This window comes from Cervus canadensis, chromosome 12 (genome assembly GCF_019320065.1).
Source record: "Cervus canadensis isolate Bull #8, Minnesota chromosome 12, ASM1932006v1, whole genome shotgun sequence".
Lineage (NCBI taxonomy): Eukaryota > Metazoa > Chordata > Mammalia > Artiodactyla > Cervidae > Cervus > Cervus canadensis.
In genome coordinates this window covers 22,844,452-22,916,540 of record NC_057397.1, presented here as the reverse complement: position 1 = coordinate 22,916,540, position 72,089 = coordinate 22,844,452, and the positions used below count along the sequence as shown (strand labels likewise).

At 42.0% G+C, this 72,089-nt stretch overlaps 2 protein-coding genes across 2 annotated transcripts; one reads left to right on the top strand and one right to left on the bottom strand.

Annotated features, from left to right (window-relative positions):
- Window positions 1–19,131: 19,131 nt before the first annotated feature.
- Window positions 19,132–19,856, bottom strand: LOC122451145 (60S ribosomal protein L13-like). Its single transcript, XM_043483732.1, has one exon. The coding sequence runs from the start codon at window positions 19,790–19,792 to the stop codon at window positions 19,157–19,159; it is 636 nt and encodes a 211-aa protein (XP_043339667.1). The 5' UTR covers window positions 19,793–19,856; the 3' UTR covers window positions 19,132–19,156.
- A 20,361-nt stretch (window positions 19,857–40,217) lies between these two features.
- On the top strand, window positions 40,218–60,740 carry BPNT2 (3'(2'), 5'-bisphosphate nucleotidase 2). The gene is made up of 5 exons (XM_043483302.1): window positions 40,218–40,837; window positions 49,471–49,633; window positions 50,700–50,795; window positions 53,115–53,276; window positions 54,892–60,740. Exons 1-5 carry the CDS (start codon window positions 40,451–40,453, stop codon window positions 55,161–55,163), a joined length of 1,080 nt encoding a protein of 359 aa, XP_043339237.1. The 5' UTR covers window positions 40,218–40,450; the 3' UTR covers window positions 55,164–60,740.
- The last annotated feature ends 11,349 nt before the right edge of the window (window positions 60,741–72,089 follow it).

Here is a 72,089-nt window from a genome sequence, read left to right as displayed (position 1 = left end):
CTACATCAGTCGTGTCTTTGGAGCTTTTGTGTAAGACAGAGCAGGCCCTCTGCTGGTAGCAATAGCTGACTGTACATAGAATTTTTTTTTTTAAAGTCGCTCAGAGTCTGACTCTTTGCAACCCCGTGGACTGTAGCCCACCAGGCTCCTCTGCCCATGGGATTCTCCAGGCAAGAATACTGGAGCAGGTTGCCATTCTCTTCTCCAGGGAATCTTCCTGACCCAGGGATAGAACCTGGGTCTCCCCCACTGCAGGCAGATTCTTTACCGTCTGAGCCAGGCCTTTACCAAATTCAGATACTGTCTGTGGCAGCCGTTCTTAACCTTCATTGTGCAAGAGAGTCTTCTAGGGTATCTTCTAGAAAGGCTAGCTCCATGTTCTCTGCAAGATGTTTGGATTCACACATAAAATCGATAGCTGATGGGAAGCTGTTGTATAAACAGGGAGCTCAACCCGGCGCTCTGTGACAACCAAGAGGGGTGGAGTGGGGCAGGAGGTGGGAGAGAGAGGTTCAAGAGAAAGGGACATATGGTGTTTATGGCCGATTCACATTGTTGTATGGCAAAAACCAGTATGGTATTGCAATTATCCTCCAATTAGAAATAAATTTAAAAAGAAGGTGTTTGGTTCCAGTTAACGGAAAATTTGAACACTGAGATATTTTTAACTTCCCTTGGATGATTTTAATGTTCAACCAGAGGTGAGAATCATCCTCTGGGTCTTAAGACCCTTCATGGATACTATCTAGAACTCTATGCTCACTTAGCAAGATGGCTTTCACAAGAACATGTAGATCTAAGAGCAAAAACTTATTTTAAAAGTACCGAGAAAAAGCAATGTCATTCAGTGAACAGAGCCCTGAGGTACAGTTAGGTACATTGATTTATAGACAGCATTTAGTGCCAAGAGATTTAAATAAGTCACTGCAATCGACCAATGGCATAAGACTCACTTGCTAAGGTTTATTGTGAGGAGTTTCCAAACTGACTTCAAAGTAAATGAGAATGAGAATAAAAAAGAAAAGTATAAATGGGACTGCATTAATTAAGGGAGAGTAAGTCATTGCTACTGGCTCAGTGTTAAAGAACCTGCCTGCCGGTGCAGGAGACATAGGAGACACACGTTCAGTCCATGGGTGGGGAAGATCCCCTGCAGGAGGAAATGACAGCCTAATCCAGTATTCTTGCCTTGGAAATTCCATGACAGAGGGGCCTAGTGGGCTACAGTCCTTAGGGTTGCAAAGAGTTGGACATGACTTTGTGACTAAGCACACACAAATCATTGCTACTAGCCAAGAAAAGTTCAGTGCTCTGTTAAAATAGTTTGTTTAGAATTGGAGAAAACAGTCTGGACAAATTTGTTAGTGTTTGTGGACAACAGAAACAGGCTGTGTGCATAACTGCATCCTCATTTACTAACAATTCTTCACATCTTTGTATAGGCTTCTTGATTCCACATGTGAAAGCTGATGAAGCTGTTTTAAGTGAACTTATGACATGGACATGAGTTTGCACAAACTCCAGGAGATAGTGAAGGACAGGGAAGCCTAGAGTACTGTAGTCCCTGGGGCCGCAAAGAGTCAGACATGACTTAGCGACTTAACAAGAACAACTGCAGTGACAGAATCGTCAACCTAGAAAAGCGTTGACAGAAATAAATTTTGGACTCTTTTGTTGAAGACTTACTCATCCTTTGGGGAATTTTCTACTACTAAATTTGATTCAGTTCAGTTCAGTCTCTCGGTCGTGTCCGACTCCTTGTGACCCTTTGGACTGCAGCACACCAGGCCTCCCTGTCCATCACCAATTCCCGGAATTCACTCAAACTCATGTCCATTGAGTCGGTGATGCCATCCTACCATCTCCTCCTCTGTTGTCCCCTTCTCCTCCTGCCTTTAATCTTTCCCAGCATCAGAGTCTTTTCCAGTGAGTCAGCTCTTCGCATCAGGTGGCCAGAGTGTCGGAGTTTCAGCTTCAGCATCAGTCCTTCCAATGAACACTCAGGACTGATCTCCTTTAGGAATGGAGATTGGATCTCCTTGCATTTCAGGGGACTCTCAAGAGTCTTCTCCAAAACCACAGCTCAAAACATCAATTCTTCAGCGCTCAGCTTTCTTTACAGTCCAACTCTCACATCCATACATGACTACTGGAAAAACCATAGCCTTGACTAGATGGACCTTTGTCTGCAAAGTAATGTCTCTGCTTTTTAATATGCTGTCTCAGTTCATCATAACTTTTCCTCTAAGGAGTAAGCGTCTTTTAATTTCATGACTGCATTCACCATCTGCAGTGATTTTGGAGCCCAAAAAATTAAAGTCTGACACTGTTTCCACTGTCTCCCCATCTATCTGCCATGAAGTGATAGGACCGGATGACATGATCTTAGTTTTCTGAATGTCAACCTTTAAGCCAACTTTTTCACTCTCCTCTTTCACTTTCATCAAGAGGCTCTTTAGCTCTTCTTAGCTTTCTGCCATAAGGGTGGTGTCATCTGCATACCTGAGGTTATTGATATTTCTCCCAGAAATCTCAATCTCACAAGCTGGATTCCAGCTTGTGCTTCATCCAGCCCAGCGTTTCTCATGATCTACTCTGCATAGAAGTTAAATAAGCAGGGTGACAATATACATCCTTGATGTATTCCTTTTCCTATTTGGAACCAGTCTGTTGTTCCATGTCCATTTCCATCTTGCTTCCTGACCTGCATACAGATTTCTCAAGAGGCAGGTCAGGTGGTCTGGTATTCTCAACTCTTGAAGAATTTTCCACAGTTTATTGTGATCCACACAGTCAAAAGTTTTGGCATAGTCAATAAAGTATAGACATAGATGTTTTTCTGAAACTCTCTTGCTTTTTCCATGATCCAATTGATGTTGGCAATTTGATCTCTGATTCCTCTGCCTTTTATAAAACCAGCTTGAACATCTGGAAGTTCACGGTTCATGTATTGTTGAAGCCTGGCTTGGAGAATTTTGAGAATTACTTTACTGGTATGTGAGAAGGTGGTCTCATGAGTTTAATATGTCCTTTCTGGGGGTTTGGACAGAGTGGTTGGAGGAATAGAGGTCTGATATGGTCACTGAATATGGGGTTTTGTGCGGCTGTATTATTACTCTATAGCTTACTTTGAAGAGCATATCGATGGATGACCTTTAACCTTCCATACAATGGAGTACACAGACAATGTGTTAAGTAAAAAAATTGAACCGGAAACAGAATTTAATGTCACTTCTAAACAGTTGGCTTGACCTGGAAGAAAATAATAGGAAATGTGTAGTGTGAAGATCAGGCTTCCCTAGTGACTCAAAAGGTAAAGAATTTGCCTGCCAATGCAGGAGATACAGGTTCGATCCCTGTGTCGGGAAGGTTTAAATTTTTCAAATCTTCTTCTTTTTCCTTTTTATTATTTCTTCTGGTTTGACTTTGGAAGAAAGAGCCAGGAGTCCATGTTTATTTGATATTTTGATAGAAATCCATAATCTAGTTTCTGTTCTTTACTTCTAGCACCTGCGTATTTCCATTGACTCCTACTATCTGAGATATACATTATACATTATTATTATATTTTATTCAACATATTCAGGGCTTTAAGACACAGGGCCTCGGGCTTGGCCAGGTTTTAAAAATTACTGGAACCAAAAGTCACTTCCTTCTTTTCAAATTTATGATATACATCTTTATGTTTTTGATTTGGTTACTTCTCCAAGGTGTATACTTGGAGAAGGGCATGGCAACCCACTCAGTATTCTTGCTTGGAGAATCACATGGACAGAGGAACCTGGCAGGCTATAGTCCATTGGGTTGCAAAGAGTCAGATACAACTGAAGCGACTTATCATGCATGCACCAAAGTTTATACAAGATAGTTTTAAAGTCTACTTCATGTTGCTTAGTTAGTTAGTTAAGTCGCTCAGTTGTGTCCGACTCTTTGCGAACCCATGGACTCTAGCCCACCAGGCTCCTCCATCCATGGGATTCTCCAGGCAAGAATACTAGAGTGGGTTGCCATTTCCTTCTCCAGGGGATCTTCCCCACCCAGGGATCGAACCCAGGTCTCCCGCATTGCAAGCAGACACTTTAACCTCTGAGCCACCAGGGAAGCCCTCATATTGCTTAGGTAATGTCATATAAGTTTTATGAGAAAGTCTCTGATAATTGAAATAACCTGGGAAGTGGCAAAGAAAAAAGTGAAGAACCTTTGTCTCAACATGATGTGGGCATAAACAGGGTTTCTTTTCTGAGGTAGTGTTATAATGAACAGTATGGGCTTGAAAGTAAGAACTTCAAGTCAGATCTCAGGCAGGTTCAGTCACTTATTAACTACGTAAGCTTAAATGAGGTTCTTAATCTTGCTAAGCTTTCATTTGTGCATCTGTAAAAGTGGTTAATAATTATACGTACCACAAGCACAGATGTGAAGATTAAATTCTATGATAGGTACTTGGCACAGGGGTGAACATATAGCAAGTATCTAATTAAAAGCTATCATTAGTTTTATGTTTATTATGCTTTTCTAACTTACAACTGGAAAAGATGAATCAAGCTGGGGAAAACTGCTCCTTTTGGTTTTCCCTATCAAGTTTCATCTACTTTCACACCCTGTATTTACATTTGAAAAGTGATGAGCCCCATAGACAAGTAGATGCTCAAGTATTATTTAGGCGCAAACTCTCGGTTTCCTCTTTCATTCTAATTGGCTTTCACTATTATGTGCAGCTTCTACCCAGACAGTAAAGAATATGCCTGCAATCCCGGAGACCTGGGTTCAATCCCTGAGTCAGGAAGATCCCCTGGAGAAGGAAATGGCAACCCACTCCAGTGTTCTTGCCTGGAGAATCCCATGGACAGAGGAGCCTGGTGGGCTACAGTCCATGGGGTCACAAAGAGTCAGACACGACTGAGCGGCTAACACACACACACAAACACACACACACACACACACACACACAGTACAGAGTAACTTACATGAGCCAGGGGAACTTCAGAGCTATTTAAATATTTGCATTTGTTTAGTGTGATAATGATTTGGAATTAAGATTCCTGTCTTCTAAGTGTAGTGACACATTTTGTATCTTGTAAGCTTTATATTAGAATTGCAAGAAACATCATATGTGAATATTGATTGAAGTCGTAAAAGAATGCATGAAAGAAAGTGAAAGTGAAGTCGTTCAGTCATGTCTGACTCTTTGCGACTCCATGGACTGTAGCCCACAAGTCTTTTCCATCCATGGGATTTTCCAGGCAAGAATACTGGAGTGGGTTGCCATTTCCTCTTCCAGGAGATCTTCCTGACCCAGACATCAAACCCAGGTCACCCGCACTGCAGGCAGATTCTTTACTGTCTGAGCCACAAGGGAAGCCACAAAGAATGCATGCATATGAGCTATTTTATCATTATTGTGACATTTACATTAAATAACACTATAAAACACACAGAATTATGTCTTTGCTACTACATATACATACATATTTTATATGCTTAAAATAACATATTTATTCTTCTGAAAGGCAGAAGTCTGCAAACATTTTCACTATGCTAAAACCTAAATACATTTTAAACACATTAAGAATTTAGGAAGTAAATTCATGTATCACTGAATGGGGATGAGTTTGAACAACTTATCTTTTTAATGATCAGTGGATTTTGCTTTGATTTTTCTTGTATTTTGTTTTTAAGGATTTTTAAACATCGTTTGCCAAGTCTTTAAGCCAGTCACTCCAATTTTTAAGAGGGTTCAGTGGATTTTCTAACCAATCTAATCACATGGACCACAGCCTTGTCTAACTAATGAAACTATGAGCCGTGCCGTGTATGGCCACCCAAGACAGACAGGTCATGGTGGAGAGTTCTGACAAAATGTAGTCCACTGGAGAAGGGAATGGCAAACCACTTCAGTATTCTTGGCTTGAGAACCCCATGAACAGTATGAAAGGGAAAAAAGATAGGACACTGAAAGATGAACTCCCCAGCTCAGTAGGTAGCAAATATGCTACTGGAGATCAGTGGAGAAATAACTTCAGAAAGAATGAAAAGATGGAACCAAAGCAAAAACAACACCCAGTTGTGGATGTGACTGGTGGTAGAAGGTCTGGTGCTGTAAAGAGCAATATTGCATAGGAACCTGGAATGTTAGGTCCATGAATCAAGGCAAATTGGAAGTGGTCAAACAGGAAACAGCAAGAGTTAATGTCCATAGTTTAGGAATCAGCAAACTAAAAAGGACTGGAATGGGTGAATTTAACTCAGATGACCATTATATCTACTAATGTGAGCAAGATACCTTAGAAGGAATGGAGTAGCCATCATAGTCACCAAGAGTCCGAAATGCAATACTTGGATGCAATCTCAAAAATGATAGAATGATCTCTTGTTCATTTCCAAGGCAAACCATCTATAATATCATAGTACTCCAAGTCTATGCCCTGACCAGTAATGCTGAAGAAGTTGAAGTTGAACAGTTCTAAAAAGACCTAAAGATCTTTTAGAACTAACACTCAAAAAAGATGTCCTATTCATTATAGGGGACTGGAATGCAAAAGTAGGGAGTCAAGAAACACCTTGAGTAACAGGCAAATTTGGCCTTGGAGTACAGAAGGAAGCAGGGCAAAGGCTAATAGGGTTTTGGGAAGAGAATGCACTGGTCATAGCAAACACCCTCTTCCAACAACATAAGAGAAGACTCTACACATGGACATCACCAGATGGTCAACACTGAAATCAGTTTGATTATATTCTTTGCAGCCAAAAATGGAGAAGCTCTATACAGTCAGCAAAAACAAGACCGGGAGCTGACTGTGGCTCAGATCATGAACTTCTCATTGCCAAAATCAAACTTGAATTGAAGAAAGTAGGGAAAACCACTAAACCATTCAGGTATGACCTAAATCAAATCCCTTATGAGTATACAGTGGAAGTGACAAATAGATTTAAAGGACTAGATCTGCTAGACAGAATGCCTGATGAACTATAGGCAGAGGTTCATGAAAATTATACAGGAGACAGGGATCAAGACCATCCCCAAGAAAAAGAAATGCAAAAAAGCAAAATGGCTGTCTGAGGAGGCCTTACAAATAGCTGTGAAAAGAAGAGAAGTGAAAAGTAAAGGAGTAAAGGAAAGATATACCCGTTTGAATGCAGAGTCCCAAAGAATAGCAAGGAGAGATAAGAAAGCCTTCCTCAGTGATCAGTGCAAATAAACAGAGGAAAATAATAGAATGGGAAAGACTAAAGATCTCTTCAAGAAAATTAGAGATACCAAGGGAACATTTCATGCAGACATGGGTTCAATAAAAGACAGAAATTGTATGGACCTAACAGAAGCAGAAGATATTAAGAAGAGGTGGCAAGAATACACAGAAGAACTGTACAAAAAAGATCTTCACGACCCAGATAATCATGATGGTGTGATCACTCACCTAGAGCCAGACATCTTGGACTGTGAAGTCAAGTGGGCCTTAGGAAGCATCACTATGAACAAAGCTAGTGGAGGTGATGGAATTCCAGTTGAGATAATTCAAACCCTAAAAATAATGCTGTGAAAGTGCTACACTCAATATGCCAGCAAATTTGGAAAACTCAGCAGTGGCCACGAGACTGGAAAAGGTCAGTTTTCATTCCAATCCCTAAGAAAGACAATGACAAAGAATGCTCAAACTACTGCACAATTGCACTCATCTCACACACTAGTAAAGTAATGCTCAAAATTCTCCAAGCCAGGTTTCAACAATACATAAACTGTGAGCTTCCAGATGTTCAAGCTGGTTTCAGAAAAGGCAGAGGAACCAGAGATCAAATCGCCAACATCTGTTGGATCATGGAAAAAGCAAGAGAATTCCAGAAAAACATCTACTTCTGCTTTATTGACTATGCCAAAGCCTTTGTGTGGATCACAATAAACTGTGGAAAATTCTTCAACAGGTGGGAATACCAGACCATCTGACCTGCCTCTTGAGAAATCTGTATGCAGGTCAGAAAGCAAGACAGAAATGGACATGAAACAACAGACTGGTTCCAAATAGGAAAAGGAATACATCAAGGCTGTGTATTGTCACCCTGCTTATTTAACTTCTATGCGGAGGAGATCATGAGAAACACTGGGCTGGATGAAGCACAAGCTGGAATCCAGCTTGTGAGATTGAGATTTCTGGGAGAAATATCAATAACCTCAGATATGCAGATGACACCACCCTTATGGCAGAAAGTGGAGAACTAAAGAGCCTCTTGTTGAAGGTGAAAGAGGAGAATTGAAAAGTTGTCTTAAAGGTCAACATTCAGAAAACTAAGATCATGTCATCTGGTCCCATCACTTCATGGCAAATAGATGGAGAAACAGTGGAAACAGTGGGAGACTTTGGGGGGCTCCAAAATCATTGCAGATGTGACTGTAACCATGAAATTAAAAGATGCTTCCTCCTTGGCAGGAAAGTTGTGACCAGCCTAGATAGCATATTAGAAAGCAGAGACATTACTTTGCAGACAAAGGTCCATCTAGTCAAGGCTATGGGTTTTCCAGTGGTCATGTATGGATGTGAGAGTTGGACTGTAAAGAAAGCTGAGCGCTGAAGAATTGATGCTTTTGAGCTGTGGTGCTGGAGAAGACTCTTGAGAGTCCCTTGGACAGCAAGGAGATCCAACCAGTCTATCCTAAAGGAGATCAGTCCTGAGTGTTCATTGGAAGGACTGATGTTGAAGCTGAAACTCCAAATCTTTGGCCACCTGATGCAAAGGGCTGACTTGTTGGAAAGGACCCTGATGCTGGGAAAGATTGAGGGCAGGAGGAGAAGGGGACGACAGAGAATGAGATGGTTGGATGGCGTCACTGACTCAATGGACATGAGTGTGAGTAAACTGCGGGAGTTGGTGATGGACAGGGAGGTATGGAGTGCTGTAGTCCATGAGGTCACAGAGTGGAGCTCAACTGAGTGACCGAACTGAACTGAGGGGATTTCACCCTGGCCAAAATGTAAGAACAGGAGCCAGATTCACACCTGTGCCTTAAACAACTAAGAATCCGGATGAAAAGACTGAAAAAAAAAAAAAAACTTTCCAGACACTGAACAACAAGAAGCTCAAGTGACCCCAAAGGAAAGAAACAAGTAAAGTGAAGCTTACTGTCAGTCATTTGCGTTGTCTGGCTGTGGGCACTTAGTGGAGCCCTGCATGGGGTTAGGGCTAGGACAATGGTGAGCTAGTGAGCTGCAGAGGGTGAAATTTAGGGAGCACTAACTTTCAGGGTCTTGCAATGCAGAGTGAGTCCTGAGGTCTTTCTGCCCCACTTTTTTTTTTTTGGTCTGCATTGGATTTTCCTTGCTGCATGAACTTTCTCTAGTTACGGCGATCGACAGTTAATCTCTAGTTGCAGTGCACTGGCTTCTCATTGCAGTGGCTTCTCTTGTTACAGAGCACGGGCTCTAGAGCATGCAGACTTCAGTAGCTGCAGCTCCCAGACTCTAGAGCACACGCTCAGTAGTTGTGGCTCACAGGCTTATAGCTCTGCAGCACCACAGATGGAACCTATGTCCCCTGTGTTGGCAGGCAAATTCTTAACCACTGGACTGCCAGGGAAGCCCCTAGAGGTCTTCTTGAACTGGGGAGATTTGTAACCATCTATTAGGGAGACTCAAGTGACAGAAATTTGCATAGAGAGTCTCAAAAGAAAGAGGACTCTGCACAAAAACAGACCCCAATATCTGCATTGTTTCCTAGAGTTTTGACTGATTACTTCCCGTGTGCAGAGTAAGACTCCAAGAGAGTGAGAAAAGAAACATTACCACAGGGGTTATGAATGTTTGCGTCCCAACCAAGCATCCAACCTGTATAAAGAAACTTCATTAAACACCAAGACCATCTTTCCAGAGATTAACATTACTTAAGAGGAGAACCAATCTATTAATACTTTTAGAGTGCAGGCTGCTCCAAACGGAGGCGAACACTCCATTCTACCCAGGGTTTCACTTCAATAAGTCATAGGTATTTAACGGTAAAAAGAGTGGCTTACATTTTTCTTTAAATTTTGCACCCAATTGTATGGGGAATGTCAATGTTTAAAATAGAACAAGCAGAGCTGCTCTCTGAATCGAGAGTCCCACCCTCTGGAGTAATTCCAGAGACTATGTGTGTACTTCTGCAGAAGAGAATTTTAAGCACAAAGGATCTGAAACTCAGCTAATTAGCCCTCCATGCCTCACTCCTATTACTTACAGCACTAGATCCAGCCAAACACGATTCTTAGCATTTTTCCAAAGTTACTTCTTGGGGATTGCAAGGTAAAAATATTATGCTTTTTTTTTTTTCTAAATTCTTACTTAAAGGTAAGTACTTACATTGTACCTCTGGTGCTTATAGATTACATCTTTCCATGCAAGAAATGAGTAGCCACATGTTTAATAATCAGAACCAAAGCTCTGGCTTAGATATTTGCAAATTTACTAGGAGCCTTTTCGTGCCATTAAAAACAGTATTTGAAAAAAAAAACCAAAACAGTATTTGAGTTATTTCAAGTTCAGGCATTGGCCTCAGAAAATTTTTCAAAGAGAAGAAAAATTGTCAGTCTAAAAATATGAAGAAATCTAAAAATAGTTGTGTCTATTCTTGTACCACGTAAATATAGAACACATTTAAAAGGAGCTTTCCAATAACAACTTCTTTGTTGTTCAGCTTCAGGAGGTTTTAACTCAGTTGCTACAGATGTAGCCTCTTTTCTTGCTGTATTGCAGCCCTCTAGCAAGTTCTGTAAAATTGAAAAGAACCTATAGATTTTGTACCTCTGTTAGCCAATATGATGACACTCTTACCAGCAAACTGGCTATGGCTTTAAAAAAGAAAAGCAAAAACTTATTCAACTGGTTATGTTTCTTACTGGGGCTTCCTTGATGGCTCAGAATGCAAAGAATCCACCTGCAAAGTGAGAGACCTGGGTTTGATCCCTGGGTTGGGAAGATCCCCTGGAGGAGGGCATGGCAACCCACTCCAGTACTCTTGCCTAAAGAATCGCCATTGACAGAAGAACCTGGCAGGCTACAGTCCATGGTGTCGAAAACAGTCGCACACAACTGAGTGACTAAGCACAGCATGTTTCTTACCTGGCAGGACACAGGGTGTAAGAGCTTTCCTGGGAAATCCATGGAGGAAATCATCTGACGGTATTTAGAGTTAGGTGGAAAACTCTGAAAGAGATGGGAATACCAGACCACCTGACCTGCCCCTTGAGAAACCTATATGCAGGTCAGGAAGCAACAGTTAGAACTGGACATGGAACAACAGACTGGTTCCAAATAGGAAAAAGAGTACGTCAAGGCTGTATATTGTCACCCTGCTTATTTAACTTATATGCAGAGTACATCATGAGAAACACTGGGCTGGAAGAAGCCCAAGCTGGAATCAAGATTGCCAGGAGAAATATCAATAACCTCAGATATGCAGATGACACCACCCTTATGGCAGAAAGTGAAGAGGAACTAAAAAGCCTCTTGATGAAAGTGAAAGGGGAGAGTGAAAAAGTTGGCTTAAAGCTCAACATTCAGAAAACTAAGATCATGGCATCTGGTCCCATCACTTCATGGGAAATAGATGGGGAAACAGTGGAAACAGTGTCAGACTTTATTTTGGGGGGCTCCAAAATCACTGCAGATGGTGACTACAGCCATGAAATTAAAAGACGCTTACCCCTTGGAAGGAAAGTTATGACCAGCCTAGATAGCATATTAAAAAGCAGAGACATTACTTGGCCAACAAAGGTCCGTCTAGTCAAGGCCATGGTTTTTCCAGTGGTCATGTATGGATGTGAGAGTTGGACTGTGAAGAAAGCTGAGCACGGAAGAATTGATGCTCTTGATCTGTGGTGTTGGAGAAGACTCTTGAGAGTCCCTTGGACTGCAAGGAGATCCAACCAGTCCATCCTAAAGGAGATCAGTCCTGGATGTTCATTGGAAGGACTGATGTTGAAGTTGAAATTCCAATACTTTGGCCACCTCATGTGAATAGTTGACTCATTGGAAAAAGACCCTGATTCTGGGAGGAATTGAGGACAGGAGGAGAAGGGGATGACAGAGGATGAGATGGTTGGATGGCATCAGACTTGATGGACATGAGTTTGAGTAACTTCCAGGAGTTGGTGATGGACAGGGAGGCCTGGCGTGCTGCGATTCATGGGGTCGCAGGGTCGGACACGACTCAGCAACTGAACTGAACTGAACTGAGAGTTAGGTAAGTGTATCCTCTGGAGAAGGAAATGGCAACCCAGTCCAGCATTCTAGCATGGAGATTTCCATGGACAGAGGAGCCTGGTGGGCTACAGACCATGGGGTGGCAAAGAGTCGGACACAACTGAGTGACTAACACTACTACACCACTAAGTGTAGCATCATGAGGTGATATGAAGTTTCTTTCCATTTCTGTTGCAAAATCTGTGCTTTGGGAGTAAAAATATCCATAACAATTACATAAATTGTTATGATAGATGGAAATTCAGGTTTTAACAATGTGGAAATTCGATTATAATTGCATTCTGAAGATCCAAAACTGAAATGGTGTGATATACAGTAATTGTTCTTTTGCTACAACTCCCTGTAGGTAGAATTGGATTTTATAAATTTTTCTTTGCTAACGCCTTGTAAGTTTTTGTGTATGTGTGCTCAGTCATTTAGTCATGTTGGACTCATTTCGGTCCTATAAACTGTAGCCCACCAGTCTCCTCTATCCATGGGACTTCCCAGGCAAGAATACTGGAATGGGTTGTCATTTCCCCCTCCAGGGGATCTTGACTGACCCAGGGATTGAACCCACATCTCCTGCATTGGCAGTTGGATTCTTTATGGCTGAGCCACCTGGGAAGCCCCTTGCAAGGAACCAATAATTGATATTTCCTTACTGAAAGCAATGCCAATTATCTCACAAAAAGCAAAATGTTATGTGTGAATTGTCACACATCTTATCAAAAGGGCATTATCCTCAGCTGCAATCATTTTTAGAAGGGATCACGTTTTGTTCATTTTAAATCCCCAGCTACGGACACAAATCTCCTGTAAGTGAACATCATTTAATTAAAACCTCCTACTTCATCCAAAGGGTGACTTTTTCTTCTTCTGACTTACTTTCATTGTAACACTAATGTGAAACTTCATAATTAAATAATTGTTGGTGCACTTTAGTACATGTTAGATTTGGACAGTGGCAGTATTCAAGAACCACAGCTTTATTGCTTGGTGACAATGGTAACAGTCACACCATTGTTCTCTCCTGTCACTGAGGCATCTTTTCACGCTATGATCAGTGCCGTGGCCATTGCAGAATCTGAATGCCCAGGACTACATGCTATTCTGTCTGGCAACAAATGTACCCATCCTAGGGTAGACTATGAGCTTTTTTTGTCCACATGACAGGAAAACTGAGGGAGATATTAATTTATAGATTTGTGGATTACTCTCCCAGCTGTGGGGGCTTTCCAGGTGGTACCACTGGTGAAGAACCTGCCTGCCAGTGTAGGAGACATAAGAAACTTGGATTGATCCCTGGGTCAGGAAGACTCCCTGGAGGCGGACATGGCAACCCACTCCAGTCTTGCCTGGAGAATCTCATGGACAAAGGAGCCTGGTGAACTATAGTCCATGGGGTTGCAAAGAGTCAGACATGACTGAGCAGGCCTGCATGAACACACTACATACGTTTAAGGTATACAATCTAATGGTTTGACTTACACTCATCATGAAATGATTACTATAAGTCTGGCAAACACCCATCATTTCATATGGATACAAAATAAATATATACAAAATAAAAGAAAAATAACATTTGTTTCCTTGTGATGAGACCTCTTAGAACTTACTTTCTTAACACCTTTCATATATAACGTTTAGCTGTGTTAACTGCATTTTTCATGTTTTACATCACATCCCTAGTGCTCGTCTATCTTATAACTGGAAGTTTATACATTTTAACCACCTTCATCCAATCCCCCATGTAACCCCATGCCTCTGGTAACCACAAATCTGGTCTCTTTTTCTATGAGTTTGTCTATTTTGAAGTATAACTGGTCGACAACACTGTGTCCTGGGTGCACAATGTCGTGACTTGACATTTCTATACATTTTACAATCACCTTGATAAGCCTCGTTACCGTCTGTCACCATACAAAGATTATTTGTATACATACATAGTTATTGACTCTGTTCCCTACACTGTACATTTTATACCCATGACTCATTTATTTAGTAACTGGCAGTTTGTTCCTCTTCCTCTCCTTCATCTGTTTCTCCATTCCTAACTTCCCCATGTACACACTGTTTTATTCGATGGAAACACAACAGTAAAAAGTATTTAAGAAATACTTAGAGCCCTTATAGAGCTTACATTCTAGTAAACAAATACATATGACACATGTACAACAAATAAGCATTGTATATAATGTCAGGTAGAGATAAGTGACATGAAGAATATGGCAGAGTATGAACATAGAAATTGGTGTGACAAGGGCTATTTCAACCACAGGTCCACTGCAGGTTTCTTGACCTAGCATCTAAAAATAGATACAAATTACATGAGGAGCAGGTGATGGGAGGTCTGCAGGAAGAGTATTTTCTGTGGCAGAGTGAACAGAAAATATTCTGAAAAAACAGATTATACAAGCATGGTTCATGTGACCAGCAGTCAGGAAATGTGTCTGGAACTAGTTAGCGAAGAGAAAACATAAGAAGATAAGTTTGAAGAATCAGGCAGGAGCCAGATCACGCAAGCCCTTACAGGTCAGGGCACGATTTGGGATTTTGTTATGAGTTAAGTGGAAAGTCATGTGGACATTATATTATAAATGAGTAAGAGCAGAAGCGGGGAGGCCAGTATATTTTTGAAACTGAAGACGATGGTGGTGGGTGCAGTAAAAGAATTTCAGTATAAAATGGAACCAGAGGATTCAAAATGGAAAATCTCACAAATGTGTCCCCTGGAGAAAAAAAAAAAAAGGACTGAGATACATTTCCTGTAAACGCCTGCTTTATAGACAATTGACAATACTGGCATTTTCTTAAATGCCATGGAGTTGGTCAGGGGTTGCCCCCTATCAACTTTGGGAAAGTTTGTTTCTGGTCTCCAGAGGCATAAATAAGAAACGACCCAGGTAGGGCTGGGCTCTCAAAACAAGCTGAACTGAGCTTTGTTTGTATGACTGGACTGGGTCTGTCCGCTCAGAAAATTTTCAAAGCTGGTCTCTGTGTGGTTTTGATTTTAACACACTCTAACTGACCCTTCTTTCTGTTCTCTGCCCATAAATACAACCTACCCCAAACCCTCAACAGACTCGCCTGTGGCTTGCTACCACTTGCATGTCGTGAAAAGCAATTGCTCTGCTAGTCTCAAATAAACTCAGCCTTTGACAATTTCAGACCTGCTTCGTTTTACCCTTATATTTAGGTCTACAGTAGCAAACCCAAGAGTTCCAGCTCATATAAAATCTGGCCTGGGGGAGATAAAACTAAGAGATGAAACCACAACCAACGATATTCAGAATGTGAAATTAAGCAACATCACAATTAATCCTGAGACAGAGTGAATCAAATGGTGTAAATACTTTGAATTTTTCTACATTACATGAATACAAAGTCAAATTTATTATATTGAATGGTTAGGGTTCAGTCTTTAAATTTCATTATGTATCACATAGATCTAATGTAACCATAGCCTAAATTCGCCCAGATAATAACTGCATATGACCTATATGATAGTCATGCTTTGAATAGAGGAGAGATATATGTCTCAGTTTCCTTGATGGCTCAACAGGTAAAGAATCTGCCTGCAATGCTGGAAATCCAAGAGATGTGGGTTCAATCTCTGGGCCAGGAAGATCCCCTGAAGAAGGAAATGGCAACTCATTTCAGTATTCTTGCCTGGGAAATCCCATAGACAGAGGAGCCTGGCAGGGTACAGTCCATGAAGTCACATAGAGTCGGACACAACTGAATGACTTAGCATGTCTAATAGAAACAAATCTTAAATACTTTAAATTATAACACCTGCAATAATGAAGAAATTATTACATTATTATTATTGAAATCTTTACCAGAGATTACTAAATTTAAAAAAAACTAAAGTTGTAGAGATACAGCTGATGATATTGAGCTGCTGTTAAAGAAAAATTGTATTTTTCCATATTTCTCTGATTTGAGATGATTGCTACTATAAAAATATGAAGGTCTTTGTGTTTTTCACAGAAGGTATTGCTTTATGCTGATAAGCCTTTCATTTTAGATTTTTAACAATGGTGTGGATGAGGATAAAGAAACTTTTTACAAAGAAAATGGGGACAGGTTACAAGACAGTTTCTCAGCACACTTGACTTTCCTCACCTCACTTTCAGAGTGGCTGGTAATGAACAGAGCATTATACTTCCAAAGATGTCATGATCCTCCAAGAGCCTTTTACCATCTGAAAAATGCCTTATTTGTTACATTTCAAGATACATGCCTTTTTTTAAAGGAATCACTTCCTCTCTTAAGAGTGGTGTAGAGCCCTCTTCAATCTCAAAAGGTGGGAAAGAAAACAGCCCCCTTTGTGAGAAACTGATTTCCTCCAATGAGTTAAACTGCTTCAACAACTGAATGCTTTATGGCTATTTGCTGGAAGGTGGCAGAAAGAATTCATGTAAATTCTATTTATGTAAATTACTGTCTCTACTGCTATCAGCTATTAGCTGGTATTTTGTGTTTACTTATTTTTATGTAGTGTCACATTAATGTCAACAAAAATTGTGTAGATGAAACAAGAAGGGAGCACCTCCATGTGTTTTTCTAAGAAACAGATTTTGCCTAAAAATACCTGCCAAGAACAATCCACAACAAATTCTGGACAATCGGGGCTGATAAAGTCATAGCTGGCTCCAATCCCTTATTTTTCTGCATCTGTATTCCCAAGATTAAATTGTGAAGAGTTTGGTTAAAAAAACGATTGAAGAGCTCTTATCAAAATTATTTGTTCTTAACAATCCCTGGGATGTGCATTTGTGTTTGTGGGCTAAGTGGCAGAAATGTGAACATTTAAAAGTTTAAGTTAGAAAAATCTCAAACTAGAACAGCCTGGAGTTCTCTTCCTCATTTCCAGAGGCAGCAGCATTTTATAGGGATAAAATCGAGGCCAGGTGAAGCCTCCATGAATACAATTACAAACTTTCCTTCCTCAATTACACAAGCTCACAGGCAACCTGACCACATAAATATCCAGGTGAGGAAAACATTCATCAGAACTATAGATGTAGGGCTTTCCTACTAGTTCAAGGGTAAAGAATCCACATGTCAATGTAGGAGACACGGGTTTGATCCCTGGTCCAGGAAGATCCCACATCCCACGTGCCGCAGAGCAACTAAGCCCATGGACCACAACTACTGAGCCTGTGCTCTGGAACCCGGGAACTGCAACTACTGAAGCCCGGGCACCCTAAAGCCTGTGCTTGGAAACCGTCGGGCATCTCACTACCGGCCGGAGAGGACCGGACGCGGGGCGCGGGTTTTCCTTCTCTTGGAAACAAGAGAAGCCACAGCAGTGAGAAGCCCGAGCACCTCACGGAAGAGTAGCCCCCACTCATTGCAACTAGAGAAAAGCCCTTGTAGTAACGAAGACCCAGCACAGCCATAAGTAAATCAACCAATAAACAAAGTTATATATTAAAAAATTACAAAAATCCATACACGTCAAATTATTTAGAATCTATACCACTTTTTCCAAATGCCAGCTTTTATTAATTCTAGGCTATAGGTACTTGTTTGTTTCTTATTGACTTTTTTCCTCTATCTTTTTTCTTCTAGTTTATTACAATTGCATAAGTTTAAGATGTACAGCATCACAATTTGGCTGACATCCACCATGAAATCGTTATCACAAGAAGTCCCATAAGCATCCATCATTTCACATAGATCCAAAATTAAAGAAATAGAAAAAAATTTTCCTATGTCATGAGTAAGATTTTCCTTCCTTGGTGCTTCAAATTTAGCTCATTCATACACAGCATGATATCAGTGAGAAGTTGTAAATCACACTGAAATATGCCTCTATTTAGTGAGCATGTCTCTTGTGGTTACCGAGCACTTGAAATACGGTTAGAGCAACTGAGAAAATGAGTTTTTAGTTTTATTCAATTTTAACTTATTTAAATTTTAACCTGCCTGCCAATGCAGGAGACAAGGGATCGATCCCTGGGTTGGGAAGATTCCCCTGGAAGACGAAATGGCAACCCACTCCAGTATTCTTGCCTAGGAAATCCCAGAGAGAGGAGCCTGGAAGGCTACAGTCTATGGGGTCACAAAAGAGTCGAACACAGCTTAGAGACTAAACAACAACAACAAAAATTTAAATTTATATTTTAAAATGGAAGCTTTATAAAACCCTTTATCATTAAACACAACATTTCGGTAAAACTGTATTTTACAGCCACTGCAAGCTGTAAGACATCATCATCGCAGTACAGAATTTCTATTGGTCTCTGTCAAACAAACAGAAATCCGTGACACCTCATAGTTTATATCATCTGTTGTGTCCTTTGTCTCATGGTAACAGCTTCAACTTTCATACTTTCAAGGCAGAGCACTGGCAGAATCCTCCTATAGTACAAGAATCAGGTGGTTTTCTTTTGTTATCAAGATCTGAGATGTTTTTATCAAACACGAGTTGGTCATTAAGGTCTGGAAAGCTCTTGAAGGAGCCCTAGAGAAAAGTAACAGTGCGGCTTGGGCCCATCCCCCACACTTTCTTTCCAGGCATCATGCAAGGACGGTCATCCATGGTGCCATCATCACATTTTTTATCTTATTTTCACCACTCTACTTGTATTTCCCATCCTTATCATTCTCTACGGGTATCTGAATATTACAATCATTCAAACCATCGCAGCACTTAGTTTTCAAAGTGCATCCAGAGAAGGAAACCTGGCTTGCTGTAGGCTTTCCATGGAAAATTCCCAGGTAAGAATACACAGCACCTCCTGGGCTGGAGGATCCAGACAAGAACACTCACTAAGCACAAGCCTCCCAGGTACCAAAGCGCTTCCCTCACAACTCTGTTGTGACAAAGGTCAGACACACCTCAGGTCCCCCTGGAGGTCCCCCCAGGCCCTGGCTCCTTACACAACAAAGGTCACATGGACACTGCAGGTTTATCATAAGTTGTCAACAGCACTTTATTTTTTCTTTTCAACATCCTGTTCTGCGGCTTCCTTGGCCCTTTTTGCCCGGATGCCAAAGAGCCGGGCGTTGGCGCGGGTCATGCGGAGACTAGCAAATGCCTTAAAGTTCTTCTCCTCCTCTGTGATGACTCTGGCTTTCTCCTTCTTATAGACGTTCCGTATGGGCATAACAGGTCCAGTCAGCTGACTGGCCAGTTTGAGCTCTTCAGCAGAGCTGTCTCCCTTCTTGGGGGCCGAGGGCTTGCTGGGGAACAGGATAAGCTTGGAGCGGTACTCCTTGAGCCGCTGCACGTTGGCCTGCAGGGACTCCGCGCACTTGTTCCGGCGTCTCGGGTCCACCGAGATCCCAATGGTCCGGGCCACCGTCTTGTGGATGCCGGCCACCCTAAGCTCCTCCAGGCTGAAGCCCCTGCCGGCGCGAACCTTCGTGTGGTACCTGACCGTCGGGCATCTCACCACCGGCCGGAGACGACCGGACGCAGGGCGCGGGGCGATGCGGCGCGCCCTGGCCTGCCGGGCCTTGCGTCTACGGATCTTGCGAGCCGGCTGGTTGAACCACGTGGCCACGCGCCGCTGCCAGTCCTTGTGGAAGTGGGGCTTCAGGATCATGCCATTCCGGCTGGGCGCCATGGCTGAGGCCGAAAGGCCTCCTCCGAGGGCTCACGGCCGGGAAAGCGAGTAGGAGATTCTTGACTTCAAGGCAGTGAACTGAGAAGGCTGGTAAGCAGAGAAAACCTGATGGGTGGGGCTGGTAATCAGTTCTGGATATTGCCATCTATATTACCCTCAGGTGTTTCGTTTACTTTTCTTTCTTTATTTACTTTTTAATTGGAGTATAATTCTTCTGGTCATAAAAGTCAGGCCAGCCAGGCGTACAAAGACCAGTGCAGTCATCTGCCAGGCTCAAAGGATCAGAAAGAGCAGCAAGAGGCCTACAGGCTGGGGAACGAGAACAAGACAGAAAGGACCAGAATGAAACAAGAGGCCAAGAACACAGAGAGATGGTTCAGAAAACACATACAGGGCACTAACAAGAAGGAGACCTTGACAAGAAACCATCTCTAGCTCAGAAACTCGCACACACTTCCTATAAAGACAAAAACCCAAGCCCAAACCTGAGGAGCCTGGGGCTGGCAGGCAGAGAAAAGTGAGTACAAACACCTGACTGGGATTAAAAGGTGAGTTACCCTGGACACAGCACATATTCATTCCTTTTTTTCATCCAACAAGCAAAACATAGCACTTATTGCATGCTGTAACACTCCTTAGGGACTGAGGATACAGCAGAAAGAAATGGACTTTTCTCATTGCATGTGTATTTGGTCACTTCAGTTGTGTCTGACTCTTTGCACAGACTATAGCCTGCCAGGCTCCTCTGTCCATGGGATTTCCCAGGCAAGAATAATGGAGTGGGTTGCATTTCCTTCTCCAGGGGATCTTCCTGACCCAAGCATCAAACACTTTCACCAGTGCCCCCTTCATTGGTAGTTATTTATAATCATCAAAGCAGTTGGCACATTCTGTGTATATTAAACTCTCCTGCTGCAAGCCAGTACTCTTTGAGAAGTACAAAAAGAAAGAAGGGATGCAGGAGGAAGAGAAGAAGCTGTGCCAGGAGCCGTCTCACCAGCCTCGCCTACTGGCTCTCAAGGGCTGGGCTCCCTTGAGTAAAGAATCAGCCTGCCAATGCAAGAGATGTGGGTTTGATCCCTGCATCAGGAAGATTCCCTGGAGAAGGAAATGGCAACCCACTCCAGTATTCTTGCCTGGGAAATCCCATGAACAGAGGAGCTTGGCGGGCTACAGTCCATGGGGTCACAAAGAGTCAGACACAACTTAGTGACTAAACAACAACACAAAGTTTTGTCACTGACCAGCCTCCTCATTTGTTTTTGTCTTGTCCAGCTGCCCTCACACCACAGTGATGGAGTTAAAGTGTTGCAACAAGACTGTCCAGGACCCTACAAAGCCTAAACTATTTACTCTCTGGCCCCAAGTAGAAACCAGCTGGACCTAATATTTTTTCAACAGTTTTGAAAATATTAAGTTCATGGAAAATTGTGCCCCTTTTCAAGCCAGCTTTCTTTAATGACTTTTTCACAGTGGAAAAGTAGCATTATCAGTTTTGTTTTTAAATCCACTTTTATTAATAACAGACCTGCACCATCTACTTGTGACAAGAAGGTCCATCCAAGGATTAACAATCCTATTGCTGAGCCTGGAGGGATAAGGATGCCACCCTTTGAGATCTGTCAGCGTGGACCCTTGAGTCTTCTGTCTGGAAACAGAGCCACAACACGCCCAGCTTTAAAGGACCCTAAAATATTACATAACTGTACAATGATCCTATCAGATGACTGAAAACCTTCAACATGAAAAATATTTTCCACAGGCATGCAGTGTATGAGATTTTAACCATCATCTGTAAACTGAAATCTTCAATTTTTCAAACTTGTTTGTTTCCTGAGCAATCGAGTTCAAAGAGCTCAGCAAAACACAGTTTTTGTTGTTGTTGTTTTTTAAATATTTCCATTCATTGTCTTTGTTGTGAAATACTTCGTCTCTTAAAATAACCTGCATTAGCATCACAATCTACTGAAATGAACAAATAGTGCTTGGGTTATTTTGATCTTCAAGGAAAAGTACGTGAATCTTTTCTCCTTCCACCATGGGGAAATGACCACATTTCATGTGTTCTTAACCACTTGCTGGATTTTTTTTTCTCTACATTTGATTCTGCCTTTTAAAATGTGTCTTTGATAAAAGCGCTGGCTTAAAACTCAGACTGCCCAGGATCCAAATTCCTCTTGGGTACTTAAGTTGTGTGGCTTTCAGTAAACCCCATGAGGCTCTGTCTCAGTGTCCTTATCTGTAAAATGGGGTCATACAGTCCTGACTACATAGATTATAGTGCAAATTAAACAGAGCACCACAGGCAAAGTGCTTAGCACACGGTGCCTAGCACCCAGAAACTGCTTTATATTTTTTGTGTCTATGATTGTCGTTGCTCAGGTGACAACTGGATGACAGTTGGGTCCTACTCTTCATGACCCCATAGACTGTGGCATGCCAGGCTTCCTTGTCCCTCACCATCTCTTGGAGTTTGCCCAAGTGTGTCCATTGTCATCAATGATGCCATCCAGCCATCTCATCCTCTGTTACCCTCTTCTTCTGCCTTCAATCTTTCCCAGCATCAGGGTCTTTTTCCATGAGCTGGCTGTTTGAATTAGGTAACCAAAGTATTGGAGCTTCGGCGTCAGTCCTTCCAATGAGTATTCAGTATTGATTTCCTTTAGGATTGATTGATTTGATCTCCTTGCTGTCCAAGGGACTCTAAAGAGTCTTGTGCAGCACCACAGTTTGAAAGATCGATTCTTTGGCACTCTGCCTTCTTTATTGCCTATGAGGAAGGATTGTTATTGCCACAGAAGGGATGGACCAGAGACTCTTTCATTTTGATGTCATAGTAAACCCTGTGTCTGCATGGTTAGAATGTGTAGAAACAGTGTCAGAGACAAATAGTGTCATTGTCAACAAAGCCATCTGTCAGCAGATTAAGTGGATTCAAACAGAAAGAACTACTCCTGTTTATCAAGACACAGAAGGAAAACGTATTAATTATGTGAACAGAAATATCACAGGTATTAACTTGAGTCAACATAAACACTTATTTTGCACTCATCTTGATTCCACTCCTAGGGAATCTTAGTATTTATCTAGTTCAACCACCTGTGTGGTTAAGTCTTTCTGCCCCTCTTTAAATTCTTCCCACGGTGAGGAAAATGTCATTCCCTGAGACAACCTATATCAATGTGAGACTTTTCCTTACACTGAGCTGAAAATGACTTCCTTGGCGCTCACAGCATTTAGACCAAGTTCTATTCCCTGGAGCTGAATCTACTTTCTCTTACCCTTGACAGGTCTCAGAATACTTGATGAGAATGTCTACTAGTCGGAGTTTATTTCTCTGGTTCCTTCAACTCTGAACCACAGATTTTGGGGGCCTTTACCATCCTGGCTTCATATCCTATTGTGCTTTACATACAACATAAATGCTTTCTTTTTAAAACAGCTCACCTTCCATGGCCCTCCGGCAAACGTTTGCTGTTGTTTAGTTGTGTCCAATTCTTTTTTATTTTTATTTTTTTATTTTGGTATTTATTTATTTTTTTTCTTTTTTATTGGAGGGTATGAATTGCAGCATACCAGGCTTCTCTGTCCTTCACTGTCTCCTGAAGTTGCTCAAATTCATGTCCATTGAGTCAGTGATACTATCTAACCATCTCATCCTCTGCCGTTCCCTTCTCCTGCCCTCAATCTTTCCCAGCATCAGGGTCTTTTCCAGTGAGTCGACTCTTCGCATCAGGTGGCCAAAGTATTGGTGCTTCATCTCTAGCAACAGTCCTTCCAATGAATATTCAGGGTTGATTTCCTTTAGGATTGACTGGTCTGGTCTTTTTGTAATCCAAGGGACTCTCCAGAGTCTTCTCCAGCACCACAGTTCAAAAGCATCAATTCTTTGACGCTCAGCCTTCTTTATGGTCCAACTCTCACATCCATACATGACTACTGGAAAAACCAAACTTTGATTATAAGGAACTCTGTCAGCAAAGTAATGTCTCTGCTTTTTAATACACTGTTTAGGCTTGTGGTGGGCGTACCTGGTGGCTCAGAGGGTAAAGAATCTGCCTGCAATGTGGGAGACCCATGGTCCATCCCTGAGTCAGGACGATCCCCTGGAGAAGGGAATAGCAACCCATTCCAGTACTCTTGCCTGGAGAATTCCATGACAGAGGAGCCTGGTGAGCTACAGTCCATGGGCTCACAAAGAGTCAGACATGACTGAGTGACTAACACTTTCATAGGTTTGTCATAGCTTTTCTTTCAAGGAGCAAGCGTCTTTTAATTTCATGGATTCAGTCAGTCAATTTAGATGGCTCTGGGTTAAATACTCCCTCAATGAAGGTATTCAGCTAACGTGTGTTGAGCATCATGGTAGGTTTTGATAAGGAATGCTGATATATTTATGGGACTGCACTAGGACTTTCCTAAGTCCTGTTGCCAGGTTCCCATGGCCCAGGGTGCATACAGCTGTGTCTGGGTATCTGCATCCTCTGCATGGCTTGCTAGAGGGACTGAGCATACGCTTATGTATTTCCACAGTGGAGTTCCCTTGCCAGATGACATTCCATTGCTTTCTTTCACTAACACTCCCTACCTGGTGCCCAGCATGAGGCAAATACACCTTTTCTTGGTTGTGGACGCTCCCAAGGTGGGGGAGGTGGGAGACATCCCCATTGAGGATGGTGAAAAGTTATCTGGATGGGATGGGCTTGTTGACAACTCTGAGATTTACATAACAGATGCTGAGCCACCAGAGAAGCTCTATAGTAAAAAATAGGAGATGGTTAATGCGGAACCCTCAGTTGCACAAAGAATTTTCTAAAATTCTGACCAATAAAATAATTAGGGATTCTGGGGATTCCTGTTCACATTATCAGTCAAGGGATACTCCCCCAAGAATTTATTATAGCAAATCTACAGAAATCTCAGGAGATCAGCACGTAAAATTCTGGCCACTTGCAGTTCACTGGGAGCCCCTTAGTTCTGCAGTGCTCTGTGCGCTGTGCTTAGTCACCCGGTCATGTCCAACTCTTTGTGACCCCACGGAGCCCGCCAGGCTCCTCTGTCCATGGGGATTCTCCAGGCAAGAATCCTGGAGTGGGTTGCCATGCTCTCTTCCAGGGGATCTTCCCGACCCAGGGATCGAACCCAGGTCTCCCACATTGCATGTGGATTCTTTACCCTCTGAGCCACCAGGGAAGCCCTAGTGTAGGGAAGCCACTTCTAAACAGTGACACGAGGATCCAGGCTGATTGTAACTGGACCTCTATCTCCTCAACCGTGGTCAAGCCAGCCCACATGGAAGGGAACGTGGCAGAGGAGGCACAGGGCTTTCTAACACCTTAAAGGCCAGGAGGAGGGACTTCACTGGTGGTCCAACAGCTAAGACTCTGCACTCCCAATGCAGGGGGCCTGGGTGTGATCCCTGGTCAGGGAACTAGACCTCACATTCCTCAATTAAGGCCGGCATGCAGCAAAGAAGATTCAAGATCCTGAGTGCCGCCACTAAGATCAAGTGTGGCCAAATAGATACATAATTATTTTTTTTAAATAATAAAGGCCAGGAAGGTGACATAGCTCACTTCCTTCCACTCCCCATTTGCCAGAGTCAACTCATGGTACCATCACAACCGCAAAGGAGAAATGGAGGGCTGGACCTGAGTGTGTGATAAGCGTGAAGTGTCTCTGCTGTGACACTTGTATACAGGAAAAGATAGAAGAAATACTTTGCCATAAGAAAGTCAAATTTTAGCAATATTAGATTTGGGTACCTAACACCCCCTGTACAATACCAGATTAATTCAAGATACAGAGGAAAGGAAGATGTACTGTTCACATATCAATAGCTAGAATTATGACCTTTTGATAGCTGCTATGTAAGCTCAGTTACATCCATTTATGTCTGTTATTATAAATGATAAATTTTATTGGCTTTGCTAATCTCTTTTATTCTATGCAGAGAGGTTTTGCAGTCATTGAAGCTGATTATAAATGTACTTGTTAATGTTTTCCAATCAGTTCAAGCATGAAGTGGGGTTTATGATTTTTCTACCACAAATCTCATTATTCAGTGATTGTTTCTTCCATCCAACATTTTTGTTTTCCCTGTTAGGTTTAATTAAAAACCCATTTGAACCATAGCACCAGCCTTACTAGCATAATATGTCAAAAGCTCTATGCTCCATGAGAAATGCAAGAATCAACTCTCCAGGGTGCCTCATGCTCCCAACATAACACTAAGCTTTTTATGAGCAGTACTTAAGAATTCTGGGAGAAGATTCGAGGTGCTCATTAATCAATTCAAATTTAACCATATCTTTATGATTGAAGAAGTGTGTATGTGGTTCATAAAGTGGTTCATGAGCTTTCAGTGAAAATTATTTGGTCTACTTTCAAGAGAAGTTTTGACTCCAAGGTGATGACCCATAAGCAACACCCAACTGGCATGATAATACATGTCAAGTAAATGATACCACTAACTATTACCTGCCTACTTTGAGAGGCTTTTCTCATCTGTACTTGAAGAGCTTTTAGTTCACTCAAATTTAAGACAAAAGATTTCAGCTTCAAGAATAAGAGTATTTCAGGCTTCCCTGGTGATCCAGGGGATAAGAATCTGCCTGCCAATGCAGGAGACGCGGGTTCAGTCCCTGGTCTGGTCTGGGAAGATCCAACATTGGGCAACTAAGCCCAATGGCCAGAGCTACTGAGCCTGTGCTCTAGACTCTGGGAGTTGCAACTGTGGAGCCCGCATGCAGCAACTACTGAAGCCCAGGCCCCTAGAGCCCATGCTTTGCAACAAGTCAAGCCGCCACAGTGAGCACTGCCACTAGAGAAAGCCCATGCAACGTCAAAGACCCAGCACAGTGTTCCCAAAATAAAAAAATATATAAATAAATCTTTTTAAAAAAAGAATAAGGGCATTTCTAACAACCGATCTGGGAATATTGTGAAGTACTCCGTCACCATTCATATATACATGTATATGTACATATAATGCCCCCTGAATTAGAAAGTCATCTTTTGGTGTCTGTAAGAAAATCAATAGACTGAATATATTGGGCCCAGTTGGAAATCACAGGGTCTTTCAAGGTCATGAAGTTGTCACTCCTGCTCACTGTGTAAGCCCTTCTATGTTGTCACCAGGTAGTCACCTGGATCCAAGCCAGGCTGGTCTCCTAGACTGAAGGTGCAAGCTCTCTGAAGATGTGTTTTGTTTAAAGCACATTGTCTGGACTTAAACCAGCTTCCCTTTCTGCATCAGTGATCCTGAAAGAAATAAATCTCTGGGTTCATCCTGATCTCTGAGGAATGTCCTTCCCATACAGAGCCTCCCATGTACTGATGTTACTAGGAGCCAATTTACCAGAGAGAACATGGCATCAAAATGATGTCCTATATTGAGAATAAATACATGTGATAAATAGGTAAAGCCACCTGTGAAGGACAGGGAAGCCTGGCGTGCTGCTTCCCTGGGGTCGCAAGGAGTTGGACATGACTTGGCGACTGAACAACAACAAAGCCACCTGAAAATTTTAGCAGTTTATTTATGAGAAATGCATGAATATCCCAACAACTAAAATGAGGAGAGAAATCTTGGAAAGGCACGTCTCCTGGGCATGAAGAAGACAAAATCTTTCTCCACATGGGAGGTTTATATGCTAACCAAGTGCTTCATTTGAGTCAAGATTGTCCTCTTTTGTGTTTATTAATCTTATACTCAGGAGTGGACCACCCGGAAGAAAAATAAAAAGGCCCTGAACTTTCTGCATTATTTAAAAAAAAATAAAAATATTTTGACTTTTCTTGGTGTCCTGGACCTGTTAGACTGACTTGCTTCTTTTTCTAGCCATGGTCACCACATTTCTTCTATGGAGTCCTGGTGCTGTGGGTGAACTTGGGGTGCCTCTTGAAATGCCTTCCAGGATCGGGCTGAACTACTTGGATATATCAAAGCAGTTGCATTTAAAAATTGCAAAACCAGGTCCACAAATAACTGACTTTGGTAAAGATTACCGTTGGATCCTGCCTGTCTTGTAACCATCATGCGAAACAGGCCCACTGAGAAGCATCACTGTAATATGCTAGGGCTGAGTACTAAGTCGCTTCAGCTGTGTCCTACCCTTTGCAGCCACACAGACAGTAGCCTGCCAGGCTTCCCTGTCCGTGGGATTTTCTCCAGGCAGGAACACTGAAGGGGGTTGCTATTTCCTTCTCCACAGGATCTTCGTGGCCCAGGTTTCGAATCCATGTCTCCTGCATTGCACGCAGATTGTTTACCCCTGAGCCGTCTGGGAAGCCCTCACTGTCATATACAGTGGGGCTGAGCCATTAGCTGAGACCACAGGCATGAGCTGTAACTCACCTGCCTCCCACTTCGGCCTCCCTCTCTTTCACCCCTCTCCCTCTCTGTTTTACCTTTCTTCCTGTTCTCCATACCATCCCTATCAGTCTAAACAAAACATGGTGCACATGTAAACCTATAGATTTAAACATTTTAAAATATGTTTGAAATGCATGCCCGCCAAAGAGTTCCTCAGTATGTGGATAAACGAGAAAATGTGCATTCAAGGAAGTGCTTCTTTTCTTTCCTAACAGTGACAGGAAATTTTATTTTTCATTTTTAAAATTTTTTAATTGGAGGATAATTGGTTTATGATGTTGTGGTGGTCTCTGCCATACAACAACATGAATCAGTCACAATTATATATATATCCCTTCTCTCTTGAGCCTCCGTTCCCCCTCCCATCCCACCCCTGTAGGTCGTCACAGAGCACTGAGCTGAGGTCCCTGTCTTGTACAGAAGCTTCCCACTAGCTGTCTACTTCACACATGGTAGGGTACACAGGTCAGTGCTACTTTAAGGAAGCTCCTCTTGCATGCTGTCAACCTCTCTGTCCCTCCCCCACACCAGGCCGGCTCCCCAGGCGGGGACGCAGGTGGCCTTCATTCTCAGGAGGAAGAGCAGTGGCCTAGAGAAGCATACGTGTATGTGTGTGTGCGTGGTGTGTGTGTGTGCGTGGTGTGTGTGTGTGTGCAATGCAGTGGCCTAGAGAAGCATGTGCAGGTGTGATGCTGTCTTCTTTGTGTGTGAAGCATGTGTGTGTGTGTGTGTGTGTGTGTGTGTGTGTGTGTGTGCTGCATCTCTGGGGGATAGAAGCCAGGTTCTGACTCGGTCTCTCCTAGGGCACTTCTGTGGGTTTTCTGAAGATTCTCATCTCCCCCCACCGCCCTAGCTGAGGACCTTCAATCAGTGCATTCCCTGCTGAGGGTGACATGCTCTCCAGCCCCTGATGGGGAAGCTTCACCTCCCAGAGGCCCTCTGTCGCAGTCACAGTGGGCAGTCTCATCTCAGGAGAGTGCTGGCCTGACCACCTTCTGGACAAATACATGGTCTATGGCAGAAAGCCGGCCTTTGCCTGCCTGACTTGAGCCCTGGCCCATCCATGCAGGCCCCTCTCTCAGTTCTGGTCTTATCACCAACCTCCTTTTTATTTTTTACTTATATTATTTTAAATATTTTTTTTATGTGGACCATTTTTAAAGTTTTCATTATCTCCTTGACCAGGCATAGGAACCCACACCCCCTGCATTGGAAGACAAAGTCCTAATCATTAGACTGCCCGGGAAGTCTCACCTCTCATCTTCAGACTTTTCTCCTCCTTGGGATCTGCACCCCAGGGCTCAAAGGTCTTTTTCTCCAAACAGTTCCATCCAAACCCTTATCATTCCATCTGAGGCAGAGAAGGCGGTGGTAAAGACAGTGTCCAGCAGGAAGCTGTAAAGGAATCCTCACCATCTTCCCCTCTGATTAAGTTCCTGGTCCAGGTGAAAGGGTGGCTCAGTCTGATCCCCTAGGGACCTGGACAGAAGGTCTGGGCGGATGCTCTGACTGGCATCTTTCTTGAGATCCTCTGGACTCTTCATTCCCATTGTTCTCAGTCCTGGAATCTCAGCCAAAACTCCGAGACTGGGAGAAAACTTATATATCACCTCCTGTTGCATGTGGTCAGTGCAGTCAGGCACTACCCACTCTTTCTCTCCAGACACTGGGAATCATATAGTCAGTCAGTCATCAATCACTGCTGATCTGGCCAGGTCTTGAGGAAGTCAGAAAGGAAGATGAGGTTAGAAGCCTTCAAGAACTGCTGACTGAAAAAGAAAAAAACACAACCTAAGAGTTAAGAGTTATGTTTCATTCTCCAGAAATTCTGAGGACTTGAAGGCCCAGATTCAGCATCTCAGATAACTCGGAGACTCCTCACAAGAGTCAAGGTGGTTTGGGGGCGGGGCGGGGGGGGGTGCGGCAGCAGGGGTCTGGTGGAGGAAGCCAAGAAATACAGTTTTTGCAACAAAGACCAGGTAGTTGGAACATCTAAAGATTACTATTAACTAAAGAAAACCAGACATCTCAGGTTAAGGAATTAAGCACTTTTCTCTTGGCTCAGATGGTAAGAATCTGCCTGCAATGCAGGAGACCCGGTTTCAGTTGGGAAGATCCCCTAGAGAAGGGAATGGCTACCCACTCCAGTATTCTTGCCTGGAGAATCCCATGGACAGAGGAGCCTGGTGGGCTACAGTCCATGGATGGGGTTGAAAGAGTTGGACACGACTGAGCAACTAACAGTCTCACACTGTGTATAGGAAGACGCAAGAGTCTGGGCTCACTGAAATCGTTCTTTGAGATGCACCTCAGCTATCTGGGGCCAGCATCCTGCGCTTTCTCATCCTGAATCTCCTCAGGGGGCACCATCTGGAGTGGCTGAGGGGCAGACTACTGGATGTGGGAGGCAGGGATCCTGCCTCCATCCTAAGACCTGGCAGGGCTCACCACTGGACTGCCATAATGTGATGCCTTGATAGCTACAACATCCTTTGTTTACCAATATGGCAGGCACTGTTTTTCATTCACATAATCATCCCAATAAATAAGACAAATGGATTTAATTTAAAACACATTTAGTCAACAACAGGCTTCCCAGGTGGCTCAGTGGTAAAGAACCCACCTGCCAAAGCAGGAGATGCCTGATAAGCAGGAGATGCAGGTTCGATCCCTGGGTTGGGAAGATCCTCTGGAGAAGGAAATGGCAGCCCACTCCAGTATTCTTGCCTGGGAAATCCCACAGACAGAGGAGCCTGGTGGGCTACAGTCCCTGGGGTCACAAAAGAGTCCTGACTGAGCGACTAAACAACACAGACCCAGGTAACCACTCCCACAATCAGAGAACTCTCCCGTCACCTCAGGTGTTCCCTCCGGGCCTCTTGCTGTTACCTTCCTCCAGTTAGCCCTGCCCCTGCCTGTGAGTATTCCAAGAGCTTGGCCACTTAAAGATTCCCTAGGGCTTCTTTTTCTTTATCTACAATCATTGTATTTTGCTGGTAATTTCCTGATCAGTATCTGGGATCAACAGACTGGTTCCAAATCAGGAAAGGAGTACCTCAAGGCTGTATATTGTCACCCTACTTATTTAACTTCTATGCAGAGTATATCATGAGAAACGCTGGGCTGGAGGAAGCACAAGCTGGAATCAAGATTGCTGGGAGAAATATCAATAACCTCAGATAAGTAGATGACACCACCTTTATGGCAGAAAGTGAAGAAATAAAGAGCCTCTAGATGAAAGTGAAAGAGGAGAGTGAAAAAGTTAGCTTAAAAGTCAACATTCAGAAAACTAAGATCATGGCATCTGGTCCCATCACTTCATGGAAAATAGATGGGGAAACAGTGGAAACAGTGACAGACTTTATTTTGGGGGGCACCAAAATCACTGCAGATGGTGACTGAAGCCATGAAATTAAAAGACACTTGCTCTTTGGAAGAAACACTGTGACCAACCTAGACAGCATGTTAAAAACCAGAGACATTCCTTTGCCAACAAAGGTCCGTCTAGTCAAAGCTGTGGTTTTTCCAGTAGTCATGTATGGATGTGAGAGTTGGACTATAAAGAAAGCTGAGCACTGAAGAATTGATGCTTTTGAACTGTGGTGCTGGAGAAGACTCTTGAGAGTCCCTTGGACTGCAAGGAGGTCCAACCAGTCCATCCTAAAGGAAATCAATCCTGAATATTCATTGGAAAGACTGATGCTGAAGCTGAAACTCTAATACTTTGACCAGCTGATGCGAAGAACTGACTCATTTGAAAAGACCCTGATGCTGACAAAGATTGAAGGCAGGAGGAGAAGACAACGACAGAGGATGAGATGGTTGGATGGCATCACCGACTCGATGGATATGAGTTTGAGTAAATTTTGGGAGTTGGTGATGGACAGGGAGGCCTGGTGTGCTGCAGTCCATGGAGTCACAAAGAGTCGGACAGGACTGAGTGTCTGAACTGAACTGATCCTAGAGAATCAGGAATCCTGAAAAATCTGTCTACCTTTCACTCACTTATTTGGAGCCACCACTTGCTCCATGTATATCAAAGATAAGTTTTGCTTTTTGTTTCCAAAGCTATAACTGCCATCTCTTTAGGGGCTAAAAGAGAAAAGTCTGAACTTAAAGAGCAAGAGATGTACACTTGAAACTAAATGCAGTAAACTCTACTCCCTCCCTCACTTCCTATTACATTTTGGCTAGATTTGGAAAACGTGTCGTACCAGGAAGATGGCTACCGTTAACTCTATTCACCTATGGGAAGAGGAAGAGATAAGAAGTAAAGAACAAGGGAAACTTCCTGGCAGTCCAGTGATTAAGACTCCGTTCTCAATACAAGGGGCCCAGGTTCGATCCCTGGTCGAGGAACTAAGGTCCCACATGACACAACTAAAGATCCCAGAGGCCGCAACAAAGACACAGCACAGCCAAATAAATAAATATATTTTAATTAATTAATTTTTTTTAAAAAAGAACAAGGCTTGGTGAGGAATCTGAGGGCAAGCAATGACTGTGTAAATGTGGGAGAGGGGTGAACAGAATGAATAAGTCATTTGTTGAGCATGCTCAAGTGCAGTGCTAGGTTCCAGGACACCAGTCCAGAATGGTCTTGCCCACAAGGAGCTCACAGTTCAGTAGGGAGGAAGTCCAGGGAGTGATGATGTGATGAAATTACACGCCATGACCGAGATGCCCCATTTGCTAAGAAAGCAGGCGCTCCGAGCATGAAGTCCAAGGGTATCTCCTGGACACGATGATAGCTGACATCAAGCTTGAAGAACACGCAGAGTATAAAACCTGAGAATTTGTTTTTCAGGGTTGTGCACAGTAATGAGTGACTCATTGTAGAAATCATAAAACATTTAAAATTAAGTGGTATCATTCAGAAGCACTCAAGAAATGAGAAAAAAATTTAAGTGCCATCTGAATCAGATTATATGCAAATCTAAAGTGATTTAATTACATTCTAAAAGACATGGGGGTGGGGCAGAGGGAGAGCCTGCCAAGTCATGGGACAGGCACTGGGGAGGGAGCTAAAAACCCGGGTTCTGTGTTTGAGGGGCAGACCCTTCTGCAGCCTTTCCAAGGACAGTAATGTTACCCACATCCAGGCATTCAGCAATCATGCTGAAGAAGAGGAAGTAGGAGGCCAAAGTTTTTAATCTGGCTTGGCTTTAGAAGATTAAAAACCAAAGAAAGTGAAAGTGTTAGTCTAGTCACTCAGTCACTAGACTCTTTGCAACCCCATAGACTGCAGCCCTCTGTTCATGGGATTCTCCAAGCAAGAATACTAGAATGGGTTGCATTTTCCTTCTCCAGGGGATCTTCTAAACCCAGGGATCTAACCCAGGGGTCAAACCTGGGTCTCCTGCACTGTAGGTAGAGTCTTTACCATCTAAGACACCTTGGAAGCCATAAAACCAAAAGATGGAGCTAAATTATCTTTCTAGCATTTTAACTCCTAGAATTCTCTGGTTGGATGTCCACCTGGCAGATGTTCAGTAATGAAGTATAAGGATGTTACAAAATGTTACCTGAAGGACTGTAATAGCTGGAACGTGATGGCTAGAGCAGTCTATGGCTCTCTGCAAAGGGAAGCAACATTAGGCAGTTCTTCAAGTAGCTATGGTTTCTGCCAAGTAGGGGGATGTCAGATGAAAGTAATCTCGCTATCTCTGACTGAAACGACTTGACTAGTGCCAGGTGCACCCCCATAGGTGCATTCCAGAACTTAGCATGAGAAGTAACTTGGCATGAAAAACGCTGCTAGTATGAGGGACCTCTTTATGCTGGTGTCAACATGATGCAAGTAAGAAAGAGTGGGTCACTGGAGCTTTGTATTCTACATGACTACACGATTATGAGTCATCCTTGGAGTACTTGATCTGCTGATCCAGTTTTAGAAGCACTGAGACACAGAATGACTCAGTTGCTGAGCATCTTCTTGACTGCAGATATTCTTGTACAAACCATATTACCTAGAGCAATCTGGGTGTGTCTCATCTTTTCTAACTATGAAAGCTTTGAGGACAGCCTGGGTGAGGGAAGCTCCAGGGTGATGACAGCTGAGCAAGAGACTTAGCTCTGCTAAAAAAGAAAAAGAAAAAGAAAAATAGGTGCCTCTGGAAGACACTTTGTAACAGAATCCAGTATTATTTATAAGTTTGTGCTGCAGAAAAATGCATTTTCTATTTGCTTCGGAACTAAGGTGAAGAAATCAAGTTGTGAAAATTTGCTTTATGACTTAATGGACAATATGGAGATAATGACTGTCAGAAGTGGGGAGAGGTCTGGGATTTCACTCTACTGGAAGCTAGTAAGCTAGCCTAGTAGTTTCACGGAAGCTGGCAGAAGACACGAGATTCCTGGCTCAGGGACAAAGCAGTGGCAGCCCTCAGAGTATCCGCATTCCCACTCATTTCTCAAGCCCCAGTTCCCACAGGGTGACACTTACAGTGTCAAGACTCCTGTACCCACAGTGGCTTGTGTTACAGGAGACGAATTTTGAACTCAGGGACCCTGAATCTCTTAAAATTGGCAGTAAGCCGGCCAGGAGTTATTTTTACTATAATGTACAGGAAAAAAGGTCTTCCCTGGTGGCTCAGATGGTAAAGGATCTGCCTGCAATGCAGGAGACCTTGGTTCTATCCCTGAATCAGGAAGATGCCCTGGAGAAGGGAATGGCAACCCGCTCCAGTATTCTTGCCTGGAGAATTCCATGGACAGAGGAGGTTGGCGGGCTACTGTCCATAGGGTCGTAAAGAGTTGGACACAACTGAGCGACTAACACTTTCACAGGAAACAAACGTGTCCTTCTCTCTGGAGGGAGATTCCATCTCTGTCTTTCCAGGCTCTCTGCTGTACAATAATCCTCGTAAAGATAACATTCTTGAAAAGGGAATCAATATGTCCAAGGAAAGACAAACAGAAAGCATAGAGGCTTACAGAAAACTGTCTCTCAACAGTGACCAGGGAACAGAATCATGAAATCTATTTAGAGGGCTTAAAACCATGGAAGAGACTTCCCTGGTGGTATAGTGGATGGGAATCTGCCTGCCAGTGCAGAGGACGGGGGTTTGATCCCTGGCCCAGGAAGATTCCACATGCTGCAGGGCAACTAAGCCCATGTGCCACAACGACTGAAGCCTGGGCACTAGAGCCTGTGCTCCACAAGAGAAGCCACCACAACGAGAAGGCCACGCACCACAACTAGAAAGTCACCCCCACTTGCCACAGCTAGCGGAAGCTCGCACAGCAATGAAGACCCAGTGCAAACAAACAAACAAACAAACAAACAAAATGGATGAATATTTCAGGTCATAGGGTAAGCACTGTTTACTGAGGCTCTCTTTGTTATATCTATAATTTGAAAAAAAATTTTTATGTTTTTCATTGACAAAAAGTTTCGGACACATTGGCTAAGATATTAAATTATTGAGTTCTTTCATTCTGGATGACATGACTTGGCTTGAATTATACACAGTCTGTGCAACAGCAATATGTAGTATGTTGGGGCTCTTCTGTAAAAAGTTATAAACACAACTTGATAGACTATATATTCTAATCATGATTGATGAATGCATTCAAATGTTATTTTTTGCAAATCAAAACATTTCAGATACTACACAGTATATTTTTTGATTAAATGGAGTTTCAAGAAAATAATTTTACCTTAGGTTTTGGGTGGATAATGGACAGAATGTGTGATATGAGTTCAGACAACTTACAGAATAAAATATAATGTGGGAAATTTTACATTATGAGCTGAATTGATACTTTGCCAAGTACTGGATTTAATAAAGAACATGCACACAAATGAACAAATATTTGACATCTCAACAGCTCCAAAGTTAATATTTATTTCAGCTTACTTTTTTTCTTGTGAAACAAATGTTTTGAACAGACGAAATGAATGTTGGGTCTTTAATGTATTTGTTAGATTCATATTTAAAGAAACACTTCACACAACAGACAAATTTTGTTAAAAATCCAGTTTCATAAATATTTACTGAGTTCAACCATGCAGAAGATCTGAGTTAAGTCAACAGATACAGTGGTATGCAATATGGGTACCTGGCTTTATGTTGATCATATGGATTATCATGATTATAATTTCAAAGGGTAGAAATTATATCCAGTTTTCTATTGTACATACCTACAGGACTGCCTCTATTTTAAATAAGTCTTAACTATTATTATTGCTAAGATCAGGGCCACAGTAAGGGCTACAATGCTAACATATTACTGTATATTAAGTGGAAAACTTACTGAGTGGAGTATCTCTAAATCCTGGTGAAAATAAATTTTAAGAATAGACATAAATCATGTATTAGACACAGGCCATATACAGTCTTAACATATGAAAGACACTGTCCCAAGAATAGCATGATTTACCAAGGAGAGAACTTCGGTGACAGAAGCAAACATCATGTAACTGATGTATTAAAAAAACAGAATTATTGTTTTTATCATATTAAGTCACTTAAGGGAGGCATATACCAATAATACTCTTCTTGGAAGTTTAATACTTAAACATGAAGAAATGCCATCAGTTCATTGTTTTGTTTTCTCAGTAAAGTAGAAAAAACTAATTTTACTTAGGATTCAATTACCCTGAACCTTTAGTTAATTTAACTGTCCCTGTAAAATTTACTTTTATACAAAAAATAAAAGAGGAAAATACAAGGAATCTAACTGGAAGAGATTTATCACAAACACGTTATGTTTCTCTAAGGTAAATTTTGGGGTCAGGAGTCATTCAGACAAACCAGAATATCTTCATAATCACTTAAGATCTTAATAATGTTCTGTAAGTGGGTCTGACATTTCACACTTGATGAAGAACTGAAGGGGAGGTGGTTCTTGTAGGAAGGGAGCAAAACCACCCAGGTGTTCAGGAAAGGTCCATGTCTGATGTCATCAGAGTAAGTCAGTTAATTGAGAAAACTCAAAGCAGGGAATTGTGGAACAGACTAGACATCTTAGGCACTTTGTTGTTGTTGTAGAGCCGCTAAGTCATGTCTGACTCTTTGCAACCCCATAGACTGTAGCCTGCCAGGCTCCTCTGTCCATGGGATTTCCCAGGCAAGAATACTGGAGCCGGCTGCCATTTCCTTCTCCAGGAAGTCTTCACAGGGATCGAACCCACGTCTCCTGCCCTGCAAGCAGATTCTTTACCTCTTGAGCTACCGGGGAAGTCCCTTAGGCACTTCGAAGATGTAAATATATAATCACTGGTCTTATAGTATAAGGCAGGACTTTTCTATGTTATTGTTGCAGCGTTAACTCTATGGGTAAAGCACCATCCACAGAATGACCAACTTGGTTTCTTTAAAGTTGAGCAATCTGACCTCAGCATCTGTTTGAACTTACACAGTTCTTTTTCTTCACAATCAGTTTTTGCTCCAACATTTAATTTGATGGCATTTTTTGTTTTGGGTGACTCATCTTAATCAGGACATTTAATGCTTTCAGCTTTATACTCACATTTGACTGTTTTACATAATATTTAACTTACATGTATTTATAATAATAACCACAGTGGCAAAATGCGGTTGAAATAAAACTCATGATGTATATAAAGTTCCACTAGAGGGAGTGAAAGGGAGCAGGTACCCCAAGAACACATACCCTTACTAGGTTTGGGCACATGGAGAGTAGAGAGCAGGATCAAGCAAGCCAGTTACATGGAAGGTGGTCAAAGAAGTTTCTGCTGTTTGTCAATTCTCATTGCTATCAATACTTACACAGAAGAAACATTAGGCAGTCCTCATCATTTTAAACCCCTATAGAAGATTATTTTTGAAAGATCAATTCACCTCAATTCAAAAACCTATTATTTTATATTTACTTTCATATAATTTTCATATATGAAGATTATATGGTTCATAGAAGCTTCTAGCCGGCTTCCCTGGTGGCTCAGTGCTAAAGAATCTGCCTGCCAAAGCAGGAGACACAGGAGACATGGATTCGATCTCTGGGTCGGGAAGATCCCCTGGAGGAGGGCATGGCAACCCACTCCAGTATTCTCGCCTGGTTAATCCCATGGACACAGAGGCCTGGCAGGCTACAGTCCATGGGGTTGCAAAAAGTGGACAGGACTGAGTGACAAAACAACAACAAAGTTTCTAGCAACTTGTTACTGAAAACTCAAATTTCTTTTTATCAAATTCCTATGAAGGTTCCAAGACAACATCACTGTCCCACAGAGAACTAGTTAAACTGTTCTTCTTGTCATAAAGTTTCTCTTCATGATTACATGCTACCATTTATCAATATCTATCAGCTGTTATCAATTGTCACCTGAATACTAGAACACTTGGAACTATGATCTTTAAACAGTCTCATTCTGTGCATGTGCCTTAGTATTTTCTCTCTCAATTCTTAGCACCTTTCCTGCAGTATAAATGCCTCAGAGCTTTTAGTAACTCTGTGTCTCACTGAGGTTTTGTAGAATGCCAGCGAGCATAGCCCAATACTGCTTTCCAATATCCTTGGAATATACTGCTGATTATTTTTACAAGCCTCAGCCAGACCTTTCCACAATGTTTTTAATATTTCAAAACTACAGCCAACTCCTATCTTTTGCTGATCTCATGGGGTGGTTCTGTTGAAGTTAATTAAGCCTTCACTTCAAGCCCAGTCTTTGTATTTATCCCTGGATTCGGCAACCATAATTACCCTGTGACCTTCACTTTCAGATTTCTTTGGAAAACAGCTTGGCTTAACTGTGAAGTTGCTCTCCAAAGCTGACCAGGACAGTGCCGGTTCCTTGAGATTTGGTGCTGTCAGCACTCAGGGGCTGTTACTACACTGATCTGTATTTGTACGTGATTTTGTGCTGTGATTATTTTTAAGCAAGGAAACCAATCTATGGTCTTCTTTTATTGTATCTGTATAACCACATGCAAATTCTATCGGTGCCCTAAACTCTAAGGAAATGTAAAAATCTGCCTGTCTCTAATGACTTGCTCAGCAACTGATGTTCATAATTCATTCTGTATACCTGCAGTTTTTAGGGTCGTTAATATTCAAGCTCATTTAAACCCAATGACTTTTGGCCATAAACAGTAAAACTGGCTACACTTTAAGTTGGTTTTAAATAAATATTCTAATATTTATAATAATACTGCTCACGTTAATGTTCACTGTTAGGATGGAAGATAAACATTAATGCTTATTATAATACTTATTTAAATTTAGTGAACACTTGTTATTATGGCTAAAATCCCCAGCATAGTAGAAGGCAGTCACTCCTTTTAAACGCTTCTGTAAGTACATATGAAGGGCTTACACTGAAGATTACATATTGTAGACTGATCATCCTGGGACAATCTTTACATCAAGTGGAGTCTCGCAGGCAATTTCTCTCCCCTCTCAGTCTTTGGGAGGAAGGTGTGGGTAAAGTGGACTTGACAATGAGGAAAGCCGGGAGTGTATTCTCACACACTGGAAGCCCAGAACCAAGGTAAGTTCTTCACCTGCATAGAGGATGGCTCATTCTGGCAGGTGAAGGTATAAGGGAAAATCTATACATACAGACAGACTTAAACGCATATGCGTTCAGACAGGGGTGCCAGCAGAATAAAGTCAACCAAACTTCTTCTCAGCCCCGCCCAATTCCCCGCTCTGCCAGGAAGAGCGCCGAGAGGCGATTTAAAGCTACAGGCTCGGTCCACACAGGCGTCGACGAAAAGGCATAGATTTAAAACGCCTCTTTGTGTCCTCCTTTCCTCAATAATCAGAGTGATGGAAAGTTTAGACTGTCCCTATGACTCTATTTCGGCCATACAGTGTGTCGTTCAAAGAAAGATTTAATATGAATTTCCACAAGGCACTCGGCATCCTGTGCTTGGGAAGTAATTCCGCCACATCCCGTAAAGATTTCAAAACCCGAACACCGCCGACCGATCGGAGCAACGCAGGCGGAGCGGTCCAGCGCCTCCCAGTCACCCGGCCGGCCGCCCCGCCCCCGAGGGAGGAGTCTGACTCGCCCCGCCCCTCGCGTAACCCGGATACACACCCACGCTCCCCTTTCACCTCGGGCCGTTGGCTAACGTGGAAGCGAGACCCGCCGGCCGGCTCTGCAGCTGGGAGCGGGCTGCCCTGGGGTAGTCGGGCGCTCGGAACGGTGGCAGGGGGCTTCTCAGCGCGGCTCGGTCTTTCCCGGGAGGGAGCGATGGGGCGCGCGGGCGCCGGGGAGCTAGCGCCGGTATAGACCGTGCGGGGCCCGGCTCGGGAGTGCGGGGAGGCCTGTGAGGGCCACCGCCCCGAGCGCCCGGCCTCCCGCCATGGCCCCCATGGGCATCCGCCTGTCCCCGCTGGGGGTGGCCGTGTTCTGCCTGCTGGGGCTCGGCGTGCTCTACCACCTCTATTCGGGCTTCCTGGCTGGCCGCTTCAGCCTTTTCGGCCTGGGCGGCGAGCCGGGCGGCGGGGCGGCGGGGCCCGCGGCCTCGGCCGACGGGGGCACGGTGGACCTGCGCGAGATGCTGGCCGTGTCGGTCCTGGCGGCCGTGCGCGGCGGCGAGGAGGTGCGGCGCGTACGCGAGAGCAACGTTCTCCACGAGAAGTCCAAGGGGAAGACGCGCGAGGGGGCGGACGACAAGATGACCAGCGGGGACGTGCTGTCCAACCGCAAGATGTTCTACCTGCTCAAGACCGCCTTCCCCAGCGTGCAGGTGGGCGCCGCGCGGGCCGGGCCGGGTGGGCGCGGGCCCGGGCGCCTGGACTTCTCCGACAGCCCCTGGCGGTCGGGCTCTGGCTCCTATTGGGCGGATCTGGGGATGTAGAAACACAAGTTGAGGTGCTCAAGGTGACACTGAAGAGTTGGTGGAAGAGCTGGGAGAGGTCTCGAGTCGTGGACTAGGCCCTTCTGGCTCCTCCCCTGGTGTGCGCGTCCGCTGGGCACCGGGGATCTGGAGCTCTGGGGTCTGGTATTCCTGCTATTCGAAGGCTGAGAAAGTTAACTTCACTCGCTGCTGCGGGCTTTTCTGTAAAATAAAAGGTTAGGGCTAGAATCACCGAGGCCGTCTATCTTTCTTGCGTTTAGTTGCTGGAAGGGTCGATACACATTTTCTGGTGGACCTGCTAGGAGCCAGCTGAAGACCAGGAACTGTAGACGTCTGTCTTGCTTCAGAGCTGTTAGTATGCAAGGCATTTGTGACTAGTGTGACCACGGTTTACCTTAGCTGTGGACTCATCAGGACCATCTTGATGGCATGTATTTGAGGGGCTCTTCAAGGAAGTGTTTGGGAGTATGATTACCAGCAACTTGACTTCACCCTTCTGGCCCATACTTACTCCAAAGAATGAGAATTGAAGAACGTTTCTGGGGGAAGAAATTGACATTTTCTTAGGGAAATCCAGACATTTCAGATTTGTTGTTAATACCTTTAAACTTTATCATTTCAGTGCAGCTGCTGCTGAATGCATAAACCTTTAAAAAATGTATTACAGTCCAGAGGAAGAGCTCACATACTGTGGTTACTTCCTAAGTGTAGGTGTTAACTCACCTAACAGTGGGTTTGGGCGATGGGGAAGAAAAACTGTTTGCAATGGAATTTCATTAATTAGATAAACAGTGAAATGTAAACCGCTGCTTTTGGGGAAGGTATCTGACTTTTTACTGTTCTTGTAAGAGAGTATTGTCCTCTCTCCAGTCTTTCCTGTTATTCCTTTTTCTTTCTTCGTCTTTTTTTTTTCTTTCCTTTTAAACTTTCTTTTCGCAGCGGGAAGGAACTTTGGCTTTCATATCATGAGCTGCTGGGGACCAGATGTAGTTGACATGATAGTTCTCCAACAAAACAGAATGTTTCATGTTTTTCTTTTGTCCTTTGGCACTTTACCATCACAAGTGATACTTACCTTGTGTTTGCATCTAGATATAAGATGTGCTTGTAAAAGTTCTTTTTCATTTCTCTGAAGCACATGGTGTTCCCTAAGAGTTTGTTGGAGAAACAGGAGTTTCAGAAAACTTGGTGTAAACAGTTACAACAATAGTAATAGTAATCATTTATTGATTATTGTTTTAGCTAGTATAGTCCTTGCTACATAAGACTTGACTTGGTCCTCACAGCAACTTTAAGAAGTAAAATTTATTTTGCCCACCTTCCAAATGGGAGCCCTGAGACTCTTGACACTCCGCTTCACAGTTTATATGAAGTACCTTCAGAACTACCTTTAGGAGGCTGTTTAGAACCTAAAGTATGATCTCCTCGGGAAAATGTAAAATTGTAAAAGTTTGAAAGCAATAATAGTGAAATATAACAGTAGAGTTGACTTTTTTAAAAAAAGATCAGTTCAAAAATATTTTTAAATATTGAAAATGTATAGCCATATGTACATGTGTGTTCAAACGTGAATTCCATCCCACCCCACCTCTACCAAAACTTTAATCCTGTGGGTAGCTTCCACAGGATTCTGCATTTGTTTTCTCTCTTACTAACAAATGCTAAGGGAATTGCTGCCAAGAGTGACAAGCTGCATTTTGTTAAACACAAAAACTAAGCTTTTTACAGATGTTGACGTCTGCCTTTGTGTAAAATAGCTTTGTTTTCTCGTGGCTGAATGTTTGCGGGTCCTTCTTTTGTGTTCTAGTTGGATGGTGATTGGAATAGAGGAAGTTAGGTTCATTTAGACGAAATCAGAGTAGGATGGTATCGTGATGAGCTGTCTCCTTTTGTCAGTATGTTGTTAGACTAGAGGCCAGATGTAGCTGTCTAGGTAGTGTCTCAGTCCTAGATTCTTTCCTTTCTTCTTTCTCTTCCTTCAACACCCAGAAGTACAGTCTTAAATGTCGAGTTATTTTTGAAGCCTCACCTTCAAAAATTTCACTGAAATTTTTCAGTGAAGATCTTAAGTTGAGTACCACTTAGTTTAGGTCCTTAGGGAAAATTAGCATTGAGAAGCCTCAGATCCTCTTTTTACCCTGATGCGCTACACAAATGGAGTCAGAGGCTTGAGCCCTCCTGTCTGCTGTTCACCCCTTAGTAACGAGATACTGCAGGTGTCACTTACTCTGAACTGGGGACAGTTTTGCCCCAAGGGGACATGTAGCAATGTCTGGAGATTTGGCGTTCTTGCAGCTGGAGGCAGCACGCTGTTGTCATCCAGTAGGTAGAGGGTAAAGTCTCGAGAATGCACAGGACATTCCTCCTTCATAAGGGATGATCTGGCCTGATTTTCAATTGGTGTTCAGGTTGAGAAGCCCCACTCCAAAGCAGGGCACGTTCTAAGAAAACTCAGAGTTTGATCTAGGACCTCTTGATTCCCTTTTGTCTTCAGCCTTTCTCTTTTGGGATCTTGGGAGAGTCCTCAGGGCAGCATTCCTCCTCTTCCTAAACTCATTGGCAATTCTGATTTCAGTATAGAAATAAAAGTAACTGCAGCCATTTATGTGGCACTCTCTCTTGTTGTATCCTTCTGGATAATGATGAGAATGAAGGCTGAAGATAGATTTTTGGAATGGATTTGTAGCCACTGAGCTGCTGCTTATAGTTTTGATTTAAAGTACAGGGACCTCTCCCTTTTTTTTTTTTTTCCATTTATTTTTATTAGTTGGAGGCTAATTACTTTACAATATTTAGTGGTTTTTGTCATACATTGACATGAATCAGCCATGGATTTACATGTATTCCCCATCCCGATCCCCCCTCCCACCTTCCTCTCCACCCAATCCCTCTGGGTCTTCCCAGTGCACCAGCCCCGAGCACTTGTCTCATTCATCCAACCTGGGCTGGTGATCTGTTTCACCCTAGATAATATACATGTTTCGATGCTGTTCTCTCAAAACATCCCACCCTCGCCTTCTCCCACGGAGTCCAAAATTCTGTTCTGTATATCTGTGTCTCTTTTTCTGTTTTGTATGTAGGGTTATTGTTACCATCTTTCTAAATTCCATATATATGCGTTAGTGTACTGTATTGGTCTTTATCTTTCTGGCTTACTTCACTCTGTATGATGGGCTCCAGTTTCATCCATCTCATTAGAACTGATTCAAATGAATTCTTTCTAATGGCTGAGTAATATTCCATGGTGTATATGTACCACAGCTTCCTTATCCATTCGTCTGCTGATGGGGATCTAGGTTGCTTCCATGTCCTGGCTATTATAAACAGTGCTGTGATGAACATTGGGGTGCACGTGTCTCAGATCTGGTTAGGGACCTCTCTTTTTGAGGGGCTCCTGACCTTGACTTGTCAAAACTTTTTGGCAGTGATTTATTTGATGATAAAGCATGATACTCCTAGCTGGTAGGAGTCTTGGGTCTGTACTATCCTTGACCTCAGAGATGAGAGCTAGACTCTTCTCTCTCAACAGGAGTAATTGCTAGAAAAGGAGTACACACTTGAGAAGTGTGAAAGGGTAAATGAGGGCCTGGGGACCGAGGATCACAAAAAACTGAAAACAGTCATTTAATTTCAAAACAGTGAGAATAATAGCAGCCAGCTTTTATTAAGTGCTTACTCTGGCTTAAGCACTACCCCGAGCATTTCATTGATTCACCCAAAGAACCTAATAGGAATATATATTTATCATCCACTTTTAGCAATAAGGTAACTGGAGCTCAGAAAGATGAAGTAACTAGCAGAGGTAAGTCACCTACCAAGTAAAACGAGGAGCTGGAATGGACTCAGGTAGTGTGGTGATAGACCACATACTCCTAATAATGGTTCTGTATGCAGGTCATAGGTAAATTCTGTGAGAGTTCTCTTGATGGGAAGGAAGCAGAAGAAGATGAGAAGTAAGGAAATAGAGAATAGAGACACTAAGTAAAGACAAGAAGTTGGGCTCTAAGGAATTTGACTAGAGTGCTACATTCTAGCCAAGAGAAGGTTCTATGGATTTTTTGTTTCATGTTTGTTTTTAAGGTGTAACACAGGAGCATGTTTAATTATTTGTTAGGGATATATTTGAGAGGTAGTAGTTGACAGTAAAAGGCTTCTGTCCGGTGGAAGGAGAAAAAAGACAGCTGGAGAACCCTGTGTATCCATTTAGAAAATAGTTGTTGAATGCCTACTGAAAGCAGTGTATCTAAACACTTATTAGGATGTAATGATCTATGGAGAAATACGGTAAATACTGCCTTCTTAAAGCATTGACCCAAAGTTTCTTTGGCCCCAGAGTAACTGAACTGTCATATGAATGGCATTTACTGTATTTTAGGGTCTTGATTTCTTATTCTCCAATTCCCTGGTGAAGACTGAGACCCAGCCAGTAATGGGTGATGAGGTAGATTGAATAGAAAGTGTTACAGGGAAGAAATGAAACTACATTGGTGAAGGCTAGTGCTGTCAATCACAAAGTATTTATTTAGCATCTGCTGTGCCAGGCCCTGGTTTGGGCAGTGAGTACAGAGCTATAGTAATGAAGGAAGCTGACCTTAAATTTACAGAACTTACATTCTAGTGGGTCAAGGTAGATGACAAATGTACAAACATGTTGATTTCAGATACTAACAAGGGCTTTGAAGAAGAATAAATAAGATCACGTGGGAAGAGTGCTGGCGTTGTGGGGTGGGGTCCTGCTTTGGCCATGTTTGTCAGGGAAGGCCACTCTGAGGCACTTTCCTGTGGGCCCAGAACTGAACAATGAAAAGCAGGCATGCCACCATACAGAGGTTTGAGGAAAGGTGTATGAACAGGAGAGGACATTCCCTGAAGACAAGTGAGTCTGGGATGGAGTAAATAAGGTGCAGATAGAGAAAGGGCACTGGAGCCAGATCATCCTGGATGTACTTTAAGAGTCTGGATTTTATCTCTGTGTAATGAGAAACCTTTAGAAGGGTTTTTTTTTTTTTTTCTTTCTGACAAAACAAGAGACGTTATTGGGAAGGGTGCCCAGGCAGAGAGCAAGAGGGTAAAGAAACTAAGGAGGACTGGTCTGCCGCATGTCTCACAGTCTTGGGTTTTATGGTGATAAGATTATTTTCTGGGTTGCTCTGTCCAATCGTTGTGGCTCAGGGTCCTTCCTGGTGGCCCAGGCATTGCTCAACCAAGATGGATTCCAGCAAGAATCCATCCACTTTCTACTCTCATCACTACTGCCTGTCTCAGCCCTCACCAGGGAACTGAAGAACAAGAAATCAAGACCCTAAGATCCTGGGAGGTTGGTAAGACATGTGGCATTTCCTTTTAACCTTTCCTAGATTCTTCAGTTGGTGGTGGCTTGTTTGTTTCCCATTCCTCATGGGACCTACTGTTGTAAAATAACTCATGCAAATGGTTACACTGGTGTCTGGCCAGAGTGGGCACTTTCAGTCACTGTTTCCCCTGCAGTCCTCAGACTCAGGTCAGCAGCCCTTGGCAGCCCTTATGCAAAGGTCATTGTGAGTGTCATTGGAAGGTGTTTAGCAGGGAGCTACACCATCTGATTTAGGAAGATAGCAGGTTGCCTGGTTGAGAAGGAAAGCCTCTTAAAGGCAATAATTGGTCTGTTTTGTTCATTATTATATCCCATTGCCCAAAGCAGTTTACGATATGTAGTCATTAAATCATTATTGAATGAATGAATGCTTCAGTGAATGCACAGTTGGAGGCAAGAGCAATCAAGGCTATTTTTGAAATCCAAGTGAGAGAGGGTTCAAAGTAGAATTTTCTTAACTATAGAAAGAAAGTGAAGTCGCTCAGTTGTGTCTGACTCTTTGTGAGCCCATGGACTGTAGACTACCAGGGTCCTTTGTTCGTGGGATTCTCCAGGCAAGAATACTGGAGTGGGTTGCCATTTCCTTCTCCAGGGGATCTTCCCAACCCAGGGATCGAACCCAGGTGTCCTGCATTGCGGGCAGACGCTTTACCATATGAGCCACCTGGGAAGCACAATGACAGTTATTTAGAATTGGGAGGTAGAATTTCTAGGGCTTAACTAGCTGGTGGAGCATGGAAAGGAATTGAGTTGGTAAGGCTGTTTATAATGGTGGGAGTGGTTTGTTAAATTTGTAGGTGTGGCATGGTAGTAGCAGGTAACAAATAGCTCTTGTGCAAAAGCAGGTCAGGTAATTGTGCTATTATGTTCTTACTCACTTACTCTGCTTGTTTCTCCCTAACCTGACTCTCAGTGAAGATTTTGTCAAGCACATTTCTGTACCTTTTTAGCACATAGTCAGTTGAAAGAATATGAAGAAGCTGATGAACTGTAGGCAGAGATCTTAATCATAAGGCACGGTGGTTGCCACTCAGACTTGGCGCTACCATTTTTGTGAAACTATAGTGATCAAGATGCTGGGAAAGATTGAAGGAAGGAGGAGAAGGGGTCGCCAGAGGATGAAATGGTTGGATGGCATCACTGACTCAGTGGACATGAGTTTGAGCAAGTTCCGGGAGATGGTGAAGGACAGGAAAGCCTGGGGTGCTGCAGTCCATGGAGTTGAAAAGAGTTGGACACAACTGAGCAACTGAACAACAACAAAAGTAGTGATTGAGACCCAGGAACTGCTTCTCTTTTCCCAGAGTCACATCTGTTATTTTAAGTATATTCTGTGGTTTTTGCATCATCCAAGGTGGCCTAGTGTTGTCATTAAGATATGGGCTGTGTAGCCAAAATGCTTTCTGGTAATATCTGCAAGGTGGCAGAAGAGGAATTCTCTGCTGTCACTCCCTCGTAGAACATTGATTTTGGCAGTCTCCCATGGATAAGAGTTCCTTTATGGAAGTCCGGGAGTACAGCAGAGATGTTTCAACACACTGCTGGGGCAAAAAAATCCAAAAATGCATTGAAGAGAGTAAGAGGACTATTTTGACTTCTCTTGCGTTGCCCCTCTGTCACGGTAGTACAGCTCAGTGCCAGGAGAGACCCCTCAGACTGTGATTCCACTCACAAGAGTGTGTACATGTACACCTTGCACACTGTTCAAGAGGCCGCCTCATTTCTCACCTCACCTGGCTGACTGAGGTGGTCTGTGTCTGAGGGTTGGGAGGAGCCGTGGGAGCACCTAAGTCAGGACTCAGAACTCAGCAGAGGGCTGCTAGTAACCTCTTCATAAATGCCGTCAGGAAGCTTGCCGTAGCCACTGACTCCTTACCTGCAACCCCCTCCACCCCTAAATCCCCGCAAGTGGCCCGTGAGCACTCCCAGCAATACAGGTCTCTGGTTTTTTTCCAAAAGGAAAAATTGACAAAACTTTAGCTAAACCAAGGTAAGTGTCCATCTATGCATAAATTAATTTTTAAAAATGTGATACACATAAAATGGAGTGCCATTCAGGCTTTAAACAGAAGGACATCCTGCCATTTGGGACAACATAGATGGACTTGGAAGGCGTTATGCTAAGAGAAATACACCAGACAAAGAAAAACACTATGGTATCACCTATATGTGGAATCTTTTTTTTTAAAAAAAAAGTCAAACTCATAGAAATTGTAGAATGGTGGTTACCATATTCCAGGGGATGGGGTAAAGGGTGAGATGTTGGTCAAGTGTATGCACTTTCATTTATAACTAAGATGAGTAAGCTCTGAGCATCTAATGTGCAGCGAGGTGACTGTGGCTTACATTTGTATTACATACATGAAATTTGCTTTGAGAGTAGATCTTAAGTGTTTTCACCACAAAATAAAAAAAGGAAATATATGAAGTAGCAGATACAGTAATTAACTTAATTGTGGCACTTACTGCACAGTATGCATGTATATCATCTCGTCTTGTACACTTTAAATACATTCAGCTTTGTCAATTATACCTCAGTGACGCTGGGGAAAAAGCCAAAATATGTCAAGGAAAGTCACCCCACCATGACGTTTACATGCATATGTATTTTTTCTTTTTTCTACTTTCTCCCAAATGGTTTGTTCCATTTCTAAGAAGAGATTAAAAAAAAACCTTTAGGGATTTTGACTGAAATTACTTTAAATCTACAGTTTGCAGATGGGAGAATTGACGTCTTTATCATTGTTTTGAAGGCCTGTTTTTAAATCCATTATCACTTTTCTCTTACTGTTGTATTCAGTTTTCCATAATATTGTCAGTCCATTGTCACATTTTTAAATATATCTCTTTCCCTAAATATCTTTAAGTTTTAAATAGCTTGTTTCTGTGATGCTTAGTTTCTTTTTATATTTCTCTAGATTCTCTGTCCTGCTTACACAACAAGCTAAGTTCGAATATTCAATTGGAAAGCACTGGAAGACAACATATCTGGAATTTCTTATATATTTTCATTGGCAAAGAATTTCCTTGAAATAAAAATACTAATTTATCTGCTTTCAATTTGGGAGATTCTGTCTAAATTGTTTTTCTCTATTGTGCTTTTTCCAAGTAGTGATTTTTTTTCTTTAAAACCTTTTAAACTGTCAACCATTCTCAACCTTTGATACAGATCAATACGGAGGAACATGTGGATGCAGCTGATCAGGAGGTGATCTTGTGGGATCGGAAGATTCCTGAGGACATCCTAAAGGAAATAGCCACTCCCCAGGAGGTGCCGGCAGAGAGCGTCACCGTCTGGATTGACCCACTGGATGCCACGCAGGAATACACGGGTGACTTTTCAGTTAAAATTGATCTCAGACTGGATATTGCCTTTTTGTATTAGAGAACCAGAACAAGGGCAGGTGGTATATTCCTGGTGGTGAATATTTTTTCCAGATGGACACAGCTTGTCCAGTTAGATTTAAGACAGAGCTGGATTAAAGCACTGTGGTCTGAAACTTCTGGGGTGGATCAGTTAGTTATTGTCAAACTTTTTTGAGCGCTATATCGTGGCATCCTCCTCTCAGTGACGGTGGCTCACTGTGTCACTGATTCTTTAGTGAAGGGAAGTTTCTGGCAGTCACAGCAACAAAATGGTTCCTATTGGACACCTGTCTATCGAAGTGTTTATTTATGTATTGATTTGTATATTGAGGTGTGCATTATTGAGTTATTTATTTAGATAAATCATACACTATTGACTTGTGATTTTGGGAATTTAGATTTTATTGCATACGCATCTAGTCTTAGAATTAAAAATAGTAAATCCTAGGCACCCAGGGAAGGTAAGTGGCAAAATCAGAGTTACTTCCCCCACCTCCTATTTCTGTCTTGTCTCATCCAGCTCTAGCTCCTGTTTCATTTCTGTGGATTTTCTTCCAGGCCTTATATCTTACCCAGAGGTTATCTAATTTCTGCCTTTTCTTTATTTTCTTGGTATATAAAAGTTGATGGCTTATGTATTTGTCCAACTAAATGGTACATTCTCTGAGTGTGGGGGCTTCTTTTTCTCCTTTGTATTCTTGTGCTTAAGCTCGGAAATTGACCCAAAATAGACACTCAGCGGATAACTATTTGGAGAACAGGGAGAAGGCACTAGACATGTGTATCTAGTAGTAACAAATTCTAAAACAGAAGTTTCCAGAAATAGATAATAGAAACATGGACTATCGAGAGGTTCCTTTATAAACAGTTTTTCCTAGACTGAAATTAATTTGCTGATACAATGGTGACAATACTTAGTGAGTATATCCCTTGTACAGGGTCTTTTCTGAGTGTCTGAGACTCAATTTTCATATTCAGTCCTAACATTATTTTAATAATTGTTATTGGATGGTTTTTTTTTTTTTCTTGTAGAGGATCTTCGGAAGTATGTTACTACTATGGTGTGTGTGGCTGTAAATGGTAAACCTGTGCTAGGAGTAATACATAAGCCATTTTCTGAATATACAGGTAAGAAATATGCTAGGAAAAAAAAAACAACAAATATGCTAGAGCTGCCAAGAATTAATGTTATTAAATCATTTCCTGTATTATTTATGGTCCTGTGGAAATTTCAGCTGTGATTCAACAATTATTAGAGTCAACCCACCTCACCCTTCACTGGATACAGTGAGGATTTTAGTGTTGGTACTAGTAATGTATGACAAAGCATAGCTTTCTGAACTTGTTTAGAGGATGGAAACTGTTAAATGAAGACGAGTGATCCTTAGTGTGTAGGGAATGCAGTTGGGCGTGGACACCCAGCAGCTGTGGTCCTCTCTGTTTCCATCATGCTGTTGCTGGGGATACGGTCCTGGGCTCTTCCACGTGAGGTTGTGTGCATTCTGGGATCTGCTGTGAAGTGGCCTTAGCCCAAAGAGAATTAGAACTGCAATAAAGAAAATGTAGAGCAAGTTGATACCAGCGAGGCAGATAGGTCCTGGTTTCCATATCTGTTCATGTTAGGAGGGAGAATGGGAATAATAAAGTGTCTTATTTTTAAAAAACCTTTATTCCATAAAAATATATAATCTACCCCCCAACCATACGCTTAGTAACATAAGGTGCTTTTACTAGTCAACAAACATTGCAAAAGAATCAATACGCCCTTAATTAGGTGTGAGTGACCTTCCTTTCCTGGATCGAAGGTTTGTTTGGCTTGTGCCCTCTTTGGGGAGTGATGTTCAGATCCAGGCTGCATATTGCTGTTGCCCAGTACAAACGGCCAAGTATTGTGTATTTACCAGAATGTAGCTATACTTGACTATAGTGGGAGCTAGGTATTATTATTGCTGGCAGCAGTTAGAACAGAGCTGATCAAAATCTTAGCAGATTTAATTAAAATTAATTCACTGAGGGACATTCTTAGAAGCAAGAGATACACATTTAGAAGCTAATAGTACACGTTTTACTGAAGTGATGTATAAATGTGGACACAGTCTATCCACTCCATGGAAATCTGCAGCTAGTAGAAAGAAGTTGTAGTGTCTGAAGTGTGTGGAGCAAAGTACCAACCGCTTATTATTTCCTACCGGACTTTCTGTTGGCATGTCTTAGAGATGGAGTGTTGAACACATTCTGTTAGCTGTTTTAGCTTATCACTACTACCGTATCATCATCATTCACGTATATTTATTTAAATACCTAACTGTGTTTTAAGGTGTTTGAAATAATTTTGTCCATATAAATGTTATGATTGAATGCATTGAGCTTATGTGATCTGAAATATGTATTTTTAGTATTAAATCAGTAATTCTTATCTAAATTATCCTGGTACTATCTACTGAGATGTATTCTCTTTATTCTCTTACACAATACTGACCTCTAGAGATACAGCATTGCAAATTCACTTCTTGATACAATTGTGTGTTTTTTGATCATTTCCAAAAAGAATTTAGAGGATTTTTTTGTTTCTCTTTTCTTATTTCACTTTTATTACAAATAATTTCAAAAAGTGATAATGACTTTTCATGTACTTTAGATTAACAGTTGATGATATTTTTATATATTTGCTTTTATTTATTCATTCATTTATTTTTCTATGTATTTTAGAGATAATCACAAAGATCATGACCTTTTACCCCATATATTTCAGTATTAATCTCTAAAAAGAACATATTTCTAAACAACAACAGTACTGTTAATAATAAAATTAGCAATTTTATCCAATAGTCACATTTCCCCCAGTTGTTCAAGAAGTGGATTTTATAACCTGTTAACTGAGACCACAGTCCAGTTTAGTGACAAGCATTTCTTTTGGTTGTTAGGTCACTATGTTAAGTTCTTTTAGACTAGAACCTAGATCAGCCTCCAGACTCCTTTCTCCCCATGACATTGACTTGTTGAGATCAGGTCACTTATCACAGAAGATCCTGCCCTTTGGGTTCTTCTGATTATTATTTTCTTGTGATTATTATCTGCAGGGTGTTTACTAGAGAAATCTCTTGGGGTCAGATTTGTGGGAGGGAGGGCAGGAGGTGGGGAAGTTGAGTTGCAGTGTGGTCCAGTGAAGACTGCAGAGTGGCCCTGCAGGGAGCTCTAGAGCCGGGGTGTTCCTCAGCAAGGACCTACTAGTCTCTCTTCTGGTTGGGCATGGTTGTCTAGCCCCTTGTAGTTTTGTCTTAATATGTGCGTGTTGTAAAAAATAAACATATGATCCTTGTACTCGGAAAACCAAAGCTCCCTGTTTGGAGATAAAAGATTTCTTGGGAAGTTTTTTTCCAGTCACTCCTGGTATGTTGGTTTTAAGAAGCCTTGGTGCCTTTACTAGCTATTACATTTACTTTCCAGCCTGGGCGATGGTAGACGGTGGGTCAAATGTGAAAGCCCGCACTTCTTACAATGAGAAGACCCCAAGGATTGTCGTGTCTCGCTCGCATTCAGGAATGGTCAAACAGGTGGCTCTTCAGACGTTTGGAAACCAGACTACGATCATCCCAGCGGGTGGAGCTGGTACGTTCTTCCTCTGTATGGGCCCCGCCCTGTGCCCCGTGTGGCCACGCCCACATCAGGAGGCTCACTGGCGTCTGGTCCTTGGGAAGAAGTGGGAGTGGACACTGGGGCTTCTAGGACAGGCCTGGTGTCCTGCTTGGTTATCTCGAGAGCGGGATTTCAGGCACACCTGCCTCTTGGGTACAGACAGCCTCACAAAGGAAACAGTCTCACAGCAGCGGCTTCTGACTCTGGAATGTATGCAAGTCTCTTCCCGACATTGGTGGTGGTTGTACGTGATCTGACTTTGAAATGATTGTGCTGTTAGTGTAGCAATGACCATCGCACAGAGAGAAAGAAGGATCCAGCCATCACAACCCTGTACTTAGCAGGGGCTGGCAGGAACCATCATTAAATGTTATTAGAACAGCTAAGGGCTAGTGTTACTAGATTGATTGATTTATTTTTTCAATTTTTATTTTATTTTTTTTGAGAACCTCTTGAATTTTAATAAGACCGAATTCAGGGGCTAAAGAGAGGGAGATGACTAATATTTCTGGAGGGTCAGAGTCTTTGTAAAGCAATTCAACACTGAATCATTTTCCCTTTTCCATACAATATTGATTCTCATCTCTATAATCCTTGCTTACACTGTCTCCATAACACTGAATATTCCTTCACTTCCTCTTCACCTTGTTTTTTTTTTCTTTTTTCCATTTATTTTTATTAGTTGGAGACTAATTACTTTACAGTATTGTACTGGTTTTTGCCATACATTGACATGAATCAGCCATGGATTAAAAATACAAAAAATACCCATAGCTTGAGGTCTATGTGAAAACAGGCCATGTCTGGATTTAACCCACTCTGTTTTAAATGTTGTTTGCTAATGACAGAAGTGTTTTAATTCAAATAAATTGCGAAGTATGGTAGGAAACATTTGTGTTTAAAAACCTTTTTCAGCACAGTAATAGAAAAGTAATGCTTTTAACTTTTAAGCCTAACAGTTTTAGTTTACTGCTGACCTATACATGTCTTTCTTAACATGGTTTCATTGTTTTTTTATAGTTGGTTGGTTGGTTAGGAAAGGTGATATCTAAAATTTCCAACAGGAATAGAATAAAACAGGTTTTTGACCCAGTTTCTTCTGGGTTTGTTTCGTTATTTTATTTTTAAAACTCTGCCTCATTACACAAAAGACTTAAGATGGTAACTTTATCTTGTGCTTTCTCCTTTCTAATCCATTCTTCCTAAACGCTCAAGGGAGACCTGGGGGTGTTTAGCTTCAGTGTATAGTCCATAGGAAACAATTCGTATTGAAGGTATCACCTCTCAGAAGACAACCACAAAGTAGATTTAAATTTAAAAAATTATAAGCATATGTTTATTTATACTTGAGAATAGCTTAATAAACTACTTTGCATACTTTGCAGTATTGTTTTGCTCATTTGGGTTTTACATCTGTACTGTGACTTTAAAAAACTACTTTTAAAAACAAGTTTAGACCTAGCAGTTGCAGAGATAGCGTAGCGAGCTCCTGCATACCCTGTGCTGGTGCCAACAGCATCCCCAAGACAGCACACGCCTTTCTTCCTCTCTTCCAGACAGTAGCCTGAACCCTGTGTTTCTCTTGCAGGTTATAAAGTTTTAGCGCTCTTGGATGTGCCTGATAAGAGTCAAGAAAAAGCTGATCTATATATCCATGTGACATACATCAAAAAGTGGGACATCTGTGCTGGCAACGCCATCTTGAAAGCCCTCGGGGGGCACATGACCACCCTGAGCGGTGAAGAAATTAGCTACACTGGTTCCGACGGCATTGAAGGGGGGCTCCTGGCCAGCATCAGGATGAACCACCAGGCTCTGGTCAGGAAGCTCCCGGACCTGGAGAAGACGGGACATAAGTAAGCCAAACTGACGACAGGTGACAGCCCACCCTGAGCCGAATGGTCGGCCTGACGTGCTGAGGCCTCAAAGCAGCGGTGGAGACTGTGCATGGTTTAGGCCGTCCCGAACTTTTTAAAGTATTTATGAAGCATCTGAGACTTCTTTTCCCTGTAATAGGATGCAGGATCAGGGAGAATGGGTTGCTTCGTGTCTCAAGTATTGTCTTTATTTTTGAGACTATTTTCGTATGGTTGTCATATACAAGGCGCATATATATATATTTGTGAATTAAAATCTATAGCTGAGTCTACATTGTTATGAGTCACCATTTTCACACAATATCATGAATCTTCAGTTTGTTAATACTTTCATATAGAATTGGGCTGAAGAAAGGATTGTTTTGTGTAGGTGTTTAATACTACTATACAGTTATATCTCATTGAAAATAAAATAATTGGGGGTTTTTACCCCTAATTCAGATAGAAAGCACAAGAAGCTGCAAATTCATTAATATGCAACAAGTTCTCTGTTATCGAATATTTCTTATGGATTAAAATAGAAAAAGCTTAAATTGTTTTTTTCTTTGAAATTTTAATAACAGATTCACCAGCTAGTAGAGAATATGGATATATGATGGTTGCATTGTAATTTCTATGTGTGTGTATATTCTGTTTCATTTTGGTTTGTTTTTATAGAGACGTGTATTTGTACCTATGGGTTCAACATTTCTGTCATCTTGATGATCAGTTTCACTTGTCCTGTGGACGGTGCATGGTTCTGTCCTTTCCCTCCTGACCCACATTTAATCTTTAACTTGTAAGGTTTGGATTAAGGTTTCAGGGTTTAACGTTAGAATTTTGGTACTTTTTCTCATTAGGGGTAAAATATGCTATAAGGCGTTATAAAAATATAATGTTATTCTGTTATTAACTGAGAGTTATTTGAAGTTACGTGAATTGAACTAGCCTTCATTATTTTTAAAAGCCTTGTTTTAGTACTTTTTAAAAAATTTGCCATGTCTGTAGAGATTCCCTCATTATCAAGAGTGAGTTAAGGTGGCTTTTGCCATTAATAAATGGATCTAATCTTACCAAGCTCTCAAAGTAGTAACCTGAGATACTTTGTATTTTCCCTTCGGGTTAAAAAAATCATCAGATTGATCTTGCTTTTTGATGAATTTTTTTCCTATTCAGGTATGCACAATCTGTTTGGAAAAGGTGACATATTTGCAGTGTCACTGTAATTCGAACTTTGTCTTGTGAGCCGTCTCTCATTGGGATGTCTGATTTCTCTCAGCGTGATAGTCAGAAACTTCACTTCAACAGTACCGTCATTTCACATGACCTTGCCATGGTTTTGTTCCATAACATACTGATAAGGAGAGGGTTTTCTTAGGGTTTCATGGTTTCCTTTTTTCTTCTCGTCTCTGTCTCTCTTTAACCCTAGATCAGTTTTTAACCCTTGGTCAACTTTCCACTTATTTTCTTGTCTTGGAGATAAAGTTGACCAAAGGAAGGGCAGGCATCCTCACCGGGTGGAATGTGCTTACAACTTTAGGCTTGCAGATCACACCGTCTGAGGTCCTTACTGCTCGTTGGGGAATCAGCCCTAGTGTGATACACACATTGCCTTTACCCAGTAACCAGCCACCAGTCCTGCAGGGGAGTGGGCATCAACAGCTAGGGTTTCATTCATCAGAATTCATTCCAAGTTTTAGCAGTTGAAGTACCTGGTGTTTAACCAGGACTTTTAGGAATTCTGAGCCAACTGTCAGTGGCTTCATCTTTTTACTTTGCAATGAGATGAGGAGATCTTTTTCCTCGGGAGAGACAGCAGAGGCATATGCCGTTTCCAGAGTCCTGTGGTGTAAGTGTGTGTTCTAATTGTGATGTGTCAAATTTCAGGGAAAGAGACTAGGATATTAGGAAATGGGACTAGTTCATATTAGCAGGCATGGTGTTTTGGCTTTAGTTTTTAATTTTATTAAACCACACATAGATAATGACTTTGTGGAGAGCTTGTGTCATGTGCAAAAATTAGGATACTGGCTGACAAATGCATTATTTTTGTGATTTGTTGAGTATAGCATAGTACTAATGGTTTTAAGTGCTTTTATAAGAAGTTCATTTGAAAACATTTCATTTCTAAAAGTCAGTATACATTACAAAACTAACATAAGTTCAAAGAACAGTATTTATTTATGTAGGATATTGTGCCAGGACACACCCATGAGAAACACCTTCTTGTGTGAGACAGATAACATCTCCCATAAATACAAGTATTTTTAAAATGTTTACTCTTAGTGACTCTCACCTACCCAACACCTGATCTCCCTTTCCCTCATCTTTGCCCTTAGAGGATGGTTTTCCATTAAAATTGAGTTTTCTGCATCAGTTAGTGAAAGTAGCACCAATAAATAACCTTAGGATCCATCAGCTGTCCCCTTCCTCTGCCCCTCTTTTTCTCCACCTTGTTCCATGTCTCCCTAACTTGTTAATATATGTTATCTTATTTCTACTTCTCTTTGTTAACTAATATACCCTTCCTCAACACTTAACCCTGGAATTCTCATAGACCTGTGTCTCTCTGATTGGCTGCTGAAATTTTAGGGCAGAACTGAGACTAGAATTCCAGTGGGGGAGATTAATACTGACGGAGCCCAAGGTGACTATTACTTTTTAAAGACTCCTCAAAAAGTAAAGGAAAGTAACCTTTAAAACCACAGAGTAACTGTCAAGAATAACCCAAGGCTTCTGTCTTAAGCCTTTCTGACCCATCCTTGGAAGAATGAAAGTGCGGAAAATACAAGTGCGTTGCCTGCTGGAGAAAGTTTGCTATCTCTATTAGTTTTCATAATTGATCCCTACTTCAGTTGGGATTATAAGGACCACAAGACATGTCCTATTTATCTTTGTTATTCAGTTGTCCCCTTTCCCCAATTTAAGTGTTTTTCTTTGTTTCTAAATATTGAGTTGTTTATGGCCATGTAATGAAGTAATAAGCTTCATGTGGTTTGTGTGCTTTAAGTAGCAGTTGTGCAGATTCTTCCTGTTTGCTGGGTGCTTCCTTTGAATATTGTGCAAATTGAGTAGGGGCGGTGGCTGAGCAAAGAGCGGGAGGAGGAAAGGCGGGGGAAGGGGGAGGCCAGGCAAGCGCTGCCCTGTCTCAGGGTGTTTAATTCAGAAATTGGATTTGACTCAGGCTTTGCAGGTGATGACTGTCTCCCATTGCCCAACGTAAGTAAAGAAAGCTGGCATGCCACCCCCTCCCTATTCCTCAGAAAAGAAAGTACCCAACTTGCCTCTCCTTGATAACAGCTTGACAATGGCTTTCTGGAGACAGTCTTAAGCAGGTTTAAAACGGGAACTGTTTAGAATCTAGCCACAACCACTCACCTTGGCTGTGTGTCGATTGGTTGTGAGTAGAAGCAACGATATTTCATTTTGGTTTAATTTAAGACTTATTTGTTTTTAGCGTATGCCTAAAAACGTCTGCCTTGTAACTTGTATAAAATAAATTGATGGTTTCATTTTTATTCTAAAAAAAAGTTGTGCCTTAACAATAGGGCATTGTATGTTAATAAGGGAAAACAAAAAAAATTTTTTAGTAGATGGGGAAAACAGTAACTTTTGCCATTAAAATTTAAGTTCTTTTCATGTTTTTAATATTAAAGTTGGGGAAAATCATTAAAGTTAAATAAAATTAATATAAAATTATTTTTGCATAATCTAGCATTTACAACTGAAGTACTTTTTTATAAGAACTGGCATCTTGATGTATATAAGTCTGAAATGATACATAATCCTTTGGTTTTTAATTTGAGTTAATAAGACCATGATTTTGATTTTTAATTTTACTTTTAAACCATTTTAGTGTGCTATTATATTTGTTCTAGAACTCCGAGTCACTTTGGTTTTAAAAGCTAGCTGTTTATTTATCATACCAAGTCAGAAATTTCTTAATGTTAAAAAATACTATATGTTTGTGATGTAACCAACCAGAACAGTTCCTATATTTGGGAGGGTTTGGATTAACATTTACTAAGAAGGCAAGAAGAATTGAACTTTATACTTCAAAAGGAGGTTTTTGGTTTTATGAGGTGCTGGTCATAAAACTTGTTTTCTTGTTTGTTTGTTTTTAATTTTATCAAAGCCAGGCAGGTGTTTGCATTCTAATTTACTGTTGATAAAGGCTTACAGGGAAGCCACTTTTTAAAATTATTTTTTAAAATGAGTAATGAATTATGTGGGAAAATGAGATTTATAAATACTAGTTTTCCTTTGAGATAATATAAATCAAACTTTCATAAGTTAAGGGTGATACATAATATCATAACATGTATACTGTGTTTGTAAGTGTTCCCTAAAGTATTACATTCAGGTAATTTGTGTAAATTGCAAAAGCAGAAACTGTGATGTTCGGTTAGTAGTATGTTGTGTTAGAATTCTTTGGGGGATGTATGTTATATACATAGTTGACTGTTACGCAGTTGCTCCTCTTGTATTGAGTAGGAGATACAGCATCTCAAGTCATTTTTAGATCAGTTAGCCTTCAGAGAGACTTCTCCTCTCTTCCCCAATTATCTCTTCCAAGCCGTCTTCATCATCTGTGTTCAGTTACGGTGGAATTGTTTATTGACGTTAATTTATGTGTAAAATACGGACTTGAGTGTCCTTTGTACTCTTGCATCCACCGTTGGCAGTAGCCAAAGCTAGCTTCATAGTCTTAACAGGAGAGACAGCATTCTGCCATAGTGAACTGTGGTGCTGCCAGAGGGATTTTTCCCCCCTTTCAATGGTTTTACTTAAGTTCCTCGATAAGCAGTTGAGTTTACATTAAAACAAAGAAATGGTATATCTTGTCTATGTCCTGCCTCTTCCAAATTGGATATTTTTTTTTAATAATTTTTCACTTCCTTATCAATCTCTTATAGGGGGCTAATGATGAGAGGGGTTAAAATAAAACTGCCTACCCTCTCACACATGGAAGGCTGTGGAGGAGCGAGACCATTCCTGTTGCCAAGACATGCTTCAACACTAGAGTTCTCTTTGCTCACCATGCAACCCCCGCCTCAAGCATATCACCTAATTTAAGAGGGTCCCGGCTTCAGCCTCTACTGCGAAGTAGAGGTAAGCCCTCCTCCTTCCAGTTTTTTTGAGCAGTTTTCTGGCACCTCCCTTGTTGCCCTCATTTTTACATGGGTTGTTGTAAACTTTTTAAGAACAGGGATTACATCTTGGTGATTTTTGTATTTCCACCTCGACCCCGGCAGCTAGCCCAGTATCTGGAAAAAATTAGGTGCTTCATGTATGTCAAACTAAGTGGAATAAAGGATTTCTACTAGCATCAGTGTTTCTCATGCCTCAGTTGTGTAAGCTGCTTGTTGGTTTCCTCTGCGGATATGTGTGTTTATCACCCATACACCCTAAGTTATTTTTTAAAGTTTTGTTTTCTTGCCTTCCAATACTACCCCATGGCCAGTTAGCTCTAGAAAAATGTAGCTGCCTCTGAATGAAATGATTATCCCAAACTCTGCCCCTGGATATACTTTGCCAAACTGAAATTTGAATTTTCTGAATAAATTGGTCATGTCTGAAAGATGGTGTGCTGCTTGTACTTTTTTTTTTTTCATCTTTTAAAAAATTTTTACTGTGGTAAAATATATATAACGGATTTGCCATTTCAACCATTTAAAAGTGTACAGTGAGTAGTGTTTACATTTACAATCCCTAGTGGCTCAGATGGTAAAGAATCTGCCTGCAATTCAGGAGATGCAGGTTCAATCCCTAGGCCAGGAAGATGATCCCCTAGAGAAAGGAATGGCAACTCACTCCAGTATTCTTGCCTGGAGAATTCCAGGGACAGGAGAGCCTGCTGGGCTACAGTCCAGGGGATCGCAGAGTCAGACATGACTGAGCAACTAACACACACGCTATCATCACTGTCCATTTGAAGAACCTGTTCATTCCAAATAGAAACCTTCTCCACCCACTGGACAGTCATGCCATCCCCCACTCCTGGTAACAACTCTCCTGCTTTCTGTCTGAGCGCTTAATTTTATGGGACTCTCTTCTGTGTCACCATTTACCAAAAAATCATCTATTTGAAAATGGGCGTACATGACAAACATACCTCTAGCAAAACTCTCAATTGAATGTTAAGTTTTTTTTTTTTAAGTAAGATGAAGGGAGGATAGAAAGAACCAAAGAAGAACAAAACGGCAGAGAAGTAGTGTTAGGAAAAATCTGATGAGAAAGATAACCAGGATGCTTGTTTTCCTCAAGTCTTGTCAATGATAAAATGATGTAATCCACCTGCTTTGAGATGTTTTAGTTTTTAATCTGGTTTCTTTGGAAGATGAATAAATCAGGCTGGAGGAGGGCAGGCCCCTTCATTCCATCACTGGCAAACTGCTTGACTCTCTAGCTGCTTTTAATTTCTATAGCTACACTTAAAAAACAAAACAAAACACTTTCAAAATGTTTTTTTTTTCTGAAAAGCATGACTTTTCTCAAAAGTATGATTTTTTGGAAATTTTGCTTGTTAAGTTTCCGTAGGATTTCTTGAAAAAATATTAGATCTGCAGATTGGTGTTTCCCATCTGACAAAGCTGAGTGCAGAAACTGCAGGGTCAGGGAGATGTCTGGGCTTGCTCTCCAACGGGTAAGCCCCATCCCAGCTGGGAATTTCTGAGTGGTGCCTGTTTGGGAATTCTCTACCACTCCTTCCATGCCCAGCTGGTCTCACTAGGCTACAATTAAATATAAGAGGAAGAAAATACCTGTTTGAATACTGAAAGGAGCAAAAGACTTCTAGACACGTTTTTTAGAATTCTGAGACACGTGATTTTACCCTGAGACATTAGCAGTATTGAGTTCATATTAGATATTCTGTCAATATCCCTTAATAATTGCATTTATTATTGTAAGTGGTTGGCTCAGAAAGGGCAGTGAGTGAAGGGTGTGCTTTGTTTGTCTAGCACCACTCTTCCCCTCTCATTTTCTTTCTTTTTTTTTTTTGGTTAAATCACTGTAGAGATGAAATTTAAATCCCTGGTATCCACTTCAAACTGAAGACAGCTAGCCAAAAAATACCAGGCACTTTCATGATCTTCACAGCACATTTTAATTTTAAGGAGTGTTACAGGTCATTTCTGGTATTTCTGTTGCTATGCCTGTTACTGAACTAAGGTTCAGATGCTCACCACTCAAAAGTCAGTCATTCAAGAGGCAAGTGTCAGTAAAAGGGAAAGCTGCTTTAATCAGAAAAACTAGCAAGCTGGGGAGAAGGGAGTCTCATGTTCTGAGATCAACCCTGAAGATTTTGCTCAGCCATGGCAGTTTTAAAAGGGGAAAATGGAGGTGGAGGGGGAGAATCTCAGTGGATCATGGAGGGGTGGAGGTTGGGTTCCACATCTTTCCCACTGCATACAGACTGACGAGCCCCCAGTTTGAATCTTTCCTAGATTCTGGACTGGTACTTCAAAATGCCTATCTTGAGACACAGATGTACAGAACAGACTTTTAGACTCTGTGGGAGAAGGCGAGGGTGGGATGTTCTGAGAGAATAGCATTGGAACAAGTATACTATCAACGGTGAAACAGATCACCAGCCCAGGCTGGATGCATGAGACAAGTGCTCAGGGCTGATGCACTGGGAAGACCCAGAGGGATGGGATGGAGAGGAAGGTGGGAGGGGGGATCGGGATGAGGAACACATGTAAATCCATGGCTGATTCATGTCAATGTATGGCAAAAACCACTACAATATTGTAAAGTAATTAGCCTCCAACTAATAAAAATAAATGGAAAAAAAAAGAAAAAAAAACACAAAAACCAAAATGCCTCTTTCACTGAGATTCAGCATGTTCAAATCTATATGCAATCTGCTGTTTCCATTAAAAAAAAAAAAAATGGTGTAATGACCTATTCTTAGATGTGTGATGGGATGCTTTTGAAAAATTTATGCTTATTATTTCTTCAAATTATATTCAGCCCTCCAAGAAGGGCTACAATCTCCTTCTTGAGATTGCAATTACTTTTCTTGCCTGGGAAATCTCAGGCAGAGGAGCCTGGAGGGCTACAGTCCACAGGGTCACAAAACATGACTTAGCGACTAAACAACTGTTACATTAGATTGTTTACTATTGCTCAGGGCCACACAGATTCTGCTCATTATTTTTTCAGTCTTTTTCTCCCTGTGCTTCAATTTCTACAGTTTTTATTGTCATGTCTCCCACTTCATTTCTCTCTCTCTCTCTTTTTTAAATTAATTTGGTTGCACTGGGTCTTAGTTGTTGCATGTAAGTTCTTTGGCTGTGGCATGTGGGACCTAGTCCTCTGACCAGGGGTCAAATCCAGGTCCCCTGCATTGAGAGCTTGGAGTTTTAGCCACTGGACCACCAGGGAAGGCCTTCTCCCATTTCATTTCTGTTGCCTTTGCAGCTCTTGCCTTTGCAAGAGTTATTACTCCTGCAGTATCTAATCCATTGTTAAGTCTACCCAGAGAATTTTTTATTCTGTGTGATTTTTAGCTCTAAAGTTTCCTGTTAGTTATTTTTTATAGTTTCCATCTGTCTCCTCATTTTACTCATGTTTTATTTTTGAACATAATGTCTTTTAAAGTTCTATCCGATAATTCCATCAACACTGTCATTTCTGGGCCTTTTCCATTGGTTTACTTTTTCTTCTAAGTATTATTTTCCTTATTCTTTGCATGTTTTAGTACCTTTTGATTTCAAGAAAATAAATATCTTGAGCAATGAAGGAATTTTTAAAACACGATTTTAAGTTAGTGTAAGAGGGCACACAATTTCTGGAAGACATACTATTTAAATTATTTTTAGTTATCTTGTTGGATATCGATATTTTATCATTTGGTTGTTACAAAACATCAGAAAGTTATGAGACAACAAAGCATGATCTACAGATATAGCAGTCTGTTCATTATCTTTCCCTTAACACTATAAATGATCAAGAGAGTTATAATGAATTAAAATTGATGATCACTGTTTTGAGAATTAATATGTACTTTTGAGATTACCTATATGTAGCCTAATCAAAATGTCAGGACTACTATGATGCACGTAATTTATTTCGTCGTGAAGTGTAAGAGATTTTATATTCTAGTCTTTTGTTTCTGGAAGAACCTCCCCTCTCTTTAAAATTTGCATGAATTTAAGTGGTATATTGAATTTAAAAGCTATTTATATGGTAATAAGCAGAGTAACAATCAAATTTGTGCTTGAGCTCCATCACTTGTGAAGGAAATAAAAAGTGTTTTCAGCCAGAAAAGAATAAATTTATTTTTGCCCAGAAAGAACACTATTTTTCATCTTCTGTTCACTCAGAGACAATGTTTAATAACTCCAGCAGTTAAGTCCTGAAGTCCTGGGAAACAAGATCTCTGAGTAAGTCAAGAAATTTGAAGGTCTGCTTCTTGGGGAAAAAGTCACTGACTTAAATGGAGAAAGAAATTAATAAAGGCTGGAATGCCCTGGATGTAAGAAAGGTTGTTTAAGACAGCAAATAACTGAAGTGTGCTCAGTCACTGAGTCACGTCCGATTTTTTGCGATCCCACGAGCTGTAGCTCACCAGGCTCCTCTGTCCATGGGATATCCCAGGCAAGAATACTGGAGTGGGTTGCCATTTTCCCTCCAGGGGATCTTCCTGACCCAGGGATTTAACCCGTGTCTCCTCCATCTCCCGCATTGGCAGGTGGCTTCTTCACTAGGGCCACCTGGGAAGCACGCTATATCTGTTCTCAAGTGCTTACATGAGATGCATGATCTAAATATTGATATGCAACAATAACTAGAAGTGATTCAGTTTGGGACTTTATGAAAATAACAATAACTCTCAAAGGACCACTTCCTACCCTACGAAAAAAGAACTCCACAAGCTTTAGGTAACGTGTGTTAATCATATACAACAACCATAAGTGCTATTTGGAGGGATTCTAATTGTAGTTGATTATCCCATCTCTCAAATAACTATTAAAACACTAAAACTAAGATCATGGCATCTGGAGCCACCACTTCATGGCAAATAGAAGGGGGAAAAGTGGAAGCAGTGACAGATTTTATTTTCTTGGGCTCCAAAATCACTGCGGATGGTGACTGCAGCCATGAAGTTAAAAGACGCTTGCTTCTTGGAAGGAAAACTATGACAAAGCTAGACAACATATTAAAAAGAAAAGACATCACTTTGCTGACAAAGGTCTGTATAGTCAAAGCCATAGTTTTTCCAGTAGTTGTGTATGGATGTAAGAATTGAACCATAAAGAAGCCTGAGTGCTGAAGAATTGGTGCTTTTGAACTGTGGTGCTGGAGAAGACTCTTGAGAGTCCCTTGGACTGCAAGGAGTTTCAACCAGTCCATCCTAAAGGAAATCAACCCTGAATATTCATTAGAAGGACTGATGTTGAAGCTGAAACTCCAATACTTTGGCCACCTGATACGAAGAGCCAACTCATTGGAAAAGACCCTGATGCTGGGAAAGATTGAAGGCAAAAGGAGAAGAGGGTGGCAGAGGATGATGGTTGGATGGCATCACCGACTCAGTGGACATGCACTTGGGCAAGCTCCTGGAGATAGTGAGGGATAGGGAGGCCCGGCAGACTGCAGTCCATGGGGTCACAAAGAGCTGGACACAACTTAGTGACTCGACAATAACAACAACAAATGGATATGCCACATTTTATTTACCCATTCATCAACTGATGCATATTTGGGTTTTAATTTGGTTTTATGTTAAAATTCTGTAATGCCAGCTTCCCCCATCCTCTTGTAAAAATATATACATGTGACAATTCTGTATTTACAAACATTAGTATTCTGAATTAACATATCCGTACCAAGTGACCACAAGTATTTATGAAGGTTCTAACTGCATAGCTTTCTCCCCTGAGAGGTTGAGAGTTTGTAAGGCTATTCTTAATGCTAGTTACTGCCACCAAAATAAAAAATGAATTGAACCTGTGGGATTTAATCTGAGGAGGTTTTATGAGATCTCCCCTGTGGCCATCAGCAGGGATGGCTCCATGGGTCCAACTGGGGGCCGGTGTCCACCTGTTTCTCAGCTCTGAGTCCTGGTCCAGTGCTCAGGTGTGGAGATCCGGCCTGTGACCTGTCTCAGCCTTGCGATTCCCCATCCTTTCTCACACACTGAAAGTTCTGAAGAAGTTTTGGCCTCAAATGTTCAATTCAAATAACGAATTAAGATTACCCCTGACTCCCCTGTTCTATAGCATGTCAACAAAGGGATTTGAAGACGGGTGGAGACATACGTGCCTTACAGGCATGAGGGGATTCTGAACTAAGGTATATACATCTGAGAGGGAAGTCAGGTGTCAGGGAGAAAACATTCAGAGGACTTATAGCAATGTACCACTGCCCTAGGAAACCAACACAAAGCCAGGTCACTAGTCTGTCTACAGGTTGAGATGATCCACAAAAGAAGCCACAAAAGTATCTCTCCAACTAAAAGAATATTCCTACACAACAGGTAAGAAGGGGTGCCTCCAAGAATTTACTGGTTATGGACATGACACTCTAGCATATTTTTGCATTTTGGAGACTTAGGGTCTTAGAAATTACTGATGCAGAAGTCAAGGATATTAAATAAATTCATAATTGGATTTTTCAAGATGCTTTTTATTTGTTCTTATAAATAGACAATAAGCAAACCCACCTGCAATGCAGGAGACGCAGGAGAAGCAGGTTCGATTCTTAGGTTGGGAAGATCCCCGGAGGAGGGCATGGCAACCCACTCCAGTAGTCTTGCCTGGGGAATCCCTGCAGCCTGGTGGGCTGCAGTCCATGGGGTCGCAAAGAGTTGAACACGACTGAAACAACTGATCATGGCATGGCACACCCTAATTTAAAAATTGGAATGTAGACCATTATTTTAATTTCTTTAAAGACTTTTCTGGATATAGACCATTTTAAAAATTTGTATTGAATTTGTTACAATATTGTTTCTGTTTTATGTTTTGTTTTTCAGGCCGCAAAGCATGTGGGATCCTAGCTCCCTGACCGGGGATCGAACCCACAGCCCCTGTCTGCATTGGAAGCTGAAATCTTAACCACTGGGCCACCAGGGATGTCCTCAGATCATTATTTTAAAAAATAAAAATTAAAAAAACGTCTAAAATCGGAATATTGTGAAAGCACAGAACCATTCCTTAAATGTCTCAGCTGCTTAATAATGGCAAAGACGATTTCTCCCTCAATTTCAAGTCTTTCAGCGGCTCTTATTAAGAATATCATTTTGGAGTTTGCAAAGTGCTTCAACATGGATTCAAGCTTTCCTTCAAGAGGAGTGATCCTGCGACCTCATGACATTTCACATATAATATTGGATTCCTTTGATGTTTGTTTTCTGCCACTTGCCAACATTTGAATTTGTCTTGCTCAGACAGTCTGAAGCTTGGAGCGAATGGAGAGAGAACATGACTCACAGTTCGCTGGTGGAGCCCAGTTCCTCACATGCTCTGCATCCCCTCTGTAGGACTCTGGGGCCTTCCCCCAGTCAGTGCTGTTCGCCGGTCAACCGTGCCTCGGGGACTTACATGAGAACATCAGGAAACAAAGGACCCCATCCCACTGGACACAGAGCAGGGTGGTTTTTTTCCCAAACCACATTTCCGATCATGAAATGCGATTTCCACAGCTCTGATGGGAGTTCTTCCAGATAAGTCCCGGGTCACGTCTTATTTCACAGCAGGAATGCAAACAGTACACTTGCAAAAGTTTTTCTTTCTGTTTGCAGTGAATTCAGTTCTCTATCAGGATTAAGATCTTCGGTTACATCAAATCTCCAACTGGCAGAAGACCAGAGCTAACTTCTCAAAGGGAACATTGTCATGGAAAATATTTTCAATAGTGGGTGTAATTTTCCCAAAGCAGCTCTTAGTAGGTAAGCTGTGGTGTGCCATGGGGCTGGAAGAAAAACGATCTTTCTCCAAGATGCTTTTCATTCTCTGGGGAAGTGATAAAACCTTCTTCAATGTGTCACACAGTTGTTCTGGACCACAAGCCAAACAGTCTTGGAAACCTCAGAGGATTAAATACATCAACAAAAGGAAACATTTAAAATGAGATGGTCTGTCGGGCAACACAAGGACACAGCGAGAGCTGAATTTCCAGCAGTGACAGCTCACCCTCAACCCCAGACCCCTGGAGACGGACCGTCAGGGAATCTGCTAAACCAGTGGCCTGTGGTAAATGCAACAATTCAAGAGTAGTTGTTTGTCAAGCTGTGTCAGAGATAGGAATCTCCAGAGATGAGAGTAATGAATATGAGAGTTTGCCCCCAGGAACTTGGGCACAGCAGCTCCGGCATTTGAACACCCCTCTGCTTCTCATTAGCAGCGTGGTCTCGGGCAAGGTGACAACCACAGGGTTGTCATGAGGGTGAGACGCGACACAGTATGGAAGAATCTTAAAACAGTCACACGGCCCTTAAGGAGGCCCAGTCTCCTCTCTGAGCCTGTTTGTGTTTGTCTGATCTGAAGACTCATGCTCCATGCTGCATTTATCGGACAGGTCTCTCTAGCTTTCTGCGTGCATGGGTACATGCTAAGTGGCTTCAGTCATGTCCAACTCTTTGTGACCCCATGAACTGTAGCCCACCAGGCTCTTCTGTCCATGGGATTCTCCAGGCAAGAATACTGGAGTGGGTTGCCATGCCCTCCTCCAGGGAATCTTCCCAACCCAAGGATCCAGCTGGCCTTTCTTGAATTGCAAGTGGATTCTGAGCCACCTGGGAAGCCCCTTGCTTTCCAGGGACAGAAATGAACTCAAATTAACTTAAACAGAAAATGGTTCATTGGTTTAAGGGTCAGAAAAAGAAGATTAAGGCTGAGAAGACTAGCTGTTGAAATGATGTGGTCATCTCTCTCTCTCCTTCTCTCTGGGGGTATGCTGTTTCCTTCTCTCCTTTGACAGACCTTCTTTCCCCACAAAACAAGCCCAGACCCACATTCTCCCACATGCATGCAACAACCACATCCACTGTGCAGAAATTCCTGGAAAGAACTGCGGTTGATTTGGTTCTGTCAGATGTCCTTGCCCTTCCCAAGCCCTCCTGTCCAGCGGGCAAGACAGTGTCTTTGAAGAAAAGAAGGAAGAGGGTTGGGGAGAGGAAACCAGAGCTACTATTAATAAATTCCAATCAACAGGGAATTCCCCTGAGGTCAGGTGGTTAGGACTCTGCACTTTCACTGCCCAGGGCATGGGTTTGATCCTGTTTGGGGAACTAAGATCCCCCAAGCTGTTCATTGTGGCCAAAAAGAAGAGCAAAGCAAAACCTAGAGAAAAAAAGTATCTTGCTCAGTTTCACAGCCTCAGTTATCATAGATAACTGTGCCCTCAGCCTTGGCCAGACTGTCTGTGCCCTGACTTCTCTGGACTCCTCGGGACTCCTGGCGGGACTCCTCTGGTTCAAGTGAGTGAAGTTACACCAACACAGTTTGGCTTAAGCTGCCCTAACAAAGGACCACAGCCTGTGTGTCCTCAGTAATAAAAATGTACCGTCTCCCAGTTCTGGAGCAGAATTCCCAAATCAATGTGTCATCAGGGTTGTTTCTCCAGAGGGCTGTGAAGGAGAGCCTATCCTGGTTTCAGATAGAGGAGGCTTTCCCTGGTTTCTGGTGTTTTCTGGCAAAGGTGGCCTCTCCTTGGCTTGTATGTAGCACATCACCATTCTCTGCCTTCATCTCCAAGTGGTGTTCTCCTTGTCTGCACCTACATTTCTTCCTTTTACAAGGACAGCAGTCATACTGGATTAGAATCCACTCTTCACTATGACCTCCTCATAAATAATTATGTTTGCAAAGACCTTATTTCCAAACAAGGTTTATTAAGCGATGCAGGAAGTTAGGACATAGAAATTTTGTATGGGAGACAATGTAACTCAATTATATACTTAACGGGGCTTACCTGGTGGTCCAGTGGCTAAGACTCTGTGCTCCAGTGCAGAGGACCCCAGTTCAATCCCTGGTCAGGGAACTAAATCCTGCATGCCGCAACTGAAGATCCCACACACCACAAGGAAGACTGGTGCAGCCAAACAAATGTAAAATAATAGTATTAATAACAATACACCTAGAAAGAATAGAATAAAAAGATAAAAATGGAATAGGGACCATGAATCAGAACTTTTAAATCCATGACAGTAGCATTTTCTGTGCAACCAAAGCATTTTTAAAAAAGATTTTGTAACACTTTATGAGTGTTTGTTTGCTTTTTAAAGAATTACAATTATTTAAGGGCATCTGATGGACTTCCCTTGTGGCTCAGCTGGTAAAGAATCTGCCTACAATGAGGGAGACCTGGGTTCAATCCCTGGGTTGGGAAGATCCCCTGGAGAAGGGAAAGGCTTCCCACTCCAGTATTCTAGCCTGGAGAATTCCATGGACTGTATAATCCATGGGGTCTCAAAGAGTCGGACACGACTGAGCGAATTTAACTTTCACGGCATCTGACATGCTTGACTTTTGAAAAGTTTAAGTTCCCAATTTGTGTTTAAACACTCTGAGATACCTAATTTACTAAATGAATGTACTTGGCTATATTTTTGTAAGTCGTATAAGCATATTTAGATGAACGTCAGTTAATTTAAACTGAATATTAGAAAAATGGTAGTGAGTGTTCCTCACCATGAAGTCAAGCTCTGCAGATCCCTTGATTGGAGGTCCCAGCACACACTGACCTTGGGGGATTTTTGACTCTCAAATGCTCCTGGAATTTCCCCCAGCTCCCCAGTAAAGACAAGCACTGCCTTGTGGAACTCTGTGTCGTAGGCCGAGCCTGGCAGGAGCTGGGGGGTTCGTGAAGGGCTTTGAAAACTAAGCAACTTTTTTCCTATTTTCAGCAACTTTGACGGCAGCATCTTTTATGCAAGTAATATCTTACAGTACGCTAGTGATCAATAACCCACCTGCCAAGGCAGGAGACCCGGGTTCAACCCCTGGGGTGAGAAGATCCCCTGGAGAAGAAAATGGCAACCGACTCCAGTATTCTTGCCTGGAAAATCCAATGGACAGAGGAGCCTGGTGGGCTACAGGCCACGAGGTCGCCCAGAGTCTGACATGACTAAGCGACTGAACAACAACTTCTCTGACCATCACACCTCTCTGCCAGGTGGTAGATCTTGGTTATTTCTTCTGTTCTGGTCCCATGGGTCTCAGAGAGCATCAGTCCCCTGGGATCTTGTTAAAATGCAGCCCCGGGTCTGCAGAGACTGCGATGGGGCTGAGACGAGGCTTTTCCGAGAAGCTCCCAGGGCTCTCCAGGTGCAGGAAACACACCGGGAGGAGCGAGGCTCCAGACAAGAGTGTATCTCTGGGTGGGTCTCCCCAGACCCCCCACAGTAATGCTGTTCTGGGGCCACAGAGCCTGTGTCTCAGGTTAGAGCGCCCATGGGACCCTGCCAACCACCCTCGGCCTCAGGGCCTCCAGACAAAGACTTCCCAGGGACACTCTTTCTTTTCTCTTAGTTTTTTGTTTGGTTTTTTTCTTTTTGATCTCAATGCATGGCTTGCCAGATCTTAGTTCTCTGACCAGGGATTGAACCTGTGCCCTCGGCAGTGAAAGCACAGAGTTCTAACCACCGGACAGCCAGGGAAGTCCCAAGATACTCATTTCTAAGCAACAGAGGGTAAGGGGCACCTCCCAGGAATGTTTGGTCCTAGATGTGAAACCACTTCATGTTAGAAACTGCCGATGCAGAAGTCAAGGATGTTAAATAAACAAATTCATCACCAGGGTTTTAAAGATGCTTTTTTTTTGACTTGTTCATTATAATAGAGAATTCTAAGGATGTAGACCATTTTTTATAAAAATCATTTCCAAATGATTTTTCAGTTTTCTGCAGGTTGCATCCATCATTTTCTGTTGAATAGGATCTTCACTTTATTCACATAGATATTATTATGTTAATTAT

Excerpts from the sequence above, each read along its gene's own strand:
- LOC122451145 (XM_043483732.1), bottom strand. The coding sequence starts at position 19,792 with ATGGCGCCCAGCCGGAATGGCATGATCCTGAAGCCCCACTTCCACAAG.
- BPNT2 (XM_043483302.1), top strand. The coding sequence starts at position 40,451 with ATGGCCCCCATGGGCATCCGCCTGTCCCCGCTGGGGGTGGCCGTGTTC. Across the intron at positions 50,796-53,114 it reads GCCATTTTCTGAATATACAG|CCTGGGCGATGGTAGACGGT; the intron begins GTAAGAAATATG and ends TTTACTTTCCAG. Across the intron at positions 53,277-54,891 it reads CATCCCAGCGGGTGGAGCTG|GTTATAAAGTTTTAGCGCTC; the intron begins GTACGTTCTTCC and ends TTTCTCTTGCAG.